The following is a 60,948-nucleotide window of genomic DNA, read 5'->3' on the forward strand; positions in this document are numbered from 1 at the left end:
GTAGAACACAAAACATTTCGGGAATACTTGTCAACACTGACAGCTGAGCAGTGGCAGCAGCGACAGTGTGAAATGGAGTTTCAATGGAATGCTTATGGACGCTTACCCAGGCCATATTTCACATCTTTCTTCAGGTTTACAGTCGTGATCTCTCTCTCTGGAGATGGTAAGGCAATGAGCTTTTTCTTGAGTGAATCTGTGCAGCACACGGACAATGGCATGTGTTACATTTACCAGAATATACAGTTAATATACATTAGCGCCGTCATTTCTGATTCGATATCACCGTAATTCTGGTAAATTAATTTAACAGGGGATATACAGCAGGCCATTCTGAGAGGATTAGTATATCTACACGGCAACTATTAATCAGCTCAGGCATGCATACAGTGTTGCTGAAGGACAACTACTTTAGCACTGCTGGCTAATGGGCCTGCAAAGGCGGGTTAAGCTAGGATGAAAGGGAAGGTCACAAGTTTAGTGCCAAGCATGAAGCTATTAAACGGTGGGACTGGGGCCAGTTCCACAGGCAGGCAGCACTGAGAGGACAGAGACTCAATTCTGCATTATATAATTGTGATTTAGAGCACAGGTCTTTTTTTTGTTTGTATATCCGTACTTGGCTGTGCCACAATCAGCGTATGGTTCAACAGATTGAAAAGGGGGATTAAGAATATTACAAAATAAGTGTCGGTAGAGAGCATTGGGATGTTTTTTTGTTTTTTTTGCATTTTGAGATTATACTGTATACAAAGCGTGGAAATCCAGTGTCTATGTATCTGGGTAAGTGAAAGATATTTTGGTACATACCGTTAACAGAGGCTGGCGTTGAAGGCACAGAGGAACTGTGCATACTGACACCTGGGAGCAGAAACACAAGAGCTTAGCTGTGGTGTTTTACATTATACAGAACAACGTACACTTCATGTCAGCCTCCCTGCCCATTTACAGGCAATAATATAGGAAATATCCAGAAAAACATATATTGTCATGAATTAATATTCGACACATATTAATTGATCGGACCAGTTCATGAATGAAAAGTCCCAAAATTGAGCATTTGTTGCAGTTATTCTGTTGTTCCTCAATACAGTCATTACATGTCATTTTTTTTACATTACAGTCAAGTCTGCGCCTGTAATTCAATGAGGAATCGTTTAAATATTTTTGCCCTTAAGTGCTGGAACAAGCACACTGACAGTCTTACCTTAGAAGACCAGATTAACTTGGTACATTTTCAGTTTTTTTTATTAGCGATGATGAGCATTGGAGCCAGTAAACTAAAAAGAGGTTTTAATGCTATAATTCAATGTTCTCTATGTGGGAACTCAGCGACTGCACCGCAGGTAACACTATACCAAAAATGCATAGTATTGAATGTAAACTGTGCCGCCTGTTTTTCCTTCTTACTGTTGACATGCCACATTGTAGCCAGACCTCAAATTACACACTGCAGTTTTGTTTTAGATCTAACTGCTCGCTTTCAGAATACACACTTTCCCAATGTTCATAAGATCCATTTTAAAAAAGGTGTATGTAAACATGTCATTTGAATTCTCCTGAATTCTTTCATTATCTCATGGAGAGCATGGGAGAGCTGGATCTGCTATTGAAATATATTAATCTTTGTGATTACCTATCCTAGATTCTCTACCTCTAGGATTACATTGATATACGCAAGCACAGATGTACATTTCAAGTGGGAACTCGAACTACACCACTTGCGCAATCCTTCACCAGAGAGCTGCGTCATCCTTACCTACTACATATGCTTGGCCAGTCTCCTCTGTGGAGGAAGAGGACTTGCTGAGACTCCAGGCTGATCTGCTTTGGGACACCGTGCTAAAAGATCTGAAAAGGTAAGAGAGAGTAAGTGGGAGATGATTAAGCCGGAGGAGGAATCTTTCCTCATTGTAAGTATAAAAAAAAGTAACATCACATGATGTCATCTGTAAACCTGACATGAGAGGGAGCAACTGACAGAAAAACAGGTGTGTTCCTAATTTATAATAGGAACACACACTGGTAACAACAATCTCACAGAAACAAGGGTGCATGTGCATGTGCGCACACAGACACACACACACACACACACACACACACACACCAGAGGTTTAATTAGAGGCTTGAGGTAGAGTTGTCTGTGTCTCTGTGGTGTTCAGCAGAGCTTTAATCCCAGTGAGTCCTCTGGCACTAAAGACTTTACAGAGGGACAACTAATATACACAACAGGGCATGCCATATGATTTTAATGACAAATTAAAGGCGTAAAAAAGCATTACATATTCTAGTTCCCGCAAAGTTTAAATGAATGGTAAAGTAATGAAGTACCAAAGAAATAATGTCAGAATTTACAACATCTACTATAATTTATATTCTGAACTACTCGTGTGTTCAGGCGTTTGCTTAACATCTCACGTATTTAAACTCACTTGTCCTGTTGGGGCAAGAGGGAGTCTGTGTCTGAGCTGGCTCGCTGGTGTTGCTGGAAGTAAGAGGCCACTTGGCCGGGTGGTGGCTGACTCAGTCTGCTGTGCTGTCCATGATATGACTCTGCCGGCCGGTGCTCTGGAGACTCTGGCATTTGGCCCAGGTTGTGGTGGGAGCGGCTCATTATCCGCGGATTGGAAAGGGCCGCTGAGGCCACTGGATTGAAACCTGGAAAGTGAAGCTCATCTTGGACCAATATTGTGCCAGACGTTGCCTTGTGGAGGGCCACTTCTGAGTAGGAGATCCTCTTGAGGTGGTCCGGGTTGGAGCGTGTCGATAAGCTGGGGGCCAGGCTGCCCGAGTTTACCGTCCCCCCCATCATGTCTCCACTACGAGGATCAAGGGAATACTGGAAACTGCCCAAGGGGCTGTTCTCTGGTTACCAGAAAAGACATGCGAAACAGAACGTCACTGCTTAATTATTAGTTTATTGAAATATAAAAAGTATACAAATTAAAAGATAAATCAGGGAAGTCCCACCAAGCTAAATTGCTGATCTGTGTCATTTAATCAGCAGTCTGAAGTAATTATTATCAGAAACAGAAAAAGCAGGTCACCAGGGGGTCTCATGTGACCTCTACGCACTTGTGTGGATGCTCCCTTCTCTCCTACCTAGGTCTTGAAGCTCCTGGTTGTTCTGGCGGGCCTTCATCTGGAGGTGGAACTTGTGCTGATCAGAGCAGAGCTGGAGCAGATACTGACAGGTCTTATTGCTGTCCGTCTGAAACAGGTGCTTAATCCCATCTGACGTGTTCTGGAGGCAAATCTTCTTTTTCTTCAGGGTGACAAGGTCAACATTTCAGTGAAATTAAAGGGACCAACTAAAAAGGGAACACATTGTTTTATTTTTTGATAATAAAGACAAATACATACTACAAAGGAAATCTTTTTCGTCTCCCTCCAGGGGAACCTTAGCACTGGGGTACGATTTCCGTTAAGCACCTCGAAGATGTGCACCCCCTTGGAGTACACACCCAGCATGATGCCCGTCTGGGACCGCTTCTCAGGAAGCACCCGATGGAAATGGACCCCATACTCTGTCAGCCTCTGACTCACCTTTAAGACAGATCAATATAGAGGGAGAATATAAGTTATCATAAAATACACACTACTGAGACAGGGGGAAGGAATGTGAACGTGTTTTGAATAATCTTATTGGGTCAGTGAGCCAACATGTTTATCTGATTACATAAAACCTCATTTGTGTGCTGATGTATTCAATTTGGCTCAGTTTTGTTTGTTGTTAAACATAAGTCAACTTTTTCCTGGAGCACCTGCCATTTTGTGCATGCAAAATGTTCACTGCGTTTGTCACAAAATAAACGGAAAATAGCAATGACCGAAAATATTTCGGTTCATCTTTCAGAAACGAGGATTCCTATATGCTCTGGTCTTGCTGACCTTGAGAAACTCCAACTCTGCCTCAGAGTCAGACGCTCCATAGTAGTTGCTGTGAAGCTTCGGCAGCTCCTCCTTGATGGTCGTCTGGTCCACTTTATCCAGGACGGACACCGGGACGTAGTGCTCCAGTCTGAAGTAGGTCTTCCCATGGAGCTGAGGCACAGAGATTAAAAGGATTATTTTTCCATTTGTCATTTCATGAAGGTTGCCTTATTGCCTGCTTCTAAACAAATGCAGTAGAATGATATTATTTTGCACTTTCACAGAGTAACATCTTGTAACCAAATTCATCCCTGAACATAATGACCTAATATTAAGTTTCTGAATTGTAATCCTTTAAAAACAGGTTTGTTTGCATAATGCCAAAGTTGTTTTTATGAAAACAAAACAAACATCAAAATTGAATAATTTTCTGTTTACTAAATGGCCGGGCTTGTTGTATATGTCGATAATCAGTAAAATTGCATCAACCACTGCAGTTCTTCATAATACAGCAGAAATAACCCATGTGGAAACCAGGAAAATAGTATGCCACAAAAGGCAAACATGTGAAATGGCTCAATTTTGTGGAAAATTGTAAAAACCAGGGATCGAAAGCATGATATTATGCTGTAATGGCCGTGGGATCACCAATTGTGGGTTTTAATGGGGGTCATAATTGTCATTAAGGTTCTGACTGTCTGTATGTTGGCTGCACAGTTTGCACAGACTTATAAGAGCGGAAGAGCGCCGACATTTGGAAAAATCAACTTGAACCCATGACAACATATTCCATATGCATGTTGAAATGAAAAAGACCCAAAAGCTCCCAGCAATGCATAAGAGTTAACGAGACCCATATTCAACTTCATAAAACTTTGTTTGTTAAATGTTTTACAAAAGAGATCTTTAGCCCTATATTTAGAAATAATTTCTAATATATACAATAATAAAAACATAGACATGATGATTACATAATTTCACAATTCAGTTTAAACCAGTAGTTTAAGTGTTGTTAGCTGACTGATAACACATAAATGTATTAAAGAGATTCGGTACCTCAGGTTGGTAGTCACTAAATTCAGCCTGCAGTGCCAGTGAAGCCAACAGCATGGCGTTGTCTGTGTCACAGCGCATCCTCTCCTCCAAGATATCCTTCCTCAGCTGTAAGTAGCACTGATGTTTGGTCATAGCGTGCCTGTTATACACAGGAGAAAACAGACATTTTGGGATATCTCAAACGTGATATGCTATCACATGGGTCTATTGTTCTGTAACAATGAAACTTGCGTCACTTCGGGCTCCACCTACAAAAACACATACTCACTGTATGAGGTTGACGTCATCAATGAAGAACTTGATGCGCAAGAAAAGATTGAAAGGCACATCAGATTTCTTCTTCTTAGGATCCTCCTTCCATCCCTCTGGGGCCACTTTGGACAGTTTGGCATCCGGCTCAACAAAGAAAAACTCATCATCTGTGTATGTGTGATTTTTAAGAGCGGTGAGAGGAAATTAATCAGCACCGTCTGTCCACTTGCAGCAACATTTTGCATCTTCAAGGAGACATCGGGTGTAGAAAATGTATTAACATGGAAATAGTGTGAACCTCTGCAATACAAACTAATCAAACCACATCTCATATGCTTGAGATGTGCTCTCAAAAGTTGTATACTTCATATTTAAGGAGGGGAAAATGTTCTCTATAATGAGTATGCAATTTCAAAAGGTCTTCCATGAGCAACACTAGATTCCTGGAATGTATTCTTTAGGGAGAGAGATGGTTTTAAAAAGAGGTCAACGTGGATCAGTATTGGAGCAAACACTGGTAACTAATAACAACCATGCTACGGTAACTACAGAACCACAAACATTACCTCTGAGGTATGCGAGGCCGAAGAGATGGTGCTCCACCAGCCCTATGTGGGCAACCACCATATCAAGAACGTCTTTACAAACTGCCTTGATGTCACAGCTCAGCTCCAGCTTTTGGCCATTCAGCAGCACCACACCGACCTTCCTCTGCACTTCCTCCACCTTGCCACGCTTCTTGTTGGCAGAGAAAAAAAGAGAGGAAGGATTAGAGAATTGCAAATGAGCTATAAACCAGTTTCTGTCAACATCATGGATAATATTTTGGCTTAAAAAAAAAAAAAAAAGGTGGCATTAAGACATCCTCACCATTATTGAAGAGGGGACAGATAAGGCAACACAGGGCTCACTGGCCATCTTCACAAACTCAGGCCCATGGAAGTTCTGTCATTGGTGTCAAGATAAAAAGGAATCGTCAAAGAGGGAAACATTTAATATATAATAATAAAGATAATTTTCAACCTGAGCCTTCTTTACATATATATTATCTAGCTGTTATGACAACTGATTGTTCAACGTGCTTATTTGTCATCAATAAATTACAATACAAAAACATCTGCGACACACAAAACCAAACACTTTCTGTCTACACAAACACTCACACTGCAGGTTCAAGCCTGTTTTTAATTGCCATTCTGAATCATGTGATGACGATCAACAGTATTTAAGGTTAACATCAGCAGATGTGTTGCCATGTTCACCATTTGAACACATTTTGTTACAGTGGGTGGGATACATTTAATTTATTATTTTCAGGAGTTGGCTGTGTCATTTGTGCTTGTGTTTATATATAAAGACCCAAATAACTAAAGTGAGCCTCAAAGTTGACATATTAAGTAATAAACACAGATCATCATTTAAATGCATATCCTGGAGTCTGTTAAGCCACGAAGAGCAAAAACCTTGGGTTTGCGAAGTGGTACAGAAGAGGTGAAGAGGGGGTCTCGAAGGTCGAGCATGGAGGTGCGATGTGGGGCCAGGGGGTCGTCTGTGGGGTAGAGGTTGGCCCTGGACAGCCTGCTGGCCAGGTGGGCCTGGAGCCGCTGCACCTCCTCCTCCTGCCTCTGGAGAAGCAGCTCTGCTCCAACCAGGCCTTCATCAGCTGCCCCCTCATACAGCCTGTGGGGAGAAGAGACAGGTTGGAGCCAGGAAAGATATCGTCAGAAAGCTGTTGCTTAATGTATGATTTTTTTTTATTTACTTCTTTTTCTGCTTTCTCCATGAAATAAATACACAAACATGATATCAGTCAACATGTTTATACACAAAAGGACACCAAATATGAGTCTTCTTTTAGTGTCAGGGGGAAACAAGTGCTCTGTTCTGTAGGACAGAGCGAAAACATGTTTTTTCTGTTCACGGGCAAAGCAACAGCAGGCAGCAGTTCTGTAATGCCAGAGATTAGAGAGATAGCGATTGTTGAATGTGGATGTCACATTAGATGACCTCACTAGCGAAGCATGGGGATTGAGCCTGCTGTGCCACACCAGCTGTGTTTGGCACAGAGGACCGAACATGACAGCATCATCATCGCTGGCTTCCCTGTTCTGTGGAGTGAGCAGATGCATACAAACACATTTGATTTCAAGACATACACACTCCTGTGCAGTGGGGCAGATGGTAAAATTCACATTCATGCCTGCTCCTTTTCAAGTCCTATAAAGCACCCCGCGATTCAACACTAGAGTTTGCAAACTTAAACTGGCTTGGAAATGAGCTCACACCTGAGCTACTGGAGCTAAGGGGTAGATTTCCATATGGATCAATTAAAAGGGACAGTTCACTCAAAAAAAAAAATATTTTGCCACTTAACTGTAGTGATATTTATCAATTACTTTTGATGAGTTGCCTAGTTTTGGCGCTGGAGTTGTCTGCCGACTCAAAGTAGTTACTATAGTTAAGACATGAAGTCTGTGAAATGTCTTGAGTGACCGGGTCAGGCTTTCTGGAAAGAAGCATTGCTGTTGAGTTTTTCAAACCAATCTTTTTGGCACTTTGATCAAAAGTGCCTTTTGTGAGAACTTAGATGAAAGCAGGACATTGTCTCTCTTCTTGGATACCAGGAAGGCAATGAGAAAAAAACCGAGACACGGTCTGTGTGTCGGATGAGAGCAGGGAGGGTGTCCGTCGAGATGTGTCTGTTTCCCCCCCCCCCCCCCCCCCCCCCAATTGTCACCAGGCATTTCCCACTCAGACAACAGGTAAAAGCAAAGGAATTCAGGGTGAACTGTCCATTTAACTGGTAGTTGTAGGTTGGCTGCTTAAGGGAGTAAACACAACACTGTGTTACATTGTTTGTTAAATATAGAAATGTGTGCGTTACCTGTGCCTGTGTGTGTTGTGACCCGTCAGCGACAGGGCATCATGTTCAGAGGAAAGTGCCAGCTGGGAGCTAAACCTTCTGACCTCGCTGGGTTTCTTAGCTGAAAGGGACATGGCAGTATTAGACACAGACACACACACACAACTTTGAATAAATATATATATATATTTTCTTTTATTATATATCTTTTACCTTGTCTGTAGTCTAGATCAGAGGAGGTCACTGAGGGGCTTTCACTGGATGAACTGTAATCACTGTGGTACCTCTGTTGGTTGTGAACTGGGTCTGGGAAGAGAAAGACCATAAGCCCAGCTTTTAAAAAGAATATAATATGAACACTAACATAAGAGAATGTCTGCCAGATGATGAAAGTGATCACATTTAAACTTCATGCACAAGAGACAACTTAGACATGGTTATATGGACTTGTTTTGTTTGGGGGACGGATTCTGAATTGAAGCCGTTTACAGGGAATTTGCATTACTTAAGATGTTGTGTACAAACAATTGACGTTTTAATCCTACTGAAACAGATAGCAACCCTTAGACTGAGACACACAAATCAGGAATTAGTCATGCTGTTGGTAAACACTCCTTACGAAAAGGCATATGTAACTACACTGAAAAGCATCTTCAGCACAAGTGTATCCATGCACGCCTCCTGTCGGGTCAGAGAGCTTTTTGTTGAGGGCGTGATCTGTTGTCTTGCTTCAGTCGGTGAACCGAAGCAAGTACAGACCAGCTCACCGTAATTATTTACTCGCTTGATCTGTAGCAAATCAGAAAAACACCGTAAAAATGTTCACACAGGATCCTGACGCAACGTGTCATGCGTTTCTCCGCTTATATAGAACACGGAACTTGAAAGTCCTGCTCTGCGGCATCAGCTCCTGGAAGGAATGACGTTCTCTCGTCATCGCTCAGGCAGTTTAGTTCAGAAGAGTTGCGCAGTAAAAACATCTCTTTGTGATGATGCGTGCCTTACATATATGGCATAAGTATAAACATCGTGGCCCAGCAGCAACTTTAATCTTACTATGAAAGAAAGGGAGCGGTCAAAATAGATTTCCATCTTTCGCTGGATAGTGAGTCATGAGAGAGCATCCGCATGAAAGAGGTACAAAGAGGAACGGTGTCTTTTACAGCAATTCACCTTCTTAGATTCCCCAATTCAAGTCCAAAAAACACCCAGTTTGCATCCGCATTGCCACATATAAAACATGCACAGATACCCAAATACGTGCCATGTTGCTACATGTGCAGTCATGAATTATTCTGGAGAATGTAATTACAGCTTGGCAGGGCAGGGAAATATAAACAGGATAAAACATTTGTGAATTTAGTTATTATGTGCTACTTATTTTTGCAAAGACAATTAAAAGACAACAAAAGAGAATAAATACCCAGCAGCATTTAATTAATTCACTATCCATTAAACTCAACAAAAGAACATGAACCTTACCATTAAAATCATCGACAGTTAGAGGAAGGTGAGTGTTCTAGACGTGGCAAACATAAAGCAATAGATCGCAAACAATAAAGCAAAAAAACTATTTGTTGAAGATCAATTTGAGTTAGGCTGTCTGGGTGTGACACTGAGTGTTGTTTTAATGTAAAAGTAATACATTTTTGAGGGTGTAATTTGCACTTATACGTAAAAAAAACCTTTTATAAACACAGCTGAAATACCAGTACCCAGCCTACCTTATATAATAGAGTGCAGGGGTAATTATATTGCTTTCCATTATGCTGCACATTGAGTGCACAAGAACCGTAAATGTAACTCCTGTGAGTAACTTCAATCTGTGTACAAAGACTTCTGGTCAATCATAATTAACCTGCGGGTGAATGAGCATATTTAGAGAAATCCCAAATAAACATGGGTTCAACATGTCATCAAGTACCAAAAAACACCCACTGCCCCTCAAAGCGCCGAGGGGAAAGAGAGACGGAGAGCGTCACAGCTCATTAGAGAGATGTACAGCGATATCTTGAAGGCCATTTTGAATGTTTCGCTAAGTGAGCGAGGAGGCAGAGCGGTTAGATAAGGGTTAGGGTCGACTCCTCAATGATTGCTAGTGTTTCAGGAGATATATATATATATATATATATATATATATATATATATATATATATATATATATATATATATATATATATATATATATATTCATTCCTCTCCCACCTAAAAAGAAGTACAGTCGGTGAGTAGCAAGCATGCACACATACATTCACAGAAGACAATGAAACTAGAAAGTGAGGAGCATTTCAGTAACTGTCTGCAGGTTTTAGTATAATTAAATCCTTAATGTGAGGCTTAAAGAGTAAAGATGGATCCATTCATAGTTTAATGCTCCAGCTGACTCCTATCATGCTCTCTCGGCTCGATCATGTCTTTTTCTCCATGTCCATACATATTTTTTAAATGGAAGAGCATCATTTCCTGGTAAAACCGAATGCAACCTGCATGCATCTCCTGTCTTCTCTCTACTTCCTTCACCTTCACCTTATCCTCTCATTTCCTTTTCCCACATCCCTGTTCCTCTTTCCCCTCTCGTTGATTCCTTGCAGAACAGACACTTCAGCATGGTGTGAGTACACAAACAGATTCTGTCGGCTGTGGCCTTTTGGGGTGTTCAAGCTGAGAAGACACACAAACTCAGACTGTGAGGTTATTCAAAGTCTGGTGGTCCCACAGAGAAAGACATAACTTCCTTTAAAGCATAGACTAAAAATGGATAATAGCTTACAGAAACCCGCCAAGTTAACATGACTCAGAAGAAAAACACAGAAAAACGTTCAAGTGCATATAGTGAAAAAAAATGAAAAAAAGGCAACCCAATGGAAAATATGTCTATTCATAACTTTTCTACTCAGTTTGTGACCCTTTATTGTGCTTGTTTTCTACATTATGCATAATGTAAAATAGATCATAAATAAACCTAATGGTCAAATGTATTTTTTATTTTTTATAAACGCCTTAAAAAAAACTATAATTCTTTCCTGCCGCAACACTTTCGACACAAAATGTGCGGTTTGGTTTGCTTTCGCTGAACACCTCCCTTTCCCCTGAGGCAGATGTGTTCTGTATTGTTGTCCAAGCTGGACCCAATCCGGTCCAAAGCCACATGACCCGCCGCTCGCTAAGTGCCGGAAAAGTCCAATAATGTTTGGAATTCCCTCATCCGCTACGCATGACTTCAATTACAGCCTCTTTCTACCGATTGAAGCACCTTGGTATCAAGAGGAGGGGGCGAGACATAGGGGACCAGGTATAAACATGCCCATGCACACACACACACAGGCATGCGCGCACACACAATGTTTAGTTATGTTCATGTAATACATATTCAGTTGAACATGATTTGCGAATGCACACACACACACACACACACACACACACACGGACGGGCAGAGAACCAGTGTGTAACTGGGTGAAACCTGAGAGCACTGACCACTGCTGCGCCATCACTTTCCTGCAGAAAAGAACAGAAAAAAGTAAGAGCAAAAGAAAGAAAAGGAGGTCTCTGCCAAATCACTTATTCACAACGCCCTGCAAATGGTCTGCGCTCAATTAGGCCCCATTCATACTGTAGCGAAACAGCTCTGGGATGGAATACAAAAATAGTTTGGCTCAGTCGACCTCAGTCTTATTTTGATGGGAGTTAACATTCCTTTGAATCAGCATAGTGTCTAACATCAACCTTGATTTAATATCAATTGGAAGCTATAGACACAAAAAATACCCAGAGATAATCCTCTGAATTTAACATAGCGCACGCACACACACACACAAATGCAGGTATTCAAAATCTTTTTGTGAGCATGCGGACCTCCACAACATGTTTTACCAGTTTGACCTCCCAACACATATTCTGTGTCCTATTGAGCATATCAGCTCTTTTAACAATAACAAGGCTGAAATGCTGCAATCAGATAATTCTTAAATATAATATTAATCTATCCATCTCCCTCTCTCTCAATTCAATTTAAATAAATTAAATTCAGTTCAATTAAATGTCACTTTAAAGTTTCCAAAAACAATGTTGCCCCTGCATTAAGACACAAAAATAGACACAATATGTTTAGCATGAAAAGTAACACAACAATAACACAACATTACAACTGTATTATAATAATTAATCATTGAGAGGTCGTTAAACTCTTTTAAATCTGGGATTATTTTCATTTACATAGTCATTTTTGGAGTAATGAATTGTGTGCACTCAGCTAAAAGTCCCCACTGGGATACGAGTACAAGTACAAGTACACACACACACAAGCTCTGCTCCTCTCTTCACACTGTCATGTGAAATAGAAAATGTCAAGCTCCTCTGATTACAATCAGCAACAAGAAAAAGGGGAAGGGAAAGGAAAGGAAGGCAGGACTTGCCACAGCTGAGGAGAAGAATGCTGTTGGTTGACGACTTGGTCAGCATTAAAAATTAGCAAACCAGAAAAGCAGGGAGGCTGGAGGGTTTGAGGGAGCTGAAGAGTGGGAAGTATGGGAAACCAGCTGAAGGAGGAAAGAGAAGAAGAGGTAGAAGACAAGCGTTTATGATCCGAAACCATTCATCCCTCATGCTCCTCCACGGTTCCCAGATGGCCAGCAGACCCACGTAACCACTTGTGACCCCAGATATAAAACTCTGCCGATGGAGACTTTACTAAGAATAAGCTCCCGAGGTAAACGTAAAGCTCTTGCGGCTGACTGCTGAGGCGTTTAACAATTGCGTTGTGTGTGCTCGGTCTAAGCATGCGATTATAACAAAGATTGTTTTTTTGGAGTACGTAAATACCTTGCATGTGTGCTTATGGTTGTGTGTTTGAAGTCATATGTGTGGGAAAAAAAGAGAAAGGGACTTTGCTATACAGCATGTGTGTGTGACAGTTAGCAGCGGGCACGAATTAAGCTGGCCTGTAATTACAATCAGCCATTTGGAAACCTCTGTCCCACTGACTCATACATTCTGTCTAAACACTGCCGCACAGCCACCGCCAACAGTATTCTGTTGGAGCCAGCACCCTGCTCCGACCCCACACGGTAGTTACAGATGTACACACAACCTGTAACTAGTCCGGGTGTCTGTCTGCTCACGTCATCCCGGCGCTGTCACATTTTCTCCTCTCGCATTCGCCCGGCTGATGGCGGTCTCCCAGCAGCCTTTCACCCAAGCAGCTGTAACCCCCGTTTCAATGCCTAATGAATGCATTTTACCACCCAGTTTGACATTTCCCTATGTATCTTAAGGACACAGCCTGCACCTTGAATGACTATGTTTTACTCAAGATGTAATTCATCGCCTACATAGCAGACTAAAGCTCGTAATTGTGGGCCACATCACACATAACATCCATGTGGTTTCATTAAATGTCCACCCACTCATGTTCTGACAAAGCACCAGCACAAGCTCCAACCTGCGTCCAAAATTCTATTATCCTGCATTATTTATGATCAGGTGAAGACAGGAAAAACAAAAAACGTCAGAGACAAAAGATCTGAATGAAGCCGTGGTTACAAAAAACGATCTTTACACACCTAATACTAAAAGAAAATCAATGAGGATCAAAAGCTAGGTCGTGCACAGTAAGAATCCGGTTATGCAAGGAAAGAACTAGTTGGGGGATACTACGTGTTCAGTGTGAACACGTAGTATCCCCCAACAGTGTGAGCAAATATTGTTCATAGTGGTTCTGAACGGCCGTCATGGAGAGACGGTGATATGGGAGACTTGATATTGTTTAAATAGGAGGAATACAGCTCACATTTTAGACAGTTCCTCCTGGAAGGCGTTCATAGTTTGCACTCAGTCTTACTCCGTGAAAGAAGAGTTTGATAGACATGGTCAAACCTCAACAATTCATCTGAAATAGCACACTGGCGCTTTAAGAGACTTTGTACATCTAACACAGAATTCTTCAAACACATAACACTCAATATTCAACCCGGAGGACTCGAATAGAAAACTTAAGAACACATTTATCTCAGTGTTGGGAAAGAAAGCAACTGTACATTTATACTGCACTTTAATGTTAAGAAAGTATACTCACCATCCACTGCTTGCCTTAGCACCTGAAGTTTCCTCTGTCTCTCCTTTATCCTGTCATAGGCGCCGGTGAGACCCGAGCCCACCGACAGGGCCGAGTGGTGATGAGGCTTCCTACTCTTCAGCCCACCAAACTCAGAGAAGGGAGAATCCCTCTCCCTGGATGCCCACAAGGGAGATTTGTGCCTGCCTATGGAGTGCGTACTTATGGCACTGCTGCCCCTCCGTGCATCTTCCAAGGCCCCAAAACGAAGAGCCTCTGGGTCAATGCAAGCCAAGTCCACAGAGGAAGCCCAGTTCTTCCTTGCCTGACCAGGGCCCAAGTCCACACTGTGGAAGGGTAAAGATCTCCGGTCCAGTTCCACGGGACGGCCCTTTTGCTGGGGGTGAAGGGGGTGCAGATAGGGATAAGAGTGCTGGTGTTGGATCGAGGGGGGTTTGGGGTAGAATTCCGTGGGGGATTCAGAGTTGGGCCGATGGTAAGACGGGGGATACTGTAGGACTGCCCCCTCTTCCCTCTTCAACAGTTCCTGGATTGGCAGAGAGCCCATGGATCGACTGAGGCCTCGATTAAGTGACGTCTGCTCCTGACTCCTGGCTCTGTAGCGCTCCAGAACCCTGGGGGCGGCACTCCTCCCTGAGAACCAGAGAGAACCAAACATGTTAATGACCTACGAGCAGAAGCTCACGCTGCCAGAACTCAAGCTACTACTACCAAATCTTCATCGCCTAATATTGTTCTCCTCCTCCTATATGAGGTAGAAATAAACGATCCTACGAACTTCTGTTTCCATTTTAAAATAATATGCTAAAATACCAGTCCAAAGCATCTAATTTATTCTGTTGATTTAGTCGGTAGTTGTATGATAAAATATATTGGTAGGATGAGGGTTAAATGGTTTAAGTGCCACAGAATAATTTTGTGAATGTTGACAACACCTTAAAAATCATTATAATCTCTGTTTGTTTGAAGTAAAGCTGAATTAATTGTCAGAGGAACAGCTTACACGCCCTGTGAATGTTAAGGAATTAAAGATGCGTACACACACGGCTCTCCTCCGGGATGTTGGAATGAATGAAACTGAATATCACGACATGTCATTTTACTTAACTGGCCTATTTCCAGAGTTGGGAAGTTGTGTGTGTGTGTGTGTGTGTGTGAGATATATATATATATATATATATATATATATATATATATATATATATATATACATACACACACACGTAGGTATACATCATGTCTGCAGATTTCGAACTCAGTCCTAACTAGAGATATCGTATATTGTACAACACTGTATGTTATGCTTGACAACCCTGACATAGTTCTAGTTAGAGGAATGGGATCGATGGTGTTAGAACCAAGTGACTTATTAAAAGGAACCTCCTTCTATCTTAAATTAACCTTAAATTCTAACAATAATGTGTTGTAATCTGAATCCAACTGAATTATTATGGTTATTTTCTGAATTCGATGGCATTTAATTAGAATTTGTAGCAGCAATGGGATGTTTCTGTTATACAACCCCAGTGGTGGAAATGTAGAAGCCAATGATGGCAAATCAAACTAATGAATTAGTAAAGTAAACATAAATATAGACAGCCAACATGCCCGTCTGTCATTTGTCTTTTTTTAAACTAAATATTGAATGTTGCTTTCTTTGACTGGCCATAACCTTTAAGTTTGCCTTTCCAAACAGGCCCAATGTAAACTGGTTCTTCTTTTAAAAAGGAGAAAGAGATAAACAGAAGCCAAACTAGTAGGCGCAAAAACAAGCGCAAGAGATGCAGAAATGAGTTGCAGAGGCAGACCTCAAGTCCTGTAAAACCTCTGCATGTGGTGGTTTAATCTACAAAGCATATGCTTGATCTTAACAGGGGGAAAGACATCAAAGACAGACAGGCTGTCTTCCAGGAACTCAGGGAAGCACAAAAAAAACAAAACAGGATGTCTTATATCTCAATGAAGTCAATTGTTACCACAAGTATTTCCGCAAATACTAGGACAGTCGTCATATAGACTATAGCAATGAAGCAGCGACGACATTAAATATCCCCCCCAAAAACAGAGACAATGATGGAGTTTCCCTGGCAGCCAGTTCAACTTGGAACTACTGGCGTAAAGGCGGGAGCTGCTCCTTGAGAAGAAAGGCTCTTAAGAACCGAATACTCTTTGCATGTACTTTCCCTAAGGCTGGCTGGTGCTCTACCAGGGAAACAAAGCACTGATACAAACAGCAGACCAGCAGCTTTACTGGTGACTCCAAAATATGCATCTGTAATCAATGCCATGCCGTGCTTACATAATCGGGACGACTGCCATGTCTGTGCTGCGCTCTCCTTTCCAATGGCCTGGAAAAGTGCCGGAGTTCTCTCAGAAACCACTGGGAGGATTTGGTCATATTTTCCTGAATTAAAATCGGAATCGAGGTTGCAGCGTGTTGTTCTCCCATCGACTTTCGAATTCTTTTCCACAAAGTCAGGGTGTGAGTGATGAATAGCATGACAACCAGAAACGGCATTTACATCTTATTCTCTCCACATGAAAGTACATTTACAGACAACGTCCAACCCATAAACAGTATCCTCCACTACACTCAATCATAACCTCCGTTTATCATTAGTGGGGAAGAACATAATATTCTCTCTTGACCCAATTATACATACTATTCTCATCATCTAAACAATCTAATCCAGCATCTAGGTTTCTTGAGCCAGACTTTGTGCCAGTCAACTGAAGCTTTTTTTTCATGAAGCGCTGGCATCCAAGAAATCTGAATCACTGAGTAAATAAAGAACTACTTCTACACCACAAAAATGGTCCATGGACAACACACCGAGCCAATACAACTCTTGGGTTTGACGTGTGTGTGTGTGTGTGTGTGTGTGTGTGTGTGTGTGTGTGTGTGTGCGTGCGTGCGTGTGTGTGTGAGTAAGTACAGCTCATCTTACCTGAGGGCAAGCCCTTTCCCCTAAGCCTCTCCCGAATCTCCTTACTCCGTTCCGGAAGAGACTCTCTATCAGTCAGCAGACCGTCCAGCTGTGAGAAAGATGACGACGAGTGGAAGCAAGAGAGAAAGAAAAACAAAGAGCGGGCGTGAAAAAAAAGCAGAGCAAGGAGGGGAGGAAAACATAAATAAACAGAAGTTAGAGGGTCATTCCCTCTGAGTCATCCATCCTGAAATCATGTTATATCAGCACAAGCCCCATTAACTTGTAACTTTCCCTTTACTAGGATACAGGAAGTGTGAGCCAATAAAAACAGAGACAGGAATGTTGTATTCGACCCACATGGGAAGAAAAAAAAAGAAGAAGAAGAAGAAGAAGAAGAAAAAAAACTGCTTACCTGGGAAAGACTGCCCAGTACCAACCGGACCAGTTTTCTGATATTAGAGAAGGGAGGGTCACAACTGGAGTTTCTTATGTGTTTGCTGCAGATGTCCAGCACCGTGCGCAGCGACATTCGACTCAATGTGACATCATCACACATGTTGAGTAGCAGGCTGTTCAGGTGTTCCCCCAACTTCATTGGCTGCAGAGCAAAGAGAAGGAAGGCCATTAACACACAAACAAGCTCCATTTGTATCCCTGAATCTGATATCTGTAATATTGTGTTGACTTCCATTATGGTCAGATAAGGAAGCAAACCTTGACAGCATGGCAGACCTATCACCTCTTTTAAATGTCCATCTACTACATGCCGTGTCTGTATTTATTCACACAAAGTGATGGTAAATACTCCTTTAAAAACATGGTAAAATTGGCTATTTTGGTGTCAGTGCACATTTTGCCAGAGTTTAATCAGTATCACCAAGATATCATACTTCTCTGAATAACCGTTAGATTTTTACTATGTGAAATAATAAAAACTACATTGGTTATATAAGTATTTTGAATAAATACACGTCAATGTCATGAGATTATCTTTATTCTCCTCACTTTGATGCCATTTTAGTGCACATTAAGTAAAGAAGGCAATAGATACCGAGATTTTGTAATGGATGTCGGTGTTGACACTTTTATTGTTTGTGACAAACGTTCCCATTAGCATTACTACAGCACCTCCTTCATGGATGAGTGCTAAGCTTGAGTGAGAGTCACGCCGTCTCTAACCTGTGGGCGGTACTTTCTCACAAACGTGAACGCAATGTTTTAAAACCTGGCCGAGATATGAACACATTGTGAACCAGATCATATCCAGAAGTCTTGGCAGATGCGAACACATTCCATCTTTTCTTTCCCAGTAGTATTTCGATACGGATCTCATTCTAAAAAGGTTCAACAAACAAATATAATGTCTGCTTTCAGTGTGTTTATGAGGCATTATTGAACTGTTGAACTCTTTTGAATTAACAGTACCAAGAATTATTAAAAGTTGTATTTTGGGAGACATGAGATTCCTGCACGGGTGCAGTGATGTCTGAGTAAGTTGCTTGAGCACTGTTTGATATACCCAATGGAGAGAAAGTTTAAAAAAATATAAAACAGAAAAGGCACAAATTACTTTAATTTAATTTAAAAATAATAAGGTCACTGACATGAGCCATCCTATTGTATGACCCTATCCATTTGGAAGGACGTATCTTTAGTATCGATTTACCTGACTTTGGGGGATCTCAAAGTCTGCTCCCCAGAACAGGGTCATCCCCAGAGAGTACATGTGCATCTGTGAAAAGAAATATCACGTAAGTTTCAGCAGCAGTTTTTGTACTTCCTTTAATCTGGGTCTCATAAGAAAGAAACATTGAACAAAAACAAGAGCGTAAAGCAATAGTGAGAACAAAGAGGACCATAGAGGTTGTGTTTCATTCAGATAATACTAAGCACTGAACCGTATTAATATAAGTCGGCCTGTGTGGAAGACAGATAAATAGACTAAAGCTGCAGCGTTGCTGAATTCATTCTTAGTTTTTCTGTTTTCCTCTCCTTATTACGCTTCACTTATAGCTTGTGAGAGAACTCACTTCCTCTGAATGTTGGGCTTGGTAGAGGAAAGAATAATTCAGGGATTGCCAAAGAACGCAACACAGCCTTCAAGGTCTTTCAGGAACAGACTTAAAGACACACTCACACTCTCAAGAAATGTGGAAATTAAAAAGCCACCCATTAAAAGCAACAATGACCCCACAAGTGTTGAAAAAGTGGAAGGAACATCATGGCACTTGCAGCTGACTTATATTTACCCACAGTCTCTGATAACAAGAGAAGCAGATTAGATTGTCTACACTGAAATAACAGGACCAGGCTGGAAACCCAACTTAGCACAAAACTGTGTTGAGGTCTGTGGGCCAGAGACGGGAATCCAGTCATGCAAGATTTTAGCTCCACCAGAGAGGAAGCGTCGAACAGAGGGGGTGGACATCAGTGCTCATATATAAGAAGCCGTGTATTGCAGGGTGTATAATTGATTACGACTTCAGTTCTGAATTTTCTGAGGTGCTGTGTTACTCAAGCAAGGATGTGTTTATATAAAACGCCTAATTGCCCTGTCACACCCCCACCTGTCACAAATAGACCTGAGAAGAATGTGGCAAGTTATCAAACATGGATGCAAATGTGCTATGAGGAAGGAAATGTATTTAAAACATTGTTTTGGTGAGGAACCCGGAATGTGAGCATGACCTGTTAACAAGAGTCCAAAGAGTAATTTTAAGGTAACCAATGGGCAACAGTAGAAGACTGGGTTCAAGCGGTACATCTCCAATACTTGGAATGAATGTAAAGTTAAAACCATAGAAATTAAATACAATATTCATATGATTTTTAAACTAACGTTCATCAATGGGATTTTGGTGAAGAAATAGAGCATTAACACCAGATTTAGGAACAGGTGATCAAACTCACCAATCAGCGAAGCATTAGAAGTTGTAGACTAAACAATATATATGATTGTAACCCATTTGACACCCATTATATGTTTTATAAATGTTTATACCTTCTCTATGTCAGATATGGAAGTCAAGGAGGCCCCTCCCAGGACCTCTGGTGCTGTGAAGGCTCTTAAATCCTGCTCGGTGACATACTCGTCCGTGAAGGAGATGTTGCCAGAGGGCATGAGCAGGAGGGACCAGGGAGAGATGATGAAGCCCATGTTTGTAGGGTCTGGAGAGGGAAACGGACAATTTAGCCACTTAGGATACATTCAGGATCCAAAACAAGAACAACACACACATTTTTGGACTTCAATTATTTAAATTCCCAGCCATTATCTCTCTCTCACACACTCACACACACACACACACACACGCAGTGTCTAAGTGAAATACTGTGTCTTCAAGCTCGATACTAGCAGCGAAATGTGTACAAGTATTTAAAGCCCGACTGCAGCAACTGTAGACGCATCCAACCACGGTAGTTTTTTGCCGTTTATGGAAAACTCGAGGTGATTGAAGTAAACAAAAACACATGTTGCTTCCTTAGCCTGCAAGAAAAATAAATAACTGTTGAGGCATAGAAGCAGAAAGGAATCGCTACACAGCGTAATTCTCTTTTCCTACAAAGCCACAGCCTGCGCTATGGTTAGAGAACGTTTTATAAATATACAGAGGAATGTTTGCGCAGCGCTGCAAAATTCTTTTCTTCGACTCCGAGAGAAGCAGCGAGACGAACAGAGGAACTGGATTTGAGGCACCAAATATCTGCTTTCAAAAGCTGGAATTTACTAAGTAAATATAAGTTTCCTGTTTAAAACTTGTGTGACGAGCTTACACAAAAGTAGAAGAGGTCACTAGATGTATCCAACGCAACACTTTTGCTCTCATGACCTGAGCTAATTTGTTTCTTGATGTATAAAACACTAAATCAACAAGTTCAATAAACTGCAGATAAAAGCATAAACCGACTATCCTAATAGAAAACCAAACAATTCAAAAACATGACTTGCACCATTTTATCCCAAAACATTGTCGTCTGCCTGTCTGATCAGCTGCTATCTGAGCTATATTTCGGAACTATTATACTAAGAGGCTATCTCAAACTGAAGTGTACCATGTATTCAATGCCACGGCAAACATGCCATTAGAGTGACAGGCTGGCAGATGTAGAGCAGTAGATAACATAGGCAGAGGACCAAACGGGAGCAGGTTGAGAGACAAACGGCAAAAAACATCTCCATTTCGGAAAACGCACATTTTTATTTGATTCGAGATATTTCACGAGGCACGAGGAGCGACTCCTGTAATAAATCAGAAATATTCACACATTGCCCGTTCAAACAAATCATTCTTATACAAACAAAAGGAACTGACCGCTACTGTTTACACACAGGGGGAAACAAAAACTGTTTTAGTGTCCGATAATGTGAGCCTATTCACAATGTCTGAAGAGTCATGTAAAGGTTCGCCGAGTCAATTGTACATCTGCCCTTTTCATAAATTAGGAAACCAATGTATGAAGTACGCTCGGACAGAGCAAAACAAACTACATCTAAAGTATGACGGCAAACGTTTCATCTGCTTCAACAAAACCAAAACATTGACTTCTCCATTACTTTTAATAGTTGAGCAGGATATCTTACAAATTATCTAACAAATTTAAGTTGAAACGGTATTAATCCACCCTTGTGGTTAACATACTTCTTTACATCGCTCAGTGACTCTATAATAGCTGGTTCCAACATCTGCTCTTCAAATTTTAGCTTCAGTCAGCAGTCTAAAACTGTACACATGAGAGGCCACAATTTACTCAGTATAGCTACACAACTACCCTCTGTCGGAAAAAGAGGGATGTCTTGACAATCACAATGTCTGCAGCACAATGTCATCTACATATTATTGAAAAGAAAAAAAAAAGTCAAGTATTTAGCCTTGCATTTCGTCTTTAATATGTTTAGATTACTTCATGGGGAATTTTCTGCACAATCTCTTGTTGTAAATGTGACCTCAACATAAGAGGCATATTTTACAGGCCACGCTGAAGAGATGGAATTCCTACATTATGCCAAGATCATCTGCAAGGAAACTGAAAGGTGAGGTCGAGCTGGTTTATGCGCACTACTAAATCGTGATACTGCTTCATGGAAATTCCCAGACCAATGGCAAACAGTTTAGATGACACAATTATTGCCAACACAATCAGGTGCATTGGAATTTCATACGAGGCAAGGCACCACACAGACCTTTTTAAACAATAAAGAGGGCACTGCGGTGTTGCTGAGTCACATCCTCTCCAGTGTCCCTGAAGCTAAACCTCCTTTAGTCACCCACTGCTGAAGTTTACTTTAGTTACAAAGACTCTCCTAAATTTGGCAGCCTTATCTCTTTTTGGCTTCAAGGGCAGTCACACGTATGGACACACATGACTCAGAAAACTTATTGCAACACAAAAAACTAAACTGCACAGTAACCAATTGTATTAGTGAGGCCGAACCAATATGCAACAGTCATGCTGACAATGAAATGCAATCTGACTGATCGCGACCAAAGTTTTCTTTAAATTGTGTGACTGAAATCTATCATTTACTTTTTACTTTTGATTTACACAGTGATGTGATGGATGTCAATCACTCCCATTGAGATCCCATCAATTTGTCAACACAAAATAGCACCTACAATTCATGGGAGCCAGATACCAGAAGATCTTTACACAGCCCCTTCATTTATTCAAAAATCTAAAGATTGACTGAATAGGCTGTGCAAGAAGGAAATGAGAAAATATGCAAGACAAATGATCTCTGTTTTGTGTGAATGTACAACAATTTCTAGGAAACATCTTTGCCCACTTGATTCCACGCATTCATACCTTTGTGAAAGAGTTCTTGGAGGCTCTCAGCACTCTGGCTGAGCACCGCCCAGACCTCCTCCTCCTGGAGCGGACCTCCTCGAACCTCCAAGGCTTCTGCCAGAGACACATGCATCTTCCCTGTGCGAGAGGAGAAAGAGGACAACTGACTTAAACCAGAAGATGATCACACACGGACATAAAACATAAGCTTCGACCATTAGGGCTATAATGCTTTCTCTTTATGATAGGCTGAATATATTTTTCCTTTTAACTCAGTTGAGAATTATAATCCTAACAAAAAAAGAAGGAATCCACACCCTACTTGCCCAGGCTAGCCCGAAAGTCTAAGATTAAAGCGTACAACATTGCCATATCACTACAATAACTCTGAGCATTCACTTTAACATCAACATTCTTCTCCCTTTCATGTCCTTGAACAAACTCCCACAGATGCACACACACAACACACAACACACAACCTCACTTTATTATTTGGGAGCCTTAACCAACTTATGGGGATTGAGATAGCAGCTTCCAATTGAAGTGGACACTAATCTAGAAAATCAAAACACCCCTCTTTTAGTGTGGCCTTGTAGAGCTGCTTGCTGCTCTACTAATAAGTAAGTACCGGCGCATCTGTTTTTTGATTACACGTCATGAAACAATAAATGGGTCAAGCTCGAACTAGGTAGTTTATATCATCAGCACCCAAGTCATGTCATGTCATATCTACAGGCAAAACATTAAGCTCATGTGACCCAGAGACTGGATGACAGAGCAAAAATAATACAGAAGTGTATTGTGTAAGCATATAAAGTAACTAGTATAACGAGTAACTCTGCCAACCGGTCATGACAGCATCCAAACTGTGTCATCACTTCCCTTGAGAAGCTGGTTAACATGGACTTCCCAAAGAGAGACCTGTGATCTCTGAGTAGGACAACTCAAATTCAGATTGATTGAGTCAATATGGAGATTTACAGTCATATGTAGTGTCTATAATATAAGTTGCATTCAGCCTTTTGTTGTGGTTTCACAGCCTAACCAGATTCTGCCTACACCGCTTAAGTCCATGAAACCTTCTTTGAAATTGAATAAGTAATTTCTGAAATGATCTTTCCTCATTCCTTGAATTATAAATGATACTACTATTGTAAATCACAATGCTGGCAACCTCCTGGTGTTAGTGAAAGCCTTTCCTCCACATGTTCTCCAGCCCAACAATCTAGACTTGAAAGACTTCACAATTTAGTGTGCCGCTTCTAAATGTCCCAATAATTAACAAAATGTAACACTGACAGACCATCATGGTTCAATACAACAAAACACTATATTAATGATACCATGACTAAAAATAAGTTTTGAACTTTGGCAGTCTATTTTTCCACTTGTTCCCCACATATTTGCGCAAACCCACATCAAACACAGCACGGGCTATATTAGGACGAGCCAGACAACAGCTTTTAAACAGGATTTTATAGATTAAAAACATAGCAAATGGAAACACAGGAAAAGATCAACCAACCATAACTCATGTCTGGGATGGTCATTACAAGTACAACAGTATATTTCATCAGCGTTCATTTTCTATAGTCCCGCTGCCCTAATAAACAACAACAACAATAACAACACATGTTTCTAAAGTATAGACACAAATTTCTGCTTTCTGTGATGTTTAGCTAACTGCACTTTACCTGTGGGCTTGGACTCCACCTGTGGCCTCAACGGACCACTTTTTTGATATTTGACGTTTATCTAAAGAAGTTAAAACGAAATATCAGCGACCATCACGGGAACAGTTGAGACGAGACAAGGCGCCAGTTTACCCAGACAGCTTGTTGGATGGTTGGCCAGCGTTTGAAACCCTCTTCCCCAACTTTTCAACACTGGAACTTTCTGAAACTGACAATCACAGTCATGCAGTGACTGGACGGGTCAGTCGATCACCAAAGTCATTGGGATGCATCATCCAGGAGCTGATAACTGTCTGTACTAAATCGTGCGCCAATCGATCCAATAGTTGGTGAGATATTAAAATCAGCACTAAAGTGGTGGACTGACCAACAGAGATGAACAGTGACATCCCTGAAGCGACATTGCTAGCTTGGCTCAAAAGGACCAAGTTTACTCAACATGAAAAGAAGCGATGCACCAGATTTGTTGTGTTTGGCATTATGAGCTATATTTAAGCATGTCACTCATCCATAAACTCTAAACATAAACTGGGTCAGCGGCCTCATTAATGTTGGGGCTTTTTATCTCTGAAAGCAATATGTGGAACAACGTCTGTTCCGCGAATCCGAGTTTGGAGAAGAGAGTTAATGTATAAGCATGTCACAGGCCTAAATGTTTATAAATGCAGGAATGTAGGTTAACCATTCTAGTCAATGGGAGGCGTGAAGTCTGAGGCGCAGTGGGTTACTACCCATCTTGCTCATTACCCATGAGAATGGGGAGAGCGGGTGCTGTGAAGACTGATTGTTTCGCACCCCTTGTTATTTCAACAGAGACCTACAGTGGAATGTTTTTTATCCGCGCTGAGGCTGCTGCGCAGGCCAGCTCCTCTCGCATTGGACTATGGTCCTGCTCATTATGGAGGGGGCTTAGGAGGCAGCGGCCCAAAACAGCGACAGCAGACAGCCCTCACCACTTCAGCGCCTCATTCTCTTTTTCTTTTCCAAACAGTGGGGATGTTTGTTCCCAGGTATTCCCATGTTTCCCACACTAAAGCTAGAAAGAAACCCCTAAACAAGGCTTAGTCTGCTGCTGCTGCTGCTAAGTGTTTGAAAGTCTTGGCCGTCACAAGGATTTTAAAGAAAAATAATCCTGGAAACGTGATAGTGCTCTTTACTCCGCACTTAAGTGAAGCTTTTCCTTTCCTCCTACCTTCCTGTCTGTGACACAGCTACGACCCACGAAATGGATTTGAAAACAATCCCCTAAAAAAAATTGCACTTAAGCTGAGTAACCCATACCAAAAAGGTACACATCATTTCAGTTTCTGTTGCTTTCTTACAGTGCTCATCCCTCTATATTTTTCAGGAACCAAAAAGATAATAAAAAAGATGGACATCTTTCTCTTTAAAACTTTTCTTTGATCCTAAATCTAAAAAAAAAAACTTCAGGTGCTTCACTTACAAGGCAATGACCAGTACAAATGCCAGATTTCACTTCTATTTCCAAAAGCATAACTTGAAACATAAGAAATGAGAAGGAATTTGTTCATATCCTCCAAACATCAGAACTGTGGTCTCAGCTGGCAAACACATTTGGAATAGAAGCCAATGAGAAGGTACTCTTCTCCAACATTGAGTTGAAAATCTTCCTGAAGTCATTCATGCCAGGAAAATGCAACAACAAACTCTGAGTGAACCTCTATTCCCAGAATCATACTGTAATATGCACCGTGTAAGTACTCGATTCAAATGCAAAACATACACTGGGTCCAGGAAGACCTGGATCACAATATATTTTGAAGCAACATGTAAGGACTGATGTTTTCAAAATGTGTAGAGCAAACCAAAACCATATGCTATCAAAATGATAAGCTTAAGGCATATAAAGTTAATGTTAAAGGAGTAGAGCGATTGTGGTTGCATTCGAAGCTGTGCAAGTGTCCCGTGAAAAAAAACTGTAGCGTGAATTAAACAGAAGCAGTGACTCACCTACAACAACAAAAAAAGGAATACCAGGTTGGTTTCATTTCATTATTTATAACTCTCTTACAATTTAGTCAATAAGCCAACATGCTTTCCCAGATTTTCTTACAGTGAGTTTAACACAGGGTTGTTGATGGACTCTGTGGCCATTACGGCACCGAACCTGGCACCTTCCAGTCATGGAGTGGTTTCCCAAACCAATAAGCCCCACTGGATGTTGGCGTTTTGTTTTTTCAGCTCAGCCAGGTCAGGACCAGCCAGAGAGAAAGCCATGACTATTCCATGATTATCAGCCCAGTTCTGGGCCTATGGCCCTCACTTCTCATTTTGGTCCCGACCTCATCCGCTCCATTTCTGTTAATCACAGGGTTGCTATGAGTACCGTGACATGCAGAGCATGGTTTTGCAAAACCTCACTACCCCTCCTCCTCCTCCTCCTCTTCTTCCTCCTCTTCCAACACACAACTTGACTATTTTCCACCATTTTATTCCTATGATGATGCTCACACCATCTCCATCATAACCACTTAAGATGGGAATGTTCCTCTTGCTCAATCATCCCCCCCCCCCCCACCACACCTTTCTCTTTCGGCTTGAATGGCATTTTCAAAACCCTCATGACCTTTGGCTTTCAGCTAACTTTACTACTTTTCTATGGTAATGAAGGGGGAGGGGGTACACACTGTCTTCCTACAAACCCCATAAAACCATCAGCTTGCACTGTAATTATGCCTCTTTGTTAAACTTAGACATGTTGACAAAGAAAGTTGACCCTTTTCTCAAAATGACTCAAACAGTGCTGGCAGCGGTTAGCTCGCCAGACAGCCTGGTATTTAGGGAGTAAGTGTCTCCTCCCTCCCGAACTTAAACTACAGTCACTGTTGTGGTCAAAGATGCCCCATGTCAGACATCAGCAAGACTGTTGTGACATTAACACACAATGTACTTTCCCGGTCGAGGCATGGTAAATATCAACAAACAGACTGTATACTAGCATTTAAAAAAAGCTAGCTAACCGCATTACCAAGGTGTACTAGATTTTTTTAAAAAGAAGAAAAAAAGAAGCGTCGGCGTTTTGAGCCTCGCTCGTGCGTTGTCCGCGGCGGACAGTTGACGTTACGTTAAAGTTAGCTAACTTTCTGTGCATCGCGTTGTAAAGTGCTTCAACTTACCGGTCGAGAAGAGCTACAAAATCACTTGGGGGGGGAAAAAAAAAAGGGAGGTAGTTCGTACTCCGACGAGGCTATGAGTGCGCACACGAGCGGGACCAGAGGCCATCCCATCCACAAAGCAACATCTTGGATAGTAGTTGAGTTACTAAGCGGCGGCGAGGCAGGCGAGCAACAGGTCTCCACCACCGCGCATTCAGTTAGCTCTATAGATATGTACAAAAATGAATTCACCGCACTGGCAGTTTTTGCTGTTAAAAAATGAACAATAATAATACAAGTGTCGTCTTGAAAAATTGCTCAGAGGTCGTTTTTGATGACCACAGCGCAGCGCCGAGCTCCCTTCAAGCCCAGCCAAGTCACCATAACTGCGGAGGAGCGGAGTGTGTAACCCCGCCTTCAGCACAGCGAGCGTGGGGCTGCCTGGGAGTAACGAGACACCTCACCGCGGCCGCCCATTGGCTGGCGTCTGTCATTTAACTGTTTCTATGGCAACAAGCTCAACCCGGAGTAAAACCGACAGTGCGTTTGGACCCTGGAGGCAGAATCACGTTTGCAAAATGATTTCTGTATAGTTGTCCAACCTTTGTTTTGTTTTATACAACAAACAACAACATATTTGCTCACACTTTGCAAACACAATAAAACAAATTAAGCTCTGTATATATCTCAGTATTTTCCACAACATCAAAGATGTTTGAGAGTCGTCGAAGCAGTCAGGAAGCAATTCACTGTTGAGTACTTCCTTCCTATGGTGCACTTCAAAGCGGACTCATTTATGCTCTGTCTTGTGCCACCTAGTGGCTGTTGGTCATCATCACATGCTGATTTATATAAATGGTGACTTTAGTTGACAGTGTTGTGGTTATCTCTGCCTTCCTGCACCTGTCAATGCTAAAGGGAATTATTATTATTATTATTATTATTATTATTATTATTATTATTATTATCACTGACCATGAGCTGGAATCATATAACCGGATTACTTGATTAACACTTTTTAAATCCTATATGGAATTCATTTTCACTTTCCTGAACATTTCAACATTTCACATTTATTCTTGCATACATTCTCAACCCTGAACTATTTGGGTCACTTTAAGATCATAAATGTAGTAAAATGAACTCTGCAATAAGACACACATGATTTTATACCTATAAATACCTATATATTGTGTTCAATCTAAATCAATTTTTTGGTTGCATTGAGGACATCTTAGTAACTTACATTATTTTATTTCATCAGTTCAAGATGATGCAACAAAGCAACTCACAAACATAGAGGAGGTGTATTTAATGTGGCTTTAATCAGAGACTGCTCGACAATACTGACAAATTGTCCCAACTATAGTGTCAAAACTCAAGCATTTAGTTATCCTGTCTGGTGTCGGATGAACATTTCTACTAGAGACCTTAAATAACTTTGTCTATAAGCAAGACATTTTGGAGATGTGCAGTGCAGATAGTGATAGTGTGTGACTGGCCTTCCACTGCGGGGTGAATGGTAAACATGTAGTGAATGTTCTTGCCTCAATAACGGGACCAGAATGGAATGACAAGACCTCCTCATCTCCAGGACATGGCATGTTCAAGGAAAGAAGAAGAATACATTGAGTAATTTATGTGCTATCCTTGGTATGTGAACTGAACTAATTTTCATCAGGGAACACTTGGGCAACCTGTGCCTTATAGTGCAGATTTTCAATTATAAAAGTGTTTGAGGTACTGGCTTATTTCTTTCCACTTCTGTACAGCTTTGAAACGTATTACCATCCAATAAACTGCTGCCAAAGAGATCTGTATCATTTTACTCAATAGCTTCTAATCTCTGTTCATAACCGGAAACAAAGACGCCCCAGTCTGTGAGAGTGATCTCTCATATAAGGGCATATCTTCACTTCTTCCTTCTATTTCTGTCAGTTCTGTCCTTAATACCTAGTTTGAACCTCAAGGTTGATTTGCACTTCCTTGAAAGAGGGGCTTTACCTATTCTTACGGTCTTGGAAATGTGGGGCACCTGATAGATTGAAGGCATGTGGTTTGCTGACTGGAGAGTTTTGCCTCTGGGTCAAGCTGGAGAGCATTAAACACTTTCCTGGAGCTTTTGATATTAGTTTCTTGGTCTTCTTAGAGTTATAAAAAAAAAACAGACCACATCTGGCAATTAAGTGTCAGAGAGCCATCACAAATTATTTGTAATATTGTGTGTATAGCTCTGGTGGGTCATGCATGGAAAGGTTTTTTTTTCCCACTTGTACCCTTCCTGAAGCATCCAAATCAATCCAACCTATAGTGCAACAAGCTAATTTGGATGTAGAGAATCTTATTCACTGAGGCCTCTGCACGTATAAGACAACGTCTGATGAGTGAGTGTTGCTGAATCTATAGAGGCATGTTAGATGAGTTACTGGTTACTGTTTTATCAGTTGCTCAAGTGTCTTATCAGTGGGTTGGAACAAGAACTGAACTGAAGGTCAACTCATCTGTTCTATCTTCGCTCGAGACGGAGCTTGCCGCACAATTTTGTCTGATTTTGAGCAGAATCCGACCCGGTGCTTGGAAACTATGACAAGGATAAAAGTAAATCTTCTCTCTGATGGTCTTGTTTACTTATGTAGCATATTTTAGCGTCCATGAGTGTCTAGAAAAGCGCTATATAAATTTTAAGTATTATTATTGTGGCAGTGGCGACTGTGGGTCAGTTGTTAGCAGGTCCTTCTTTCAATCAGGGGGTTGGTGGTTCAATCCCCGCCCTATTTGATCTCTTTGAGCAAGACACTTAACCCTGAATTCCTCCCTGTAGCTGTTCTAAGGTGTATGAATGCAACATGATTAAAGTCGCTTTGGACAAAAGTGTCAGCTTAATGTAATTATTAGCATTGAGATTAAATTCTACTTTAATGTTCTTTTTAATGTGCTTCTATGTTTGTACTCCTGTCTGTTTCTACAAAGTGGAGGCCGTGTGACCGCCGTCTACTGTAGCAAATACACTATAAATAAGTACCTCATACCCCACTTCAGAAAACACAGAAACTACCCCTTTAACATTCATCAACTTAATCCGGCTGTAATAACTCTGTGGTTCTTGCAAACATAGTCGGTGCAACAACAGACTGGTTTCATCCAGTTATTCCCCTCTTGATATTGGGTGTGGTTCTGGTGCTTGATAGGAGGAGCATGGATGCTAGAAGAGACACAGTCTCATGGTGGATTTGAGATATTTCATGATCTATAAGTCACATTCATCTCATTTGTGTTTGGACAGGAACCTGGAAAATCTTTAGACTTTTAATCAAGATTATGCATTGCAATCAACCTTACTAACGATCTAGTATTCATGACACACATTCACAGTTATTTAAGCAAATGTGTTAATGCAATGATGCTAGACTCAACATTTAAATGACCTTACAAGGCTGTAGATGTAAATGATGTCAGTAGTTTTATTAATCTCCTCATTAAACTGAGGTCCGAACATATTGCCTAGTCGGCAGCCGGTCAACCTTGTAGTTTGACGTTAGCATTTTAATTCCACTTAATTTCTTAATGAGTGTATTGTTATAGTATCCACCTGATACAGACCAACAAAGTCAGCATCATTTAGCGAAGTAAACACCCAGATACGTTCTACAGGAACTCAGTTAACACAGCTTTGAAAGTGAGATTTCAGCTTTTGAAGTGTATTTCAAAATGATATTTTTCATTCAGTGTGGACGCCCAGGCTTTGTTGACCCATGCAGATGTGACCCGAGGCTTTAAGGGCCATTGACATGAGCATGCTGCTGCTAATCTGCATGGACACAATTACAGATATATATTTGATTACTTTTCTTATTTTGTTTGAAAAATATACAATCTTAGCAATGTGCCAAGAGGCAAACAGAAAAATATATCATTTGAAATAAATACACACGATAAAAACAGAAGGTCCAGAAAGACTAACCTACATTTTTGTTTTGAGTTGCAGACAGCATACAAACAAATAGCACATCTATAAATAGCAATGACATTTCAATAAATAAGTACAAAAAAATAAGAAATAAAAGACATGCCATTTAAAAGCTGAGCGTTACAACAGGCGTGAGAAAAAAAGGTGCGGAAATAGTTTTAGAAACATTAATGTTAATTTTGTGGTGCATAGTTATCCTTATCAAAAATCCACTATAATAATACAAAACTTTTTTTAAATGATCAATATATGTTCTTGTCTTTTACTTAATTTAATTAAATATATATATTATTATTTTTCCTGAGAAGCATCGACACTGTTGACTAAACTAGTTGGCAGATCGGAGATGCGAGACGCCGGCCGTCTATAGTGATGCAAACCAATAACAACCGGCCTCCATATTCTCGCGGAGCCTCGCACTGCTGGGACCGCACAAGGGTGGGCTGATCACGGAGAGAGATGCTCCTGCACGCCCACACATCCCCTCCCGTCCAGAGACACGGAGCCTCCATGTGATCTCCTCTCTCGCCCTCTTTGACGTCAGATGTGCTCCTGCTCGGTTGCTATGGCAACAAATTTCCCTTTACCCTTCCTCTTCCCTCCCTGCCTCTCTCTCTCTCTCTCTCTCTCTCTCTCTCTCCCTCTCTCTCTCTCCCTCTCTCTCTCCGCTCTCGGTCTCGTAGGTCCACAATGGTACATCCAGCATCTTGCAGCACAATGGTTGCAAGGTGGTGAGCTGAAGGCGAGTGATTCTGCATCAGCGAAACTCCGCTTTTTTTTCCTTTCCTCATCGTCTTTCTGTGAGTCTTTTTTTTCCCCCTCTCTCTCTCTCTCTCTCTCTCTCTCTCTCTCTCACCGTCCTCGCCATCTTCCGCGAACGCTTGTCAGCCGCAATGTTTCTCATCGGGATGTTTTGAAAAAAAGGACTGCCACCGGTACTGGGATCGTCATCAGCTGGCACGGAATGGTAAGGCCGGGTGCGCTCGTTGAGTGTTGATGCGATGCTTGCAGCGCGGCTGCCTGGAGGGCGGAGTGATGCATATTGATCAGAAGGGAAGGTTAATGAAGTCCACTAGCGAGGCCTCGGTGGGAAACAAAAAAAAAAAAAAGAAATAAAAAAAAACAACATAAACCCCATCTTGACACATTCACCACAGCGGATGTTGTTTTACAACAACTAGTAGCACTTTTATTATGGCGTTAGTCTTGACCTGATACATGTTGTCCATCTGTCTCCATCTCCATCCATGCAGGCATCCTGCGAAAGGCTTAAATATAGAGCTTAACACATCACATAATAGGCTCATATCCAGGTTGCTTCTCTTTGTTATTTAATATTCTTACTTGTTTAGAATATGCACCATTTCTGTTAGCCATATCTACATATTCTCACTAGTTTTATAAGTGAATAAACACTAGCGAGAGGGCACGTTATGCATTTTTTATTAGAAATGCAGGGTTGGTGCAAATGGATGATGCTCTTCAAAACACAGGGCTTACATGAGCCTCATACTGTAGGCCGACATGCAGAGTTTGTCTCTCCTCCCCCTCACATGTCAGCTGCGTACCTTGTGCATTATGCAGAGCACCGCCACTTCACCAGGGATGTGGGACCAGCCTCAGATCCATCACAATTAAGCAGATTCTCAGACAAACAGTCTCAATGTATGGCGATTTATTCATTAATGTCGCTATTTTTTTTCTCTGCAGTCGCGGTGTTGATGATAACTAAGTAAGTGTTTGTGGGACATATTTTGAAGGGAAGTGATTTCTGGAGGCTTTGTCGTTAAAACTGAACTCATAATGCCGAGGGGATGGGATGTTATTTACCCAAGATGTGGGTTAAATGATGTGCAGGACACATTGGAGTAGAAGAGATGCACCCACAGAGGAAGGTGAATTCTTTAAATTAGTTGTGGGCATTCTCTTGCAGCCTTGTCCATTATGCTGATGGCACAGAGAGGTGTCAGGAGCTCACCCCTGTTATATTGTGAGCACAAACAAAATGCTTCTGTTATTCGGCTTGTATTTTTTTTACAAATTTCACATTCCTCCACGTACTTGTTTGGTGGTTCGCCCACAGTCATGCACTAATTGCTGGTGTTTTTGCCCGTGCCGTCAGTGAGTCAGTGAAGGTTTTAAAGGAGTCACAACAAACTCTCCACGTACACAGGATGCAAAAGAGAGAGATTTTAGCGCTGTGACCTTGGGTGCTGAATAATTCAGGAGCAGGCTTCCATGCTTTGGGAGAGTGCTGCAGGGAACACGCTTAACAATTAAACAAAGCTTCTTCTTTTTTTTTAAACGAGTGTTTCTGCAGCGCCTGAAGGGAGTGATATAATAGATAAATAAGGTTCAACTTAACTTCTTCCTCATCACCAGCGTGTGGCAAATCATGTGGCTCGATTAGTTCTTCAGTATTTCTGCTTAATTGCCGAAGTAGCTTCAGTTCATAAATCTGTATTATTTGAGGTAGTACAGCGACTGCAGGTCTACACAAAATTATATTCACTGATATTGAGTTTTAGGTAGGCTGATTGTTTATCCAATGGAACATCATCAATGGAAATAGCCAACAGCAGACTAATGTTATCTTGCAACAGATGATGCTTGCGTTTTAATTCCATTTCGTTTTGCAGACTTAGGAGCATCGTTGTACTAATCCTTTGTTACGTAACCAAACAAGGCAGTAACGCATGAATATGAGATCACGGTGGGATTGTAGGCACGATTAACCAGCAACGGATTAATTATTCTATTAATTATCAATTCATCCGCCCATTATTTCCTTGATTACTTGATCATTTGTTTGGTCTGTTCATATCATATATTAGTGGTCATGCCCAACAGATTTGATTTGTGCAACAAACAATCCAAAACCCCAAATACAATATGTGTTAAACAGATAAAAGCAGCAAATCCTCCCAAATAGGAAGCTGATGTTTAAAAAAATACTTTAACATTTAATTGAGTATTAGAATAGTTGCCAATTTATCTATGGCAATCAACTTATTGGTTCAGCTCTAAAAGGAATTGGGGTTTTTTAATGGGAAAATGAAAAGAAATCCATGTATTGAAAACGTATAGAAGCAATTGTGTCAACTAGAGTGATGAAGATAAACACAATAGAAATAAATGGTCTCTACAGGATTTGAATATATTCTGGTCTTGTGGCACGAAAGCATTCATAATGGCATGCAAAACCAATGAAAAATAATGCCACCAAAGTATTCAGAAGAGAGAAGCATGACCACACAATTACAAAAAAGACAGCAGGTTTGGAGGTTTACAGGCTGAATGTAAGAAGTTCAGGACTTTCTCGCAATTCAAAGAACAATTCTTGCTGACCACCATTTACTGAAATGTCCTCATCTGTGTTTTGAGAGCCATTCTGCCACGTTTCTCTTGATTATATAGAAGGTCAAAGCATTAATTTCAGGGGGATGGATTACTGAGGAGTGCTGGTAGTCTATCATTACCCAATGACCCTGGCTGGGTATTGTTCATGTGTATTACCGGGGTCTTAATAATCCATCCCTCCAGGTAGTAATGGTCTGAATAACCAAACAAGGAGGGAAAATAGAAATTAGACAATTTGGTTTAGAAAGAGATTGTATGAGAAAAATGAATGTGTTTTACCGTTGAGGAGTCAAATCGCCTTTATGAAGGAATAATATCATCTTAAAGATGACTGCATGTGTTTACATGAGCAGGAGTGTGTGTCTCTTCATCACTGATGGAGTGGGTGGTTCATGTAAGTAAGCTAACATTAATATGTTGAACAAAAGAAACAGTCAGTTATATGTTTTCATGCAATTTGGTTTTATTTACCTCACCTGGTGCCCATAAAATGTGCTTCTTAATGCTTTTTATGATCATAACTGTTGAATATTACGACTGCAATGGACACATAATGTTTTCCATGTGTTAACCACATTTACATTTAAACCGAAAGCCTCGGTGACACGGCAGTCTTATTCTTATCAATACAATTACATTCTCGCTGCATGAACGTCGATTCCCCGGCCTTCACTGTTGCTCACCAACAGAGACAAACAGGAAAGGAAATGTGCCTGCAGAGTGAGATGCACAGTTATATAATTGGATTTTGATCTGACAAAGTATGCACTTTTATATTTACTTTTGCAGAAAGCTGAGTGCGAGACTTTAAGCCTCTGTTAGATTCAATCCCAATCCCCTTGCAGCACATCTGTAAAGAGACTTAAGAGTCACTAAGGTCCGGACATTGTAACAACTCACAGGATTTTAGAGAGGGCATTACTTCCAGACTAAATACAATGAAAACCTGGTGTTGGCAGCTAAAGCTACAGGCTAAATGTATAAATCCAGTTTGTTTTTTGGATGCATGAGTGATTTGTACTGTAAGCGAGTGCAAGGTGTGGTAAACTCTGTTAAGGGAATATACCTTTGTAGCAGTGATCTATTTAAAAAAAAAAAACAGTATCTACTGTAACCATGGCATCAGGATAGCTCTATTATCATATCAAATACAATATTTCTATCACGTTGTGTGTTATAGATATCCAGGTGGTTTCAATAACTTGCTCCAGTCTTCTGGGTTCTGTAAGAACAGCTGTAAAGATGAATGCACCTGCACCTGCCAAAGCTGTACATGTTACTACCATGCTGGCGCGTCAGAAAATTGCAGCATAAGCAGTTTTTCAGCCAACACGCCTGTTGTTTACCTCAAGTGAATCGGAGGATGTGAGTGAGACGACAGACGAGAGCACACAGACAAAGAGGATAAGTGTGTTTCATCCGTAAAGGAACGAATCAATACGATGCCAGTGAACATTCAGGTTCTCTCTGCCCGAAGCTGAGACGGGGAGAGTCGGTGCCGTCTTGTTTTCCTGGCTGTATCTGCAGTTTGAAGTGCCTCCCTTCCCCTCCCCTGAGCCCAAATGTGAGGCCGTACTGCGTTTGGCTCGGGCTCGCACAGTGAAGGCAACGCAAGGCTGCATACTGCAGGAGAGGCTTGCTGAACCAAGCACTCACAATGAAGCTCCGAGGGAGGGGGAGGGGAGACGGTTGCAGTGAGGCTGGGAGCCTGGGAGCAGGAATGGTGGGAGCGAGGGAGGGACAAAAGAGGGGCAGGAAAAGGGGAGCACGCAGGCTCTCGCCAGAGTTGAGGATTGAGGGAAGAAGTAAGACATGGACGGGGGACGTTGTCGCAAAATGTGAATAAGCCTGAGTGCGTGACGGAGTGGAAGAAGAGTGGTGAGAGGAGAGGAAACAAAGATGGACACGACGGGAAACAATAACACTGGTGTTACAGGCACGCTGTGTTTTATCAGTAGCCCTCTGGTGCTACAGCAGTCAATCAACATCTTTAATGCAGACATAAAACATATATAACTCTAAATCCCATGTGATTTAAACCATGACACGTCTTCCTGTATATATACGACACTGAGCCAGGAACAGTCTGTGAAACGCGTACTGCCAGCAGAGTGGATGACAGTGAATGCACCACATTGTTGTTTATTCATACTGGATATTTTGTATATAACACTGTTGCCACACACGATTCATGATTTCATCAAACTATGTAAAAAGTTAAGATTTTCTTTAAGCTTTTACAGACTTCACAACCAATGTATATGGAATTAACTTCAAACATACCTTTCAATCAAGAGACATCTTCAGTAGTTATTGGCATGACGCGTCCCTTGGCTGCCCTTCTCAAAGTAATGAAATGGACTCATGTCACACGGGAAATATCTCATATCCTGTCCTTCCATAATAGGGTCTATAGGTCTTTAACTTCTCCGAGAAAAGAAAATGAGATGAGTGGGCCCATAAGCTGAAAACCCCCTCACTGTTCATGTCAGATATTATAGATTGATTGGATAATAAACGTTAGTATTAAAGTACAACCCATTTAATATGTGTTATTTGTGTCTGATCTGATATGATTGTGTCATAGTGTGTCTGCTGGTGTTTTTGTTAGCACATGAAATAGTAACATCTTTAAATGAGTGGGTTGCATTTTATTGAAGGGTCTGTTGCTTCTGATGTGGTTGATCGACATTATGAAACCTTTCTGAATATAGAAAGTAAATATTAACACGGCGTTATGGCCAACATCTTCTATCAAGATATAGCTAATTTCATATCTCGATAACAATGACTAGTAGTAATAAGAAAAAAGTCTACATGAAATAACCACATAGAGCCTTTTTGTATACTCCTGTGTGAATTCAATACTTGAGTATTTTCTCATCGGCAGAATTCTTATCAATTCATCTTATCTAATAACATTTTGTGTTATCATGCCATTGAATAATTGGCCATTCCTAACTGGTAGTGATGTGTAATGTAATATTTCCATTCAAGGGATGGAGATAGGGAGAGTTGTCCTTCTAACGTTTTCTCTTTCATCACCAACAAACATGTTTTTACTGCAAACATTTTAATCAACACATAAGGTGTAACTATTAACATTAATGTTTGCTCCAGTCTATGCAGGCACAATAGACCCATACTAGACTTCAAGTCAAAATGTCTGCTGTGAAAAGGGGTTGTAGTCTCTGCCACAACTAAATGAAATGCAACCAAAGTAATGTTATTAGTTTCACTTGTGTTCGACAAGATAAAATTGCCCGGTGTCTAATTACAAGCATGTTCACCTTTACCCTCTCTTGATAATGATAATTTCTGACTTGGCGTAAGGAACAACAACATTGTCACCATACCCCTAATAACATGGCTGCAAGGCCACTATTGCTCCTGGTTACTAACTAAATAAACAAAATCCAAGACAATAATAGAATCAACTCAGCTAAGTAAATAGGATATTTAAGCTATTTAGTAACACAACAAAAGTAGCTCATCTGGTGTAAAAAGACATTGGGGAAGCTATTGCATTGGCTCATAACAGTTTGATTGGATCCCATCATCCCATTTTCTAACAGTAGTGTCTCTCAATCCCGGTCCTTCAGCCGTCCAATCAGAGGCTGATATCCACCTCGGTTGCCAGGCGTGCGCAGTAAAATCAGGAGAAACAGAGAACTAAACGCATGCTAGGATTAAAAGCTCCTGCTGCACGACGGGACCCAGTATGTGCAGTGATCATTGGTTTTCCTGAGGCATTGTTGTGAGGGCGGATGTAACAGAATGTCCAGGACCTAAATACCAAAGGACCAGTCACAACTGCAGAGCACACACACCCACATGCACACGTACACCAGCACAATTCAGCATCAGCAATGATGCCATGCACCGCTGGAGATTAATGGTCTGCTGTATCAGTAATGTGCATTAGACCGTTCAAGATAATTAAAAAAAAAAAAAAAAACTCCTCTCTCGTCTTTTTCTGATTCAATTTGGAGTTGGGTTTTCTTATCAGTGTAACAGACCCGGCCTTTTGTAATCGTGAGATACATTTGTGTCTGATCATGTTTGTGAGAGACGATGACTGTGCATTGCTATGGGACAGGCTTTACGTTGTCAACAGTCAATTCCAGAAGAAAAGGAATACCAGCACGAGACTGAAATATATAATCTATACTGCAAAGATTTCAACACCTCTGTATGTCCCACAGATCACTGTTGCTTTCTGAACTCTGATGCAACACTGAGCAACACTCCAGAGCATGAATACAAGAGGTACAACGTTTATGGAAAGGTTATTGAGTACCAGCGAGGTGGTAAATCTAGTTTTTATCAAAATGTACAGGGTTGAAACTTTGGCTGTGCTTTGGTAAATTAAAAGGAAAACATTTTAACAAAACAATACAAAAAAATAAAATAAAAACAGCTCCAAAACAACAAACAATGTAGTATCTGGTGCAGTTTGGTAAATCCACAGCCACAGTGTTCATTAACTGTAAGTGTTACATTCATTTCCCGTTAATGTCCGTCTTACCCCCCTGATACTGATCCTCACCATCAAACTCAGTCTTTGACAATCCTCCACAGTCTTAACGGCAGAAATACAGAAGTCCACTTGTGCAGCTGAAATGTGGTTAAAAACACAACAAACCATACATGACTGGATATTTAGGTTGTTTTTATGATGAAATATGATTAATTATAATCCTTTTTTTTCAACTCGCTCATAGAAAAGGGTAATTCAGCCTCTCAATCACTTAGCATTGGCTTGTACTGATGAGTAGTATTGCAGTCAGAATGATATATGGGATATTTAGATATTTAAGGAATGGCGCTGAGTGTAGTGTTAGCTGCAAGCAGAGCAGACCCAGAGGAGACTTAGATTTATATACTCAAAGCTCATTACTCGACATAATTGGTTTGGTTAGCTCACAATATATCACTGTTTTACAGTGATTTATTATGAAATAAAGAGAGAATCTCCACAATATCCGGCGTTAGTGTCTGAATGTAGCTTTAACTAGCAAGCTATGTACGTTCAGCCTCATAGCATCTTCAGGGATGATCTGAGTGGTGTTTGAAGTATTACAACAAACATGTTGGCCATGTGAGAGGTTTATTATGTTATGTACCGGTCCACAGATGTCATAGACGTAGCTAGCTAGGTGGTGGGGCGTTTTCAGTGTTGACCAGTTAGATTAATAACAAATATTGTGCTGGTGGCGGCCGAGATGTTTGTCATGTCAAACACACACAGCTGTGATGGGAAATTACAATAGAGGATGGAGGGATTTAACCTGATGTGTGTGCGCACAAAAATCATATCTATAAGCCCTCTTTTCTCATAACTGTACCCTTCTGTATTATTTATCTCTTGTGTTTCATTCGTTCCTTTTCTCCTTATTTCAGTCGGTGTCTGATTGTTCTAGTTCTTCTGATAATACAAAAATGCAGCAATGTCAGCCATCACTGTACTTTGAGACTGCAATAGTAGAAAGTAAAAGGTCTGGCTAAATAGGCCAAACCAGAAATCTCACGCCTTTATGTCCCACATCTCTTTTTTAATGCCTCCCTTTGGATTTAGCAGAGACAAGCAGAGCCGTGACATTATTAGAGGACTGGTGGAGCTAAGTGATACATCTGTGTTCAGAAAGTCCTAAATTCACCTCCTCACAGCAAAATTGCAACGCCACGTCCTTTCAACTGCTACTCTAGATTTTGGGAACATTATTCGCTGTTTTACGACCACATGACCACTCTCGCTAGGCCAGCAAAAAATGTTCATGATTATCGGCCCATCGGGGGCTTCATTGCCTGGAAAACGCCTGAAGCAGAGTAACTGCGGGTGATAGCTGCAGGTTATGTTGCTGCTGTCGTTCAGAGCTTCCTTTCCTCTTTGTTCCTTGCAATCTTTATTTTAACTGATCAGCCAACAAAAAAGCTCCACAAAAATGTGAAAATCGACATTTAAACCAAATCGACCCATTAGCTGCTCCTTCACAGTTAAAGCCTCCCAGCTTTGCAAAACCTTATGGCACTACTTTATATAAATGAAATGCCTGATGGTACATTATTTTTCAACGGCTTCTTGTGTGATAGCGGTATTAGATGTAACCCTGTGAAACTGCATGTGGATACAATGTCAAAGAGGATGATGGAATAAATCAGTGTTTTTTTGGTAGATTGTTGATATTTCTATATGTATGTGCACCGCAAATATGGGGTTGCACAATTCACAAGTCACAGATTTCCTTACTTTGAATAATCCATAGACACGCAGGACATTTATTCTTTCAAAGGGATACAGCTTTCAGTTCTTTAAAGGTGTAGCTCAACATTCTTTTAAATAAGCTTCTGAGAAGACCACTCTTATGTCTGTATGCTAAATGCGGAGGTACAGCCAGCAGTTGGTTAGCTTAGCTTAGCATTAAGACAGTAACAAGAAAACAAAGAGAAAGAATATGGAGAGTAATGACACGTTGACATGATGATATGACATCAGGCATATATTGCAGATAAAGGGGAGTACTTGTTTGGCAGTCATCCACAAACATTACCATATTGTTTTTCACCCCTCAAGGTCTTTTTTTTCACGTCACAACGGCATCTTGAAACACAGAGATCAAGGTCAAGGTAGCCGTGCTATATTGTATTATATTGTACTCTGATGAAGAATTGATTATATTGGTCTATTCTAGTGGAATGGGCAATGGCGACATGTTGGGTTTCTCACTTTTTATTGAGAATGATGAGAACAGAGTAGAGAGAACACAGCAGCAAATGTCCTCTCACACCAGGAAAGATGGAAGTACAGGAACCCAAACAGCTGTTTCCATCATCGTGCACATGTTAACTGCTTTACGCTATATTATATGTAGTGTTGCAAGTGATTCAGGTTAAATCCAGATGTAGATGAATGTGCCACTACTCTGTAGAGTTAATATGTGTATACATATTTATATCGGTGAAAAATTTCAGCTCACATATAGTGAGTTCCTGTTACTGACGTCCACGTGACCCTTGACTCTGGCTCTCCTCTGTTTGTGTCTTGCAGGTATTTATGAGCAGACATTTCTTATATAACTGCAGCCAACCAATCCTGGATGTGAAGATAGCCTTTTGTCAGGTGTGTGTTCCTTACAGGTAAAAAAGGTACCGTACGCATTCACTTCCATTTTCCCCCTTCATTGACCTACTATATGTTGTGATATTGTTGTGTTTCTCTGTGTCAAAAGTGAGATCACTCAATAACAGTTTGAGTCCAACATTAGCAACATTTATTTAAGAATAAAGTATAACACGGTTAACGTGGAGCTGAATATGGTTTCCACTTGTGATTAGGAGCTCCGGTGTAAATATATATTTTCAGTGTGTCTAGCATTTAGTTGGTAATAAATCTCATCCACAAACACTGAGATCCTAACTAAAGACAGAACGCCTAATTGCTCGTCTCCTATTGCGTTGTGACAGTGCACAAACAAAACCCCCGTGGAGATGTGATTTCATAAGCGCTGCAGTCTGTAGCTCAAGTTTGCTACAGGCTTATTCCCCGTTAGCTCAAATTATTGAGGCGCTTTGCATGTGTTAGCTAGATGTGTGTTAGCTACTATAGCTGGCTGTACAGTAAAGGCTGCCGTCCACTCATAGCTTCTAATGACTTGCCAGCCACGGTGAATCTAAATGTATTACACCACATGTATTAATTTGTCATGGCATCTGTGGGAAGTGTTTCAAACTCGTGCCCTTCAGCTTTCTTTGGTGTTTGAGCTGTGTTGTAATCACCCTGTCTGTAATTAGCTGGTATTGTTGCTGTAATCATAGCCTGATTTTTATTGTGTGCACTTTGATAAAAGAATAGTGTCATTTGTCCAGTGAATACAGTGAAGACGTGAGCGGCAGAGATTACATTTCTGTGTAAACGCAACTGTACCGTCTGTCATATCCTGTTTATGCCTCTCCTGTTTTACCTGTTATCCCCCGACACACACTTTGCTAATGTAGCTTTTTTATTCACGGTTGATGATTTTAAAAAACAACAACTTGATAACATAAAATGTACAAATGTACCTTTTACTGTTATTGTGTAAATTGATTGGTGTTTTTACTACTTGCCAGGTAAGTAAACACACATGCATTTTCTTCAGCATCACTAACATAATCTCTCTCTGTTGCTTTTGCTTCATGCAGGGATTTGGAAAACAAGTGGATGTGTCATATATCGCCAAACATTACAACATGAGTAAAAGCAAAGTGGACAACCAGTTCTACAGTGTGGAAGTGGGAGACTCCACTTTCACCGTTTTAAAACGTTACCAGAATTTAAAGCCCATTGGCTCTGGAGCTCAGGGAATTGTCTGGTAAGTGCACAACAGTGCGTCTCTTTTATGTACGTATCACGCATTTTTTTTAATTTTTATGTAATATTTAATGCATGATTATCTTATTTAGCTGTCAATTGTTTAAGTAATTGTCTTGTAGTTTATTGCTGTGGGAGATTATTAAGGGAGGTCTGCTTATTGTTTTTTTTTACCGTTTGGTCAGTGAAGGGCTGCGAAAGATAATTTTTGTGTTATAAAGTTTATATGATTCATTTGGCAATCAGAAAGTCATGTTTTCAGTTCTCCTGAGAACCTGATGCCTCCATTATGCCTGCCAATCATAACATCTAAAAGACAAGCATGCAGCCATGTGACTCATCTTTGAAGAAATGTTGTGATGTGCAAAGTAAAAGAAAATGAATCGGCTCAACGTAAAGCTTCTGAATTTATTTAATTTGTTATACTTTGGACTTTAATCCTGTATTTGCAAATCATTATTAATAATAAAAATAAAAAAAGCATAATTTATGTTTTTATGATAAAGATGATCAGGAATATTTTAGATTGTGATCAGGCACACAAAATTTTATTCTAAACTATGTCAACATCTTCAATGACTACTGTAAATATACTTGTGATTACCATGGTTAATAAAAAAGAAGTAGTAATGTGTTTGTATCAACCAAAAATAATTCAGGAAAATTACATCAATCCGGTGGTAAAATAATCAAAATAATCTTTTCATGTGTCGATCGTTTTGATGAATATTAATTGCAACTGATTGACTGATCAGATGGACCTTTTTGAAGCAGAGCAGCCGACTGAGAAGCGCACCTGTTTCTTCTCATGAACTGATAAATGGACTTGTGATATTTATTTGACGGTCAAATTTTTAAGGCTAGAGGGGTAAATAATAAATAAGACAACATAATAAATAAATTCCAGCAAAGAAAGTGTCAACAAATATCAGCAGTTTTACTAGAAAATCCCCCCAAAATAAAGAAAACTTATTATCCCAATCACTATATTTAATAAAGGAATCAGGATAAGCATTGTGGCATGATTTAATCATAAATCTGTGGTGCAGGTTTGTTTTTGATATTTGGATTCACCGTCGGCTCATATCCTCTCCAGTGCTGAGCTGATGACTTACTGTATCCGTTGTTATAGAATATGGATATGTGGACCATAAGGGCATAACAGGATGGGCACTTACGTGAATCCTTAATCCGGATTGCAGAGAGAGAGAGAGCTCATATGAATTGTAATTCATCTCACGCCTGCTCTGTCAGAATGCAGCGGTGCCGCAGCCAAGGCTTCACTTAAAGGAATGCATCTTACAGTCTTTGTTAAATGACCAAACAGATATATAAGTCATATTTATGGTAATGCAGTGTCACTGTGGTGATATAGCTGTCTCAGAACCTTCCTGGGAGGCAGGTTGACATATTTTCTATCTACGTTTCTTATAGGGTGTTTAAATGATCACTGGCACTCAACACTCCAAACCCCTCTTGCCCTCCATTCGCCCTCTTTCATTGTCCTTCCTTTGCTTCCCATGGCCTGAGCCCTTCTTTCCTTCCGCTCCAAAGCAATTGTGTGCATTTGCAAAGGAGGCTGTAACTGCGAATGCTGGGATTGTGCCCATTTGAGGGATATTGTAAAGATGGACGGCAGGGAGACAGTGCACATCTAATCGAAAGTGCTCTGCTGTGTGCTGCTTGGCTTTGCCTATATACAGCTGTCATCTGGTGATGGTATTACCACGATCAAACCACATGGAAACCCCAAAGACTGATGGAATATTCTACCGATTATAGAGATCAAATGGGACACACTATGGAAAGAGTCTCATTTAAATGTTAACCAGCACATCCAGAACATACCATGAGACCGTGACGTATATTTATGTCGGAGGAATTATTGTGACATAATGTGATGATAATAATTATTAGAGTGATGTGCTTACTGTGCATTATTATCAGCATAATCCCCAATTGGATGACAATTGGGGATTGGGGATTAATCTGTCCCATTGAGATACAATATCTCTTCTGCCAGGGAATCCTGGCCAAGATGTGCAGCAAGTAAAAAGTTTGCAAAGAAATACAAAAAAATAGACACAAAACCTACAGGCTAAAATAGCTACAAACACAACCGATTTTAAAAATAATATTTAACGATGCACACGGCATCGTCATGGAGGCCTTTTCTCGTCTAGGTGCTGCTTTGCTTTTCATGGGAAACAAACATAAATCTACACACAAGAAGAGGCAAAATCCCAAAGGATCTCAGAGGTTGGGTTTGTGTTCAGTCCACATGTGTGTGTGTGTGTGTGTGTGTGTGTGTGTGTGTGTGTGTGTGTGTGTGTGTGTAATGACCTGTACAATGGGTTGAGCCACTATGTGGATAAAATAAAACAGGAACTTATAACTAACACTATCCCCTCTATTTCACTGTATTACACTATTTATTGTTGTTTATAATACAGCAACATCAATGATGTTTATTACATTTCAATCAAGTATAATCATATCAATGGATATTGCGTACTAATGATTAGAAATGGGAGGAGTCAGCATTTATAGGCTGTAGCGTCTGGATGTGGAATTTAAAGAATAGTTTGCTTTCTTGCTGGAAGATAGATAAGGAGATCAATGTCGCCTACATGTCTGCACATTAATATGAAGCCACCGCCAGGAGCCATATCATTTTAAGAGAGGGTAAAGATTTCAAGTTAAGTTCACCTTGCAGTCTGTAGGGAATCCATCTACACTTTTAAAGACAGTGCCAGAGTTATACAAGCGCTCACAACAGCTTGTATAGAAATCACAATGTACATACAAGCAGGGAGTTACCCAACACATTATCAACAGCGAGTACAGTGAGTGTGCATTCTGCCTGTTCTTATGCGATCAGACACTTCTTGCCCTGTAAAGGCTGAGAACATGATGAAGAGGGAACACTTGTATCACTCGCCCAGCTCAGACTCACTCTGCCAATGTTGTCGCCCACAAACAACACAATCTGTTCACATCTCTGCCCTTCTGACTTGTGCGCTCGGTCAGGATGGGCTTTCAGAAGCGTCTTAGGAGGGATGAAGGCTTTAAGTAGTTTAGCTGGTCATGACATCATCTTTCACTCAGCCAGAATAGTGATGACAGGCTCAAATCCCTATCGGATCAATGCTTTTATGAAGGCTCCACTGTTTCCATGGTCACACTATCCCTAGCCTGCAGTCTCCGGAGACATGACGAACCACAGTTGTATCTCATCCAGCCATCCGCAAACCCACACATGCAGCATTGAAACTCAATTCGTAGCATCTTTTAGGGAGAATTCATCAGAAAGGCCGCAGTCTAAGATATAGCTGAGAAATACAGCTTGTCTAGGTACTGCTGTGCTTTTCATAGCAAACAAAAGGATCTCAGACGTTGGGTTTGTGTTTAGTCCACAGATAACTCACAGATAACACCACTCATAACTAACACTATCCCCTTTATTTCACTGCATTACACTATGTATTGTTGTTTACAATACAGCAACATCAATTATGTGTATTACATTTAATCAAGTAAAATCATAATAACGGATATTTCGTAATAATGATTAGAAATGGGAGAAGCCTGCATTTATCGTAGGCTGTGGCATCTGGATGTGAAATAGTTCAACAGTCTGGGAGGCTTGTTTTTTTTTCGCTGAAAGTTAGATGAGGAGATCAATGCCGCCTTCATGTCTGCGCATGAATATGAAGCTACTGTCTTAGCTTAGCACAAATACTGAAAACAGAGCAAAACAGCTAGCCCGGCTGTGTCTAAATGTAAATACATCTGCTTTCAAGCTATATGATCTCCTGAAGTATAACAATTACAATTAGTGGTTTTATGAAAATGATTACGAATACTACTCTGTTATCTTACCATTAAATATAAAGTTGCTGACGCTAAGTGTAGCTGCGAGCAGCTAACCCGACTCAAAAAGGTCACGTGACTTCCTGGAGTTGCATTCATGGCCGCCATGTGGCTCCTCCCACTGATAGCCTTGTAGTCACGTAATGTAAACACTATAAATAAGTTACTCGTGCTTAAAGTTCTATAAATCCTAATTCATTCCTTTAATCGCTGATACAATACGTATGCTATATTCCTCCCAACAGCCACATTTGATTTGATTTTCAATGTTTCTTTGCTGAAAAAGTTTAAAGATAAAACCAAAGAGTTCAAAACATCATCTATTTTCACGTCTTTGTTTTCTCGAAGATGTGAAAAATAATCATTTAGTTTTTTGTGACCAACGCCATTGAGGGTGGATCGTCACGGCATCTTGCGAAGTGATTCATCCAGCCATAAATAATAAAGGAAAAATTTCTTTTCTTTGTTTTTCCTTCCTGCAGTGCTGGCTACGATGCTGTCCTGGACAGAAATGTGGCCATCAAGAAACTGAGCAGACCCTTCCAGAACCAGACCCATGCCAAGAGAGCATACCGGGAGTTGGTGCTCATGAAATGTGTCAATCACAAAAATGTAAGTGATTCGGCTGAGGAGTTACGGGGAATAGGAAAGAATGCCGGAACAATGAAAATGTGTCCGCTGTCAGAATGAAGCACAGCTTCAAGCCAGACCCCGGTCGGTGTCTATTTTTGGTTCTCAATAAATTCCTTTGCTACAAAACCGAGACAAGTGACTGCGACGTTGTGACTAAATTCGATGCCTCCAGAAATGCACCGAATTGGCAGGAGAGTGAAACAGAGAGCACTTCAAGGCATGAATGTAATCTCCAGTGCCACATGTTTGACCTCTTTTTCCTCTCCTTCACGTTTATCCCCGCTCTTGTGTTCCAACTCCCTTCTGTCTCTGACTCAGCGGCGTTCTTCACCGGGGTCCTTAGAGCACCTCGTATCCCCGTCCGTGACTACCACTTTGTGTATATTTACTGTCACTGCTATGTGTTGATCCTCTCCATGCTCTTCTCTTTTTCAGATTATCAGTTTATTAAATGTCTTCACACAACAGAAATCATTAGAGGACTTCCAGGACGTGTGAGTATTGTATTCTTCGCATAATTACATTTCCGTGAAAAATGTGAATTTAGCTCATGTAACAGGCAAAAAAAAGGCTACTTGTTGTCATTTAAATGATATCATAAATAAAAAGAGGGGGACTGATTTAACTATGTATTATGTGAGCGTAACTCCTTCGCACCTGCAGTTGTGGGAACAACACCGCTGGAGTGTAGGCAGTGAAAGTAGCGTAGGCGTAAACCGAGGCAACTGGAGGCATCCTGTTCTCAAACCGAATGATAAATGAGAGTGTGTTCACGTTTATCTCTAAGTAAACAGCGCTGCAGGGGGATTCATGTGTCTTTGTGGCACTTTCTTTCTGCCAGAGATGGACAGTTTATGACTTTTACGGAGCGCTATTATTGTAAATAAGTTTATTATACAGCTCATCCATATATATATATATATATATATATATATATATATATATATATATACATAAAACACGATAAAACACGTGTGAACAACAGGTCTTCTCTGAAATCCCTGAAGTTGTGTGAAGCTGACGGTGATCTTCTTTCCTGTGAACAAGTCTGATCCAGTGCAACACCTAAGGAAAAGTGAGAGGTGCTGGTTGTCTGACTCTCTAGTCTAAGGTATGCACTTACATACTTGACCATTAGTTGGTCCTGGGCATTCTGGGTACCGGGGTAAGTAATCGATCTCCTGACCTTTCGTGATGTTGGTTGTAGCTCTTCATAGATCCCTGTAATCCCTTTCAGCTCTGATCTGATAGGTGGAAGCACGTTGCTCCACCGTTCAATCACAAAAGCTCTTGAATCAGTTGTTGGTGAGCATGCTCTCTTAAGATTTGCTCAATGCTCTTGGAAGGCTCGGCAGTTGTGAATATCCATGATTTCAAACAATTCTTCAAGGGCAACACCGTCAAAATCGGAACGACAAGAATCAAAGATGGGATCGGTATCGTTTGGGTTTTTTCTCTTTCTGGACCGGTTGAGCGATGGAGAGGGCACTGCCTTTAGTGGTCGTTACCTGAAGAAGGTCTCGGTCCTCATCCTCGAACAGCTAGTTCCATGGGAAACACGGATGAGCATAACATACCTGTTCTGTTGCACTGCCAACCTGTCCCAGGCATCAGAAACAGCAGACACAAGTCTGCCCTTGAAGCGAGGGTCCATCAAAGTGGCCTCCTGGAGGAAGTTCTGAATGTCTTCACTCTTTTCTCACAACATGTTCTTAAACTGAAAACAAGGTTCAACAAAACAAGAGTGGCAAAAAAACACTGATCAGCAATGTGGACAGCATGTTAAAGCTGTGAAACTTAGTCAGATGAACAAGGTTGTTGAAGTACGTCCATGTTCATAAGGCAAACATCTGGAAACTTAAAAAGCCTTCACATGAACCTCTGATGGCAGTCGAGTTCCTGTTGGCTAAAATCTTTGCAGCTTAGACAATGTCCATCACCCACACGTTGCTTTCTAGACTTTGTTCATTCCATGTCGAAAATCTAGGTAGTTGTCATAACTGATATATATATATATATATATATATATATATATATATATATATATGTATATATATATATATATATATATATATATATATATATTAACTGTTCTCAGGTACCTAGTGATGGAGCTGATGGATGCCAACCTGTGCCAGGTGATTCAGATGGAGCTTGACCACGAGAGAATGTCCTACCTGCTCTACCAGATGTTGTGTGGTATCAAACATCTGCACTCAGCCGGCATTATTCACAGGGTAGGAAAGCAAAACTCTTGTGTAGCGACTGAATTTGCTTTGGGTTGTGTTTTTTTTTTTTTTGTGGGACAGCAATTTGTAGTCACACATCAGTAGACATTGGCAATCAAAGGCACGGAGGGTTTTGTGACCAACATGTACAGTTTTTTTCACGCCAGTCTTTCCTCCATCTCCAGGACCTCAAACCAAGCAATATAGTGGTGAAGTCAGACTGCACCCTGAAGATCCTGGACTTTGGACTGGCCAGGACCGCAGGCACCAGCTTCATGATGACCCCTTATGTGGTGACTAGATACTACAGAGCCCCAGAGGTTATCCTCGGCATGGGGTACAAAGAGAATGGTGAGAATGCATCATAACTGAGCGTGTTTGAGCTGGCACGGATCAAATGTAGACGTGTGGAGTGATTCTATTGTTGGCTCTCTTTGTCAATGCACTCAGCACGTCTAACATTCACTCTGTCAAACAACTTCAGGAGCCAAGATCTAGCTGTAGTCAACAACTTTTGGAGCAGTTGTGTTACAAAGTCATTTTTAAAATGTTGAAATACACGATAGCAGCAGTATGTCTATGTACCTTTTTTTTTCTTCCTGCGGTAGAACAAACAGCTTGGAGCTTCTTGAAGAAAAATATATACAATATAGTTGTTTGTTTTCATGAGCATTAATGATCAGTAAAAAGTGTTTTCTATTAATGATCTCAATTGACAACAACTTACAAACAAATCTGGTGAAGCTGAAGTTAATTGAAGTGTTGGCGGTATGAGTCACTGATGAGAAGCCCCCAGAACATCATACTTGTGATTGAATGCCAGAATTGAATTCCTCCCACGCAGAAGCCTGTAGTCTCTCTCGGCTTTTGAATTTCCTGCCGCTAGTTAGTCCTCTGCTTCTGCTCCTTTTCTGCTCTCCGCCTGTATCTATTTCATTCAAGTTTACCTCTATGTCGCACGCTCCTCACTACTTAATTCTCCTCCCTCACCGAATGACAGCTAATCACCGTTGCTTCTCCCAGAAAGCTTGATGTGTCTAACACTAACCGTTGCCTTCCTCTCTTTTCTTTTGCTTCCCCCTTTCGTCTTTCTGTCACCTCTGTGCGTGCAGTGGATTTATGGTCGGTGGGGTGCATTATGGGAGAAATGGTGCGCCACAAAATCCTCTTCCCTGGGCGGGACTGTATCCTTGTTATCTGATGGTAACACTATTTTTGTTCACGGGTTTGTGTGTGCTATTATGTAATGCAGAATTAATTTAAAGATCCATAATTCTGACACGAGCAGCCATGTTGGGTTTCAAGTGTCTGACTCAAGATGGATTTTTTGCTGAGAGCGTTTGGAATTAATGTAATAGTAGCTTCAGGCATGTGGTCCATTATTCCTGTAAAGATGTTTAATTCATACGGTAATAACCATAACATAATTTGGTCAATTTTTGTTTTAGTTCCATAATTTTCTATTTCTTAGTTACATTTACGTTGAAGAATATTCTATACCTGGCCCGATGTTCTGTGAGTGTAACTGAGGTGAACTAAACCGCACTCACATCCGGCTGTCTTTATAACACATGTCCTCTTTTAACACTTTTAAATCAACCTGCAATAACATCATACAAGAATCGCTGTACACTCCTGTTCTCAAGTCATTATGTATGAATCTTGAGCTTCATTCAGTCTCATATTTTGGCCATTTAGAGAGTTTCTGTGAGGGCCACCCGGTGGGTTCTCCTGGAATTGCATCTCCGAGACAAATTTGTTCAGATTTGGATAAATAGTCCAACGATGCTCAGTTTGTGCACGTGTCCAAACGTGACGTACATCTTGCCATCTGAGGGTGCCCACACATATGTGAGTCAAGCAGTCATTAAGCATTCAGTCAATTGATAATGAAGGATTTATGTATTCATTTTGAGCTCATGTAGCAGCTTAATTGAACTCACTTGGTGATGTGAGGAAAGTTAACAAATGATGGGGAAGTATTAGGATGACGCAAGGCGGAAATCAGTTACATTGATTTTATTATTTTCCCATGTATTTTCATGGGATTTGTTGATAACAACACACAAATAGAATATCACCTATTTCTTCAAAGTTATGAATGGAAGGCAAGTTGCTTAGATAAGCCGTGTGTGTCTGCAGGTGCTTGTGTGTAATACTGTGGTCTCTCCATCCCTGAACATGCAGTCCCTGAAAGATTAATGCTCTAGAGAAGTAGAAAACACCTGCAATGAGCTCTGCACTATCTCTCTCGCTCTGTCTCTGCTCTCACAACGACCTGCAGTTCTTAGCGCCTCTTAACCCTCCTTCCTTTCTTACTGTAGATCAGTGAACTGTAGTCATGCACCCTTTTGTTAATCGTCTGCTAATACATCAGGTTCTTGACTGGTACCCCATCTAATCTTAAGTTTACTTCATAAACCTTCCGACATGAAGTTATTGACCTGGCTGAAGTTCTCCGCACCTTCCTGAGTGTCTGTCAAATGTTGATATAGAAGAGCAGTCTGTCTGCACGGGTCACGGCACAGTGAGCCTCAGGGTGACGGGGTGTTCGATGCCCATTTAGAACAACAGCGTGTTAAATAAGTGGTTTTGGAGCAAGGATGCTGGAATATTATTTTGGGAGTTTGGCTGTCGCGTTGCATAAACGTAGAAGAGTCATTATACTGGTCAAATGCACAGCTATGAGATGGCATGTAATGCATATTGTCATCTTGACGACGTAGCACGGTATTACCGGTACTTCATTTTATGAATGCATTGCTCGTATTTGTTATTACTTTATGAGGTGCCACGTCTCAGTGAAATGAAAGTTGGCGGGTCTTCAGCTTCTGATATTCTGTGGTGTATTTCAGAGTGATGAATATCGTCATGATTTCAGAGTATGTGAAATATAATTAGTAATGGATGAGAGGGATTTAAATTGAATTTCACACTTTTGATTGGATCGCTCAAAGGTAGAAGAAGTGACTTAGCAAATATAGAACGATGGAGCTGCAGACGCAGGCTTGCACACGCAACCCACTGAGGGTGAAATTATTAAATCAGAGCAGTAATAAAAGAAAACAATTGTAAAGGGACCATAAAGGAAGTGACTCGTGTGACATATTGGGACCCTATTCTTCCCCCCTTGACTCATAGACCTGAGGTCCCGCAGTATAATGTTATTTTTTTACACATTTTTAGCATGTAAACAAATGAGGGATTGAAGATGAGAACTTGCATTTTTATGTACCTATATGTAAGTCATTTAGGAGCTAGAAGAGTGATTTATAATGCAAGTGTGTGTGTGTGTGTGTGTGTGTGTGTGTGTGTGCATGTGCGTTTGACCCCAGTGGACATGTGGTCAGTCGGCTGCATCTTTGGAGAGGTGATAAGAGGGACAGTGCTGTTCCCTGGGACTGACCGTATCCTTCTGACCTTCCGCCCTTCTCTCACTCTGTTCCGCATGTAAACCTAAATATCGGAGAAACCCTGCAGCGTTTTTTCTAGAGGGCGAGTTGCGTTCAGGTGCATGGTGATCGAAGATCTGAATAACTCCAAACACAGTTGGTACTGACATCCCCAGCTGTCTGTGTGAAACCAACAACTTGCTAAAGAGCCACGGAAAAGAACCTTAGTGGATGAGAAAAAAAAAGAGTTGCCTCTCCGAGCAACTTGGAGAGGTGGATCGTGGCCAACGTGCAACGGAGACAAAAAGGAGGTGGAAGTGTGCATCGCTCCAGCAAGATGATGTGACGGGGATCTCTGACACCCTCTGTGAGAACACGGGGAGGGGGGGCATTTACAGTGTGTGGAGGGTTACTTTATATTTAGCTGACGCTTTTATCCAAAGCAACTTACAATCATACACACAGCTACGCTAGGATGGGCTGTGAGCGGGGATCGAACTGCCGATCCTCTGATTGAAAGATAGACGTGCTGCAGTCTTTAGCAACAAGGAGGCAAATCACAAGCAGACACTGCCCACAACCATGCATACACAAAAATACAACCATGCTTACACAAAAATACAACCATGCATACACAAAAATACAACCATGCATACACAAAAATACAACCATGCATAACATAAAAATACAACCATGCATAACATAAAAATACAACCATGCATAACATAAAAATACAACCATGCATACACAAAAATACAACCATGCATACACAAAAATACAACCATGCTTACACAAAAATACAACCATGCATAACATAAAAATACAACCATGCATACACAAAAATACAACCATGCATAACATAAAAATACAACCATGCATACACAAAAATACAACCATGCATACGCAAAAATACAACCATGCATAACATAAAAATTCAACCATGCATACACAAAAATACAACCATGACCCAATGAGTATACAGGAGGTACTTCATCTATTTTAAGCAGATACTAAATGAATGTGTTGATGGAACAAGAGATCACTGGAGATCTATTGGATTCCCAAGAAAATCATAACCCCGACAAAACGGTGTTTTTTTAGTTCATTTAATGATACAAACTATTTTTTTTTTATTTCCCGTGGATGCATGTTTGGTGTTTAGATGGGACTCATCTGTTTAAGATCTGAAATAAGAACTTGGTGAGACTTGGGGGTAATGCTTTTTTTAGCAGTCATGTGCTGATAATGTGTGTAACAGACCCAGTTATTTATTTAAATATGATTTATATAATTTGGTCTCACAACCAATCCATTATCCTCAGTCCAACCTTTTATGAGTAAATCAAAAAGACAACCATGTTTGTCCTGAAGATACAAACAACAATATTATGTGGGAGTAAGAGTCTGACTGGGCATAAAGGATGCTGTACATCCCATGTGTGTGCTTCCCTTAATCCTAACCCACCACACCAGATATCGACCAGTGGAACAAGGTGATTGAGCAGCTGGGCACGCCCCTACCAGAGTTCATGAAGAAGCTTCAGCCCACAGTGAGGAACTACGTCGAGAACCGGCCAAAGTACGCCGGTCTCACCTTTCCCAAGCTCTTCCCCGACTGCCTTTTCCCTGCTGACTCTGAGCACAACAAACTCAAAGGTGAGAACTTTAAGCTGCCATTTTATTAGATTGCAGGTTGACTATTTGAATGTAAGATGTTTGCATGTGCTGTGATGGGATTCTGTAATGTAGAGCGGTGCAGTATTTCAGGGAGGATAGGTAATAACTCATAGGATTTCTTAACGACAGAAGCCCTTACATATAAGGTGTAACAAAATAAATAAATACACTTTATCTTCCATATAGGACGTTAACACATTTACACACACGATAAGCATGTGAGAGATAACATTGTGTTGCGTCTCACACCACGCAGGGGTACTCGGGGAGGCCTAAATCACCACGCCTGCTTTAAATCAGAACAGAAATATGATGTCCGCCCGTTATATTATTTTAATACAGTGGTCCTCAAACCTTTTTTCAGTGATGTACCCCTTGAGAAATCAACCCCTAACCAGCGCAAAATAATTTTTGGTGGAAAAAAACATGTAATACACAGCATTGTGCCATCAGTGTCTGATTTAATATAGAATATATCAAATTCAGTTTATTTATTTATACTTACACGTATATTGTATTGAATATTTTTTATATAACTATTTTTAAAGGATTTTTGAATGGATGCTAATTTTAAATAGATTTTTATTAAATCTCACGTACCCCCTGGAGTGCCTTCACGTACCCCCATTTGAGAACCACTGTTTTAATATATAGTTCTGGAGTGGTCTTGACTGCTTCATAGCAGTTCAAAGTACACACTTTGACAGGGAAGTATGTGAATAAAACGTCCACATTAAATGAATCCCATTCTGTTGCCCTGGGTGAATTAAATCTATTATAATGCGGAGGATTAACCAAGACATCACAATGTTTTCTGTCTCACTTGAGAAGAGACACCTCTCCTCCCGGCAATTTAAAAAGTGGAAATTCCTTCCATTGAGATATCAAAAAAATATGCTTCTTTTTTCTTCTGTTGCCCCTGCTCGCTACATCAAAGCTCCTGTCTGGTAGAATTCCCATGAATCCCTTTTGTATTCTGGCTGAGCGAGAGAGAGAGAGAGAGAGAGAGAGAGAGAGAGAGAGAGAGAGAGAGAGAGAGAGAGAGGAACTGCTGCTGTTTTGTACGTTTTGTAGAATGAGAAAGAGACAAACCGACAGCACTCAAGGATCGAGAGAGGGAAGACGTATGGAATAAGGAAAGGTGGAAGGAGAGCCACAGAGGAGTCGTTTTTCAAATGTTCCCATCCGTTTGTTATTGACGTGCTGTTGCTGAGGAGAACTGCAGCGGTTGCGCCCGGCTCATCTGTCTCTCTGCTCGGTTTCTCCAGCCCTTCGCTGCCGTAGAGCTATTTATAATGGGGTCAGTGTGTGTAGGAGAGAGGTGCTGTGTGGTTTAAGGGTTCTCCATTTCAGTCCAGTCCAAGAAGGCTTGAGCGACTGCGGATGCAAGAAAATACTCTGCATTCTGCATGCCGATGCCGTTATGAAACTACATTTAGAAAGACACCAAGTGACCATCAGGTGATTTATTAGATTCCATACATGACTTTACATTATTATCATCGGCCTGTAACAAGTAGCACCAGTACATTTTGCATTAATTAGAAATAAACAGTAGATATGTGGTATTCATATAGTCAGGATCTTGCTTTTCAGTGAGAGTCCCAGTACACACATACTCTCAGTTTTGCCTTAAATACTCTTTTCCAAAGCCCTCACGCTGTTAAAAGTGTGGGTTTATTTGCTAAACCCCATGAGATTGAGGATTTGTGAGATTCTGGTTGCTGTTGACAAGCTGCAGTTGTTTATTATTCTCTTTAATCCCTGACATTTCTCTCTCTTCTCTCTCTCGCTCTTCCTCCCTTTTAGCAAAAACCCTCATGCTTTTTTCTTCTTCTTCAAACCACAGCTAGCCAGGCCAGAGACCTGCTGTCTAAGATGCTGATCATCGATCCCGCTAAGCGGATATCGGTGGACGAAGCCTTGCAGCACCCCTACATCAACGTGTGGTACGATCCAGCTGAGGTGGAGGCGGTAAGTAGGTCTTTGGCAGAAATATGGATTCCCATCCTCAGCTCAATCCTCTCCTCTCCGTCTTTGATTGATCAGCGACCGGTTCGCGTTGGCGAACAGAACATAATGATTATGATGATTGTTTTTTAATCAAAAGCAATTATAACAATTTAAAACTAATAATGAAGTCTAAACTATACAGTCGGTTCTGGACCAGTGCTAATTGCTGCATCAGTGCATTTATGATTGTGGGTTCACGTCTCACTTTTCCTTTTTCTCTCACTCATGGTTTTAATTTTTATACCTGAACTTGAATCGTTTTTTTCCTGTTCAGCAAAACAACCGTACATTTTTTACGACTCGTAAGATATAGTCAGCTCATTTTGCTGCTATTTGTAAAAGAGCGACTTAGGGCATTGTTCTGTTTTGTAATGTAAGAGTGGTGGCGGTTCTAGTTCAAGTCCAGTTTCATCATCAGTGCCTTATTAGGTGACAGAGAGATTGGAAAAGCCATCTGCAGCTCCATTCCCACTACTTGCAACAATACACTAATGAGTGCATGACCAGCTGATGCATTTTAGCGTTAAACGTCCTGTTGGTTAAAAGTAGCTTTTGTAAAGACGCCACGTGTCACACCTCCATTGTAGTTCATCTTTAGAGGATTTCACGGCTGTGCACTTGTATACGTTGTTTAGCTGTTGACGGTTTTCAACGATGATGTTGTCGATGTGTCTGTGAGTGGCATTTCAACACGTTTTCTGCTCTTTTCCCTTTCTCCAACATGCTGATGAAGGCCAGAGATCTCATCCAAATATCCATGGTAAATAACAACCGCACAACATCAAAGAACAAAATAATCGAATGGGACTTTTGTTCATAAAGAGAGAAGAATAAAGGAGACAACATTTGGTTCAGCGCAGCCAATCATTATCCATGATATCAAAAAAAAGAATGTCAATAAACGTGTTTAGAGAATAGAATACAAACCGCATAGATCTTTATGAGGAAAACCTCCTACTTCTGTCTTGCTTCAGCTGCTGAATGCAGTCACGTAACTGTGCCTGCAAGGTCACGTCAGAGAGGTTTATGGGCGGTCCTGTCGCCGGCGGGGAGATTACGGTGGGGGGCGGGATCACAAGGGTTGACTGACAGCATATGTGATAAAATGACAACCCTTTGGGGTGGAAGGACATCGACCCACCAGATGTCTTCTTATCTCCCGCTTAGTCAGGAGTTCAATGCAGATCGTTCCGTAATATTGTGATAAATGTGACAAACAATGGATTGGTATTCATGTAAATCAACGTTAAAGTGACAATGTAATTGCAGGATGTGTTTCTCATGTTCAGAAATTATTTCCATTCCCATCTTTGAATTCATTTGTCAACATTTCCATTTTGCCACATCTGATGCATCATTATGTCAACCTGTATTTGTATCTGTATGGATACGCCACCTGGAGATGAGAGCCATATAAACCTCACGTGAAAAGAAAACCGTCACTAAGATGTTTTGCACTCTCTCCCGTTTAGCCTCCACCTCAGATCTACGACAAGCAGCTGGATGAAAGAGAACACTCCATTGATGAATGGAAAGGTGAGAATGACTTATTGAATCCACAAAACAGATGCTGTTTATACACTTTATACGTTTCAATAACTTCCTCTCCTTTGCTCCTCGGCAGAACTCATTTACAAAGAGGTGATGAACTTTGAGGAGAGAACGAAGAATGGCGTAGTGAAGGGACAGCCTTCACCTTCAGGTACTCTAAGTGCATAACCCTAATCGCTCTGTAAGTGAATTTAATATAACCTCACTGGAGTTACTTGTAAATAGAGAAACCCATTGTGTTGTTGACCATGCGTCTCTGTCTTTTGCATCTCCTATTTTAAGGTTAAATGTTGTTCAGTGTCTGTGCGTATTTGTTAAATGGTATTATTGTTTGACAGCTAATCAGTAATTGCAAAGATTGCCTCTTAATGTATTTGAATTGCAGATGATGTGTGCACTTGAATGAGTGTGTATGTGTCAATGTATAATATGCCATGATTTAAGCTGTGGGTCCTTTGGGGTCCATCACAGGACATTTCAGTCCCCATCTGCAGCTGACATTTTATACTGTTCTGTTCCAAGCACAATACGTGCTGTTCTCATAGTTTGCCACATGGAGGCAGTGTGGAGTCATGTTAGCATATTGGCCAGGCCATCCAGAAGTCACTGTGAACATAGCTTATTGTTGGGTTAAAACTGGAGGCATTCTCTAATAAAAAAAACAAAAGAAATCTGTTCCATTTGGAGATTAGAAAAGAAATCTGAATATCAACACAATCACACAATACCAAACCATATTAAATATTAACATATTTAATGCTGAGCTATCACCAGCTCAGTGCTACAGTATATGTATACTTGTATTATCTATTATATTATCAACACATTATCTATCCTGGACTACACAGATGAAACGGGAGTTCACTGAGTGCAGAGGGCCCTGGCTGTCCAGTAAGATTGAGAAAGCCTTCAGGCCTTATTAATGGTGACATAACAAAAGTCATAATCTCCCATCACAAGCTTTTAGCAAGAGTGTCTCCCAAGATTAACCTTCATTAATTTTCAAGCTTCATTAATCTTACGCTCAAATGATCTTTATGATTACGATTGTGATTCATGCTGCACCCACATGGTGACTTTTAACAGACATTTCTGATGTGTTTAATGTAAGTAAACTTACAAGTGAAGTGACAGCAGTAATTAACGCCTGCCATTAATCCTGCTTTGTTCTCGGTTTTATTTTGGGTCAGCTGAAGTGCCCACCGGCCTCCATTAAGCAATTACCTCCCACAGGGAACAGACACAAACAGCAGATTTTACGGTTCCCGGGCACTGTGCATGTCCTCTGTAGAAAGAAAGTGTCGGTTTTACACGTATGTTTTCATCCTGTTTAATCATGCTTTATTTATTTGGCAATAGCAGACTGGCCATTTTGTATATTTTAAGAATTCTTTATGGCATCAAAATAAAATAACATTACTTATGCCAGTATAAGATAAAATCCTAACACTACTTGCTGGCGTGTAAAACAAGCGCACCCTTACGGTTAATGAAACGCTGCAGCCTGGGACGATGTTTCCTGTGAAATCCATTGGACCCAAACCTGACTCACCCCTGTGTCATGACACGCTGTGACTCTGATGTCCCGCAGGTGTCCTTCATGTTGTTGATGTGTCAATCTCATTGAACAAACTCTGTGTGTGCACATCTCTTATCGTTGTATTTCATGCGCCTGTCTTTGCCGGGACTCTTTTACGTTGTAACCCCTTGCTGCTGTTGATTCCCTTAGCACAGGTGCAGCCGTGAACAGCAGCGAGAGCCTCCCTCCCTCCTCCTCCATCAACGACATCTCTTCCATGTCCACCGACCAGACCCAGGCCTCAGACACCGACAGCAGCCTGGAGACCTCTGCAGGACCCCTGGGGTGTTGCAGGTGACTAGCTGCCTGCCTGCGAAACCCCACGTTCTTCCGAAGGTGAAGAACCCAACCCGAAAATGACCGACTGAGAATACGCACACCCACACACAAACAACAACAAATAAAAAGAGTAAAGATCAAAATGAATATATTAAGAACAAAAAGACGAGTCATGGAAACATAGAATCGGAAATGATGAAATCTAAAGCCTTCAAAAACAGCAGTGGTATTTAAACTGAAGTAAATGAGATATATGTTAATGATCCTCTAGTTGCTTTGCTTATATTACCCCACATATCTTGTATATGGCATACAAACAAAACGACCAAATGCTTCGACTATAAAGCATACTGGCTGGCTGCTGGTCTCCCAATTCCTTACAAAAGCATTTATGCTCCAATCAT

At 40.9% G+C, this 60,948-nt stretch overlaps 2 protein-coding genes across 12 annotated transcripts in view; one reads left to right on the forward strand and one right to left on the reverse strand.

Annotated features, from left to right (window-relative positions):
* The window catches only part of ptpn13 (protein tyrosine phosphatase non-receptor type 13), a 39,366-nt gene extending 11,300 nt beyond the window's left edge, over nucleotides 1-28,066 (reverse strand). For 4 of the 5 annotated variants that reach the window (XM_034546973.1, XM_034546971.1, XM_034546972.1 and 1 more), the window contains exons 1-21: nucleotides 27,664-28,066; nucleotides 22,851-22,970; nucleotides 20,047-20,213; nucleotides 18,712-18,777; nucleotides 17,458-17,643; nucleotides 17,064-17,151; nucleotides 14,116-14,748; nucleotides 8,258-8,350; nucleotides 8,066-8,165; nucleotides 6,645-6,861; nucleotides 6,052-6,126; nucleotides 5,748-5,919; nucleotides 5,198-5,348; nucleotides 4,930-5,068; nucleotides 3,892-4,044; nucleotides 3,364-3,546; nucleotides 3,103-3,265; nucleotides 2,433-2,865; nucleotides 1,760-1,851; nucleotides 811-861; nucleotides 107-196 (exon numbers count right to left, since the gene is read on the reverse strand). In XM_034546973.1, coding sequence (XP_034402864.1) covers nucleotides 107-196; nucleotides 811-861; nucleotides 1,760-1,851; nucleotides 2,433-2,865; nucleotides 3,103-3,265; nucleotides 3,364-3,546; nucleotides 3,892-4,044; nucleotides 4,930-5,068; nucleotides 5,198-5,348; nucleotides 5,748-5,919; nucleotides 6,052-6,126; nucleotides 6,645-6,861; nucleotides 8,066-8,165; nucleotides 8,258-8,350; nucleotides 14,116-14,748; nucleotides 17,064-17,151; nucleotides 17,458-17,643; nucleotides 18,712-18,777; nucleotides 20,047-20,213; nucleotides 22,851-22,965 — 3,367 coding nt within the window. In that variant the 5' untranslated portion in view covers nucleotides 22,966-22,970; nucleotides 27,664-28,066. The remainder of the gene's footprint in view (nucleotides 1-106; nucleotides 197-810; nucleotides 862-1,759; nucleotides 1,852-2,432; nucleotides 2,866-3,102; nucleotides 3,266-3,363; nucleotides 3,547-3,891; nucleotides 4,045-4,929; nucleotides 5,069-5,197; nucleotides 5,349-5,747; nucleotides 5,920-6,051; nucleotides 6,127-6,644; nucleotides 6,862-8,065; nucleotides 8,166-8,257; nucleotides 8,351-14,115; nucleotides 14,749-17,063; nucleotides 17,152-17,457; nucleotides 17,644-18,711; nucleotides 18,778-20,046; nucleotides 20,214-22,850; nucleotides 22,971-27,663) is intronic. The other variant, XM_034546970.1, reaches the window with a different exon arrangement.
* A 4,507-nt stretch (nucleotides 28,067-32,573) lies between these two features.
* Nucleotides 32,574-60,563, forward strand: mapk10 (mitogen-activated protein kinase 10). Of its 7 annotated transcripts, XM_034546325.1 has the most exons (15): nucleotides 32,574-32,586; nucleotides 33,467-33,504; nucleotides 42,018-42,089; nucleotides 43,151-43,320; nucleotides 47,675-47,804; nucleotides 48,261-48,319; nucleotides 49,924-50,062; nucleotides 50,239-50,404; nucleotides 51,166-51,237; nucleotides 54,919-55,101; nucleotides 56,972-57,096; nucleotides 57,869-57,895; nucleotides 58,608-58,671; nucleotides 58,760-58,837; nucleotides 60,421-60,563. In XM_034546325.1, the coding sequence occupies exons 1-15, from the start codon at nucleotides 32,574-32,576 to the stop codon at nucleotides 60,561-60,563; spliced, it is 1,479 nt and encodes a 492-aa protein (XP_034402216.1). The 7 variants fall into 7 exon arrangements, with proteins under 7 accessions (XP_034402216.1, XP_034402217.1, XP_034402218.1 ...); XM_034546326.1 differs by lacking the exons at nucleotides 32,574-32,586; nucleotides 33,467-33,504; nucleotides 57,869-57,895 and having other exon boundaries at nucleotides 42,024-42,089; XM_034546327.1 differs by lacking the exons at nucleotides 32,574-32,586; nucleotides 33,467-33,504; nucleotides 51,166-51,237; nucleotides 57,869-57,895 and adding an exon at nucleotides 53,389-53,460 and having other exon boundaries at nucleotides 42,024-42,089.
* Nucleotides 60,564-60,948: the final 385 nt, after the last annotated feature.

This window comes from Cyclopterus lumpus, chromosome 12 (assembly GCF_009769545.1).
Source record: "Cyclopterus lumpus isolate fCycLum1 chromosome 12, fCycLum1.pri, whole genome shotgun sequence".
Classification (NCBI taxonomy): Eukaryota; Metazoa; Chordata; class Actinopteri; order Perciformes; family Cyclopteridae; genus Cyclopterus; species Cyclopterus lumpus.

Bases quoted from the DNA above. Each gene is read 5' to 3' on its own strand.
- mapk10 (XM_034546325.1), top strand. The intron at 50,063-50,238 runs GTAGGAAAGCAA...CTCCATCTCCAG, and splicing joins CAGCCGGCATTATTCACAGG to GACCTCAAACCAAGCAATAT. The intron at 50,405-51,165 runs GTGAGAATGCAT...CTGTGCGTGCAG, and splicing joins CATGGGGTACAAAGAGAATG to TGGATTTATGGTCGGTGGGG.